Source organism: Ranitomeya variabilis, chromosome 6 (genome assembly GCF_051348905.1).
Source record: "Ranitomeya variabilis isolate aRanVar5 chromosome 6, aRanVar5.hap1, whole genome shotgun sequence".
Taxonomy (NCBI): domain Eukaryota; kingdom Metazoa; phylum Chordata; class Amphibia; order Anura; family Dendrobatidae; genus Ranitomeya; species Ranitomeya variabilis.
The window spans coordinates 104018297-104090385 of record NC_135237.1 but is presented as its reverse complement, the minus strand read 5'-3'; positions in this window follow the sequence as shown (position 1 = coordinate 104090385).

Here is a 72089-nt window from a genome sequence, read left to right as displayed (position 1 = left end):
ATGTATTAGGCCACTCCTCACAATCTGGTAAAACTGGGGGTCAGATAGGAAGTTAGTTAGAAGCTGACTGGGTTGGAACCAGGCAACATCCTGTGGCAGAGGGTGTTGCAGGGGAAGATTCAGGGGGGTCCCTGTCAGGGGTGGGATCCTGACAGAGGCCTAGCGAACAGAAAGAGCGTTATGGGACCGCGCCTGCACTTCATCGCGGCGGTACCCCAAGAAAGGACAAGAAGCGAGGTTTATTGTGCTGAGTGAGAAATGAGATCAACGCAACAAGGAGAAACACCAATAGGAGTCGTGCTGTAAGACGAGGCAACATCCTACTGAGGCGCGTAGCCGGTGGCCGGAAACGCCGAGGAAGTATTGAGCTCCAGGCCTTACTTCAAACCTACGGTAGGACAGTCAGTTCTAGGCGGGCTGTCTCACCCAAAATCACCTAAGCAGACACAGGGGGCAACATTGGAGAGGGGCGACTCTAGGGTCCCGGAAGAGCTCCGAGCCTACCCGTCATACAGGTGCGTCCTAGCCATATCATCTGGGGGGATGAAGAAGAACATCTTAATTGAGTTGTGAGGGAACTTCAGAAACAGACACAACAGTTGTGAGGACTATCCCGTAAGCACAGCAGGGAAGGACTACAACACACAAGCGCTAGAAGGTAGGCACAGATTTCCACCTGCAAAGGGAACTCTGGAGGTGCCATCGGACCAGCCGGACTCAGGCAGCCTGGTTAACCGTATTCCGGACTGAGGACCCTGAAGCCTTCAGTAAAGAGGTAAAGAGACTGCAACCTGGTGTCCTCGTTATTCACCGCACCACCACATCATCACATTCTCAACTTTCACTGGACGCCCCTCAGCAGGGTCACAGACTGGGCCTAGTCACCGTTACAACCCCAGGACTGAGATGCAGAGGCCCGGTACCGGGTGCCCCTCGGCCCTGCGGCAGTGGGGTTTCTCCATTATTAAGGGCTCATACTCATTTGCGAGAAAAATGGACAAGTGCAATCCGAGAAAAAAATCGGATTGCACTCTGACCAATGTTATTTAATGGGTTACATCTCATCTGTGATTTTTTTCTCAGCTGAAATTGGACTGAGAAAAAAATTGCAGCATGCTGCTATTTGCTGTGTATCTCGGACAATGCAAGTCACTGGATGTGAAAAAAAAAACACACAGCACCCACACCATGCGAGTGCTGTCCGTTTGTTACGCACCGGTGTCTTTTGAAAAGCCAGTAATTCATGTGCGGTGTACAGTAAAATCACACTGACAGGGTATAATACAATACATAGAATAGAAATATACCCATAGAATATATATATATATATATATATATATATATATATATATATATATATATATACACACGTCAGTAACACACACATATATGTAGATCAAAAAGGGAAAAAATAGAATGGCACTAAGAAACAGTCAACTTACTGGTGGAGCAGGTGGGCTCTGAGTCAGCGACACTTTGCTGGGTGAAATCACGGTGATGCAGGTGCTTGCTTGGAATAACACACGTGTAGCAATCCAAAATAGAGAAAAAAGCAGCAACACTCCGTTTACCGTGTCATAAAACCTAAGTCCTTTATTTAAGAAAGCTTTTCATGGACAAGGTTTCTGAGGGCAGGACGAATGCAGGCATGCAGGCAAAAGAACAGGACTACGGCCGTTTCGCGTTTAACACGATTCCATGGGTCCAGATGCATTTGTCCTGCCCTCAAAAACCTTGTCCATGAAAAGCTTTCTTAAATAAAGGACTTAGGTTTTTATGACACGGTAAACAGAGTGTTGCTGCTTTTTTCTCTATTTTGGATTGACACACATATATATGTATTGCAAAGATAGAAGAAAAAACGGTATTTAATCTGCCGGCTTCTGTAATGTGAACTGGCATTTTCCCATGCTCCAAAGTTCAGCACAAGTAGGCTGTGAGGGAGCGCAGCTTCAGTGACATCACTACTAGTCTCTGAAGCATCTAAACATCTGCCCCCAGTTGCTGGCTTTCCCTCTGCTTGTTTTGAAAATTGTACGGAAGCCCACGCCATTTTTTCCGTAAAATAATCTTTTATTAATTAACATACATGTAATTTTCACACACACACTACTAATTGTATTGGTCATTGACATCTATATATCTACCTATTCTGCATCTACCATGTCTTCTATCCTGTCGGCTATCTATCATATATATATATCATATATATATATATGTGTGTGTGTTTTGATGAATTTTTCCTTTGAAAATGATGTGTAAATGACATAGAGAATTGCTGTATGTAAAAGCTCATGTTAAAATCGCATTGCAATCGGATAGCAATCACACTGCACTCTGATGTTAATCGGATGCTAGGTGTGAAAATCGCATTGTACTCACATGACACACGCATGGCACTCGTCCAGATTGTGGACCGCTTTTTTTCTTGCATATGGGTATGAGCCCTAAGAGTTACTCCTGGTGGCGACACATGCCAGTTAAGAGAAGCACCTAATTTATTAAGTGGCATTCACAATGCCAATTTTGGTGAATCTGCCCCTAAATTTTTATTTATGTATTTTAACTCATTGGTTCGTGAATACACCAAAAAGTGTTGCTGGGGTCACACATAGCGCTTGGCACACATGTAGCACATGTCCGACATATATCTTTAAGAATCTGTTTAGTTAATGTCAAATTGACTTTCCTCTGTCTCATTAGAAATTAATTCCTAATGTCTTTCTTATTGGAAATAGAAAGGCGGACAGAAAGTCAGATAAATATATGATAGATATATAAATAGATAAATGTATACAAATAGATGTATAAAATTATAGATACATAGATAAGATAGATAGATAGATAGATAGATAGATAGATAGATAGATAGATAGATATTAGCATGTGATCAAGCTAAAGATTCCAATCGGTAAAATGAAATAATGTGCTACAAATAACGACAAACAGTTAAAAAAGATAATTGTAGAACACTTGTGACTGGACTCTTAGCTCACGATCACTGCCAGAAAAGCTTATTATATTCTGGTGAAATGTAGTTTGAATGGGGAGTGGTAGTCAGTGATGCGTCAGAGCTGCTCTTTGAAGACATTAAAAAGCTGAATGCACAACAAAGAACAGATGTTCCAGCATGCTTTATTTATGCACCCATCAGCAATCTTTCAGTGACCACAAAACACAGGCTTTTTTTTCCTCACTACAATATTATTTTCTGATAAACTCACTTCACATTATTTCCCTCAAATGCGCTTTTTCGTGTTTGCAAACGTGCTCTTGCTGGATGAATGGACCAGCTCTGAAATTAAAGAACACGGGAAAACAGAAAATTCAGCTACAACAATGAGCAGGTGTTTGAATAAAGGTACATTACTTGAACGACCAGTTAAAGATATCTAGATAGACAGATAGGTGGAAAGAAAGAGAAACAGAGATATAAGCATGCACAGATACATACTGTACCAGTGGTGGACATATCATTGGTGCAACCTATGCAGCGGCACAGGACCCCAAGGGGCTTGCTTCTAACCCCAAAGCAGAAGGAGTTGTGCATCCTGATCAGCTATTGGACAGCAATCTGCCCATGCACTGTTCTTGCACTGAGGCCCTTTTGTTTGTGTCCGCCAGCGTTCTGTATTTTAATCAGATACCAGTCTTTAATTTATTTTGCATGTATTTCCAGCTTAAAAAATACACATGAAAAACAGGTTAATAAAGGAAGTCTGCCATCAACATTATGCTGACCTTAGCAATTACAGCAATGGCTATGTTACAGTAAAATGTAGAGTATTAGTATGATAGTAAAATACAAGTTTAAACATGGATTGCTGTTAATAGACTAAGGCTACTTTCACACTGGCGTTAATTGCATTACGTCGCAATGCGTCGTTTTGCCGAAAAAACGCATCCTGCAACAGTGCTTGCAGGATGCGTTTTTTCTGCATTGACTAACATTAGCGACGCATTTCCGACGCAATGACACACGTCGCAACCGTCGTGCGACGGTTGCGCTGTGCTGTGGCAGACCGTTGGGAGCAAAAAGGTTGCTTGCAACGTTTTTTGCTCCGTCGTAAACGTCTTTTCCGACCGCGCATGCGCGGCCGGAACTCCGCCCCCACCTCCCCGCACCTCACAATGGGGCAGCGGATGCGCTGGAAAAATGCATCCGCTGCCCCCGTTGTGCGGCGGAGACAACGCTAGCGTCAGGAGCCTCGGCCCGACGCACCGCGACGGGCCGAGCCCGACGCTAGTGTGAAAGTAGCCTAAAGAGTAATCAATGGCAAAATCTTGCATATGCGCCATACTTATTTGCTCAGTGCATGTGTGGTACCCTCCTTGTTGTGGGAAACAGCCTGACTAACGAGCAGAGCATCAGCGCTTCTTTTGTCCATAAAAGAATGTACTGTGCATGCAGAGCACCATAATACTCACCTGTGCCATCCCCTTTGAGAAACCTTTTAGAACTTTTGAGAAAAGCATAGGTGAGAAATATATTGGACCTCCACATGTCTGGTATTTATGACCTATCCTGAGAGATTTGGCAACTCTCCTGGAAGCCCAGGAGGTCACCCTTTTCCTGATAACCTCAGAGATAGCATCCCAGATTTTTCCAGAGTTGGAAAATATGATCTGTGTTTCTGTGTGCACGGCAAGACAAAAGCAGAGACTACCACACAGCATGGCAAGCATGAGCGATATTTTTTATACAACACTTCTTTCTGGTCTGATATCTAAACTGCAAAAAAATGAAGTGGAGCATAAGTTGGTATGCATTCAAAATAAAAGCATGTCCACACGGGTCATAAAACAGACAAAACCCAAGACTGAAATAAAATGAACAAAATAAATATATACCTTGCTGCAAGTAAATACCGTAAGTAAAAGCAATAGTGCATATAAACAACATAAGTACTTTGTAAACACCATTTTTTATTTAAAAAATTTAAAACCATCCTACCAGCATCTAGGTGTACCCAAATTTGGGATGGTCCTAATCTCTAGTATTAAAACCTTACCATGCATCATAGTGATATCTGTGTAGATATGCGCTGAACAGGACTGAGTCCAGAACATGGACACGCAGCAAATGAGAAGCTTTTTAAATGTAATGTCCAGTTGAAAAGATGGGAGGCCTCATTCTTATCTGCACTAAATGCAGAAACCTAAAGCTAAACAAAAAAAAATGAGCTCGAGTATAAGTTGATATGCATGCAATGTAAGCAGGTTGCGGGATGCAGTGACCGACAGGAGGCAGATCAAGGGTTAACAGATTTCAATAAACAGCACGCAGGGAGATAGGGAAAACATGAGGTAAAATGTAGGCAGAATAGGGAAAATATGAGGTAAAATGTACGCAGAATAGGGAAAACGTGAGGTAAAATACAAGCAGAATAGGGAAAACATGAGGTAAAATGCAGGCAGAATATGGAAAATGTGAGGTAAAATGCAGGTAAAACAAAGAAAGTCATTCTCAATAAAGTCACTTATCCATCAAGCATATTCCTGACAGGAATGGTTCCTGAGTAGATAGTGGCGCCAACAGCCATCGACACAACATGGATCCGGTGTGGTCCTGGGAAGATGGCGACCTGGATCCTGGTAGAGTACTCAATAACGTCAGCAATGGCTGGTGCGGTGTCTTTATTAAAGGGGTCCAGCAAACAACAATACCCCATCTTCTGGTGTTAGTGTTTGGTCTGCAGTACCTTCCACTGTCCCTACTCCATAAACTGTAGTGGCTACTTAAACTTAACGGTGAGGGCCACAGTCCAGTACGAGCCCAGCGCGGCTCTGCTAGCATACGCTGGCGAAGTCAGGTCACAAGTCTCTGGGCCGACATTCACTAGTACAGTCGGGATGTAAATAACGGTCATGCTCCCAGTCTCCTTCAGGAGTCATGCGCACTGTACTTATGATCCTGAAACGTCTGGCATCTGGCTTCATAATGGTCACAGAGCACACACTGCCCGTCTCTCTCTCTTTGGTCCCCGCTGCTGACGGGGGTGACAGTGGTCACTGGTCTGTGTGGCTCTGATGCTCCCAGGACGGAGCACTCCTCTCTCTGGCTGCTGCAGCACCCGGCTTGGCTCTGCTCTGTGGATATACTGTAGCTCTGCTCCGCACGGCTCTGCTCTGCAGGCGATGGGAGCTCCATCTTTACGGCCCATTGCCATGCCAATACTGTCTGATGAGGGAAGCAGAGTGCACCACTCACCGTCCTGCGTGCTGCTCCCTATGCTGCCCTCCACTCTGCTCTGAGCCGGTGCCTGACTGACTTGCTTCGCGCGCTTTTTCTCTTTTTCCTCACGCTGCTGCATGCGCTCTTTCAGCTCTCCCAGCCCCCTCCTGTCAGCAGGAAGCTCCGTCTCTCTCCTACTTCCCTCCGGCAGCAGGGGAAGATCCGCCTGTCCAAAGCTTCCCCCGGAAACAGAGGATGCAGCCCTTTCAGTTCCGGACCCGGCATGCAGGTACCCGCAGTCCTTTCTGTCTCCTTACAGCAACATAGAAGCATGTTCACACTGGCAATCAAATAAACAAAACCCAAGACAGAAACAAAATAAACATATACCCCTTTGCAAGTAAATAAGTAAAAGCAATAGTGCACATAAACATTTTGTTATTTATTTATATGCACTATTGCTTTTACTTATTTACTTGTGGCAGGATATGTGTTTATTTTGTTTCTGTCTTAGGATTGGTCTGATATCTAAAGGTACCTTCACACGAAACGATATCGCTAGCGATCCGTGACGTTGCAGCGTCCTGGCTAGCGATATCGTTTCGTTTGACACGCAGCAGCGATCAGGATCCTGCTGTGATGTCGCTGGTCGCTGAATAAAGTCCAGAACTTTATTTGGTCGTCCGATCGCCGTGTATCGTTGTGTTTGAAAGCAAAAGCAACGATACCAGCGATATTTTACACTGGTAACCAGGGTAAACATCGGGTTGCTAAGCGCAGGGCCGCGCTTAGTAACCCGATGTTTACCCTGGTTACCAGCGTAAAAGTAAAAAAACCAAACAGTACATGCTCACCTGCGCGTCCCCCAGCGTCTGCTTCCTGACACTGACTGAGCTCCGGCCCTAAACTGAAAGTGAAAGCACAGCGGTGACGTCACCGCTCTGCTGTTAGGGCCGGCGCTCAGTCAGTGCAGGGAAGCAGATGCCGGGGGACGCGCAGGTGAGCATGTACTGTTTGTTTTTTTTAATTTTACGCTGGTAACCAGGGTAAACATCGGGTTACTAAGCGCGGCCCTGCGCTTAGCAACCCGATGTTTACCCTGGTTACCCGGGGACCTCGGGATGGTTGGTCGCTGGAGAGCGGTCTGTGTGACAGCTCCCCAGCGATCAAACAGTGACGCTGCAGCGATCGGCATCGTTGTCGCTATCGCTGCAGCGTCGCTTCGTGTGAAGGTACCTTAAGAAAACGAATTTCAAATCTAGATTAGAAATCATCACTCAAACTACAGCCTACATCTGTACCTCTGAAAAGTTATGCCTGTGACTGTGAAAACTGTGAAAAGTTATTTTTTTTGCTGATCGTTCTCAGGGATTTGTTTCTACTCAATGTCTTATTTTTCTATCTATAAGTGTATTACTGACTATATATTGTAGTCCAGGGGGCTGTATATGTAGTTTCACAAATCAACAACTCCTAGTTGTACCTATATTAACCACTAATCTAGAAAATTAGAACACAAAATATTAAAGAAACATTCTGGTTGATTTTCATTTTTAGTTGTATAAATGGTAGTGTAATGTCAGTGTGTTAACATGCTCATTGCTCACCGATCGCCAACTTCTCAGGTATCAAGAGGTCTGTTCTGGTTTTCTTCTGAATTTCTGGATCACTCTATGATCTATTTGTGAGATGAAAGCCTCTATTAGAGATGAGCAAACCTTTCAAGGTTTGGTTCAGTTCGATTCGACGAACGATTACGAACGATTAGACTTTTGCCGAACATGTTCGCCAAACTGTTTGAAGAACTTTCCCAACCCCATTAGATTCAATCAGAGGGCAAACCAAACATATACACAACACCTTGAAACATGACAAAAAGCTTCCCAAAAAGTTAAAATTAGGGGTAGACACCATGAAAACAGGCATAAATTGACCAACAGTAGGAATTTGCAAATGTCACAGCTGCAGTCAGCTATGGGCCATGCATGAAGTATCAGGGTCTGGCCAAGCATTTACAGCTTGGAAGTGAAGTTTCAATGAGGACCTGCTGGTTAAGGGAGCAGTGTAATAATTCTTAGCTGGGAGACATGAAATCTCATGCAACAGCTCAGTTTTTTTAGTTTCCTAGCCACACTCAGGTAGCACAAACATCAGTTTCATAGACTACTATTGGTAGAAAACTGTAAGGCTGGGGTCACACTTGTGAGTTCAATGCAAGAAACTCGTGCGAGTCTCTCGCATCAAGTCCTGGCACTGCCGCCGGCACTTGGGACCGGAGAAATACATGCAGCTGCACACTCCGGTCCCGAGTGACGCCAGCAATGCCGGGACTTGATGCGAGAGACTCGCATGAGTTTCTCGCATTGAACTCGCAAGTGTAACCCCATCCTAAGAATAGAAACACAGGTAGTTGTCTGATCAATTGACCCACAGTAGAACCTTTTATAATGTGTGATGCAGTGACCCCTGTAACAGGTAGGGGGCGCTGCATGGTCTCCCCAGTATACGCACGGAGGCATATTGAGGCCATAGGAATGCATGGCAATCGCAGGCATGACTGTGGTAATGTGACAAAGTCTGGCAGCATTGTGAATAGCCGATATGTGTGTCGCAAAGGAGGAGACTCTGCGCTGCCAGCCTGAAGCGATGTGGTGTTCTGGGACCTATAGTCCCACCAGTATTTGGTGTGTTGTATAATAGTCATGGGAGGCTGGCAGGGCTAGTTATGTGAGATGGGCGGGACAAACTAGCCACACACCCACACTCCCACCCAGGGGAGTGGTTAAAGGTATATAATGTGACCAGGGTGTGGGTCACATGTTCCTGTGTGGTTCCAGTGTTTGGATCTGAAGGGTCCAAGTACAAGGTCCTGGAAGCCCGTGTTGGAAGTCCTGGGAGTAGGATTCCTGAATAACACATGGTGGGGCTTTGGACTTGGTGGCCTGGGGTGTTGGACTAACGTCCTGAATAGCACCTGGACAGGCCACATGCTTGTGTGTTGGGAGGTCCTGGGAGTAGGACCGGATCCCTGAGCAGCGCACAGTGAAACGCTGGACCAGGATGGTCTGTGTTGGGGAAGCTACCATCCTTCAGTGGGTCTGGACTGACTAATGTGTGCCGCCCAGGCAAGTTGGTGATCCCTGTGAGGCAGCTTACCCAGAAGAGTGGACTGACAAGGAGTCAACAGGTGGAGCAGGAGCTCCCGTAAGGTACCTCCATAGACTGTTGGTGCTTATTGTTTCCATGAACTGTGTGGTAACCCACGGCAACTGGTCAAAGGAGGACCAGCGTGTTTAGTTGCTGCAAGCATAATGTCGTATGTTCGTGCCTGTTGTGCTCCATGGGCATTAATGAACTGTATGGTGTGCGGTCACCCACGATGACTGGACACAGTGGTTCGGCGTGTTTAGTGACCGTGTTTTAAAGCCATATACTATGATGTAAAGACTGTGTGCTTGCTGTTCATATTTATGTGGATTATGACTCCATAATAAACCACATGGACTGTTAAAGTGAAAATTCGTGCCCGTGTGCTTGAACCCCGTGCCAAGCGAGTAATCCCCTACCCATTAGTGAGTGCAATTTCACAAATGGCACAGAAGCAGTCAGCTATGGCCCATGCATGAGGTATCAGGGTGTGGTCCAGCATTTACAGCTTGCAATTGAAGTTTTAATGAGGACCTGGTGGCAAAGGGAGAGGTGTAAGCCTTCTTAGCTGGAAAACCTGATAAGTTATGCAACACTTCCAATTTTCTTTTCCAGCCACACTCAGATGGCACAAACATCAGTTTCATACAGTACTATTGGTAGAAAAAAATAGAAAAGTAACACACCTGACTGATCAATTGACCCACAGTAAAACATTTTATAATGGCATAGCAGCTGTCAGCAATAGGCGATGTATGTAGTATCATGGTCTGGGACAGCATTTAGAGCTTTGAATTTAAGTTTAAATTAAGAGGAGGTGGGTGAAGGACCAGTGTAGGCCTGCTGTGCTGTGAGCCCTGATACCTCATGCAACAGCTCAATTTGTTTTCCTAGCCAGACTCAGGTGGCACAAATATGAGCTTAGTAGAGTACTAATGTTAGAAAAATGTAAGGATAGCAACTCTGGTAGTTGACTAAAAGTAAGCGCAAGCCTGCTGGTCTGGGTACCATACTGCAACAGACACCAAGCATGAAGGAGATCCAATTTAGAGCACAAATATTTCCCCAAATTAGGGGCATACAACAGGAAACTGTAAATCAATTTACCTACAGTAGAAATTTGATAATGGCACAGCAGGAGTCAGCCATGTGCCATGAATGAGGTATCAGGGTCTGGTCCAGCAGTAAGAGTTTTGAATTGAAGTTTCAATTAAGACGTGGTGGCCAAAGGAGCGTTGTAAGTAGGCTTGAGCGAAACGGGTCGGCCATTTTCAGAAGTCGCCGACTTTTGGCAAAGTCGGGTTTCATGAAACCCGACCCGACCCCTGTGTGGGGTCGGCCATGAGGTCGGCGATCTTCTGAATCTGGTATCGGAATTCCGATACCGAGTTCCGATATGTTTGCGATATCGGAACTCGGTATCGGAATCCACATTTAAGTGTAAAATAAAGAATTAAAATAAAAAATATTGATATACTCACCTCTCCGACGCAGCCTGGACATCACCGCTGGTAACCGGCATCTTCCGTTCCTAAGAATGGCGCTTGAAAGACCTTTCGAATGCTTCATGGCTTGTGATTGGTCGCGGCGGCCCACGTGACCGCTGAGCGACCAATCACAACAAGCCGTGACGTAATTCTCAGGTCCTAAATTCCTCATTCTAGGAATTTAGGCCATGAGAATTACGTCACGGCTTGTGATTGGTCGCTGAGCGGTCACGTGAGCCGCCGCGACCAATCACAAAGCCGTGACGTCATCTAAGGCCCTTCACGCGCTAATTCTTAAGAAGGAAGGCTGCCGGAAAGAAGCAGGGTGCGTCCGAGGGTGAGTATATACCTAATAGGAATATACTCACCCTCGGCTTCTTTCCAGCAGCCTTCCTTCTTAAGAATTAGCGCGTGAAGCTCAGCGACCAATCACAAGCCGTGACGTAATTCTCATGGCCTAAATTCCTAGAATGAGGAATTTAGGACCTGAGAATTACGTCACGGCTTGTTGTGATTGGTCGCTGAGCGGTCACGTGGGCCGCCGCGACCAATCACAAGCCGTGAAGCATTCGAAAGGTCTTTCAAGCGCCATTCTTAGGAACGGAAGATGCCGGTTAGTACCAGGGTGCGTCAGAGGGTGAGTATATCAATATTTTTTATTTTAATTCTTTATTTTACACTTAAATATGGATCCCAGGGCCTGAAGGAGAGTTTTCTCTCCTTCAGACCCTGGGAACCATAGTATCCCATTGCACTGCATTGGGTTTCGCATTTCGGCCGACCCCGACCCCGACTTTTTTATAGGATCGGCCGATTTCACTCGACCCGACTTTTGAGAAAGTCGGGTTTCGTGAAACCCGACCCGATCCTATAAAAATAAAAGTCGCTCAACCCTAGTTGTAAGCCTTCTTATCTGGAAGCCGTGATACCTCATGCAACTCCTTTTTTTTCCAGCCACACTCAGAAGGCACAAACATCAGTTTCATACAGTACTATTGGTACAAAAATGTAAGGAAAGTAACACAGGTAGTTAATTGAAAGTGAGTGCAGGCCTGCCTGTCTCCTGTCTTGCCTACTTCCACAAGCAACCCAAGAGATGGAGCAGCAACTTGTATCTCCACATTTCAAAACATAATTGTCTCACAGCACTAAAGTGGCATTAACCCATTATCTACCAGTGTCCTTTTTTTGGGACGCCTAATCTTTAGCTTCTAGCAACTAAGATTTTATAATTTTTATAATTAGGTCCAATTTTTTGTGTTGTGTTTGTAAAATGAATGTTTACAAAATAGGAAATTATGTCATTGCCATTTTTAATTGAATATTGGGACACCCTTTTCTGAAAAATCCGTACTTGAAAATTTTTTGCTAATTATGTTTCTGATTCATTAGGACCCAAATCATTACAAATCTGTCATAAAAAAAAATAAAAAATGAAAATTGCTAATTTGGCAAGTAATGGGTTAATTTACACGGAGTAGAAACAGTACTATAGGCCTCTGACATACCTTCCACCATGGGCTACCCACCAGATGGAGACCCAACTTGGAGTCTCCACATTTCAAAAAACAATTTTCACTCACCACTAAAGTGGCATCAGTTTCCACAGAGTAGAAACAGTATAATAGGCATCCTCAACCTGGTGGTACAGCAATTTCTCTTCCACTATCCCAGCCTGGATGCGCTACTGCAGAAAGTACGGTCGCTGTGTGCTCAATTCCAACGATCGCACCCCGCAGGTCATCGATTTGCATCGCTGCAGTGGTCTTTCGGCGAACCAGTCAACCATTTGATTTGCGATGTTCCGACAGGGTAGAATTCCAATCTGCACATGTTGCAGTGACAGTAGTAGCAGCGTCGAGCACTGGTGCAGCATGTCCATTTACATAGCCTGGGCCAACGAGTACAGACGTAGTGCAAATCACGCTTGCAGAGTGGGCACAAATGAAGGACCTCTGTACCCTTTTGCACAGTTTCAAAATGGCTACTGAGATAGCTAGCACTGTCGATGCCATCATCAGCATCACTATTTCAGTCATTTACATGCTGGAGTACACTTTGAATAGTCTGGGTGAAAAGGTGGTGGTCACAGAGAAAGAGGTGGAAGCAGAGGAGGGTGCAGAAGGGATAACAATATCTGTAAGTGCTGGACTGTCCTCACACAGGCGGGTTCCATGGGAGGGTGGATTACAGCAATTGCGGTGGGTTCATGGTACCAGTCAAACTATTACTGAAGGCGCAGGAGCAAAAGATCAAATTGAGGAGGACGAGGAGGAAGAGGTGAAGGACAGCCAACAGTCAGGAGATGAAGAGGATCATGATCCCCTCTCTGTTGTTTATCGGCAGGAGGGGACAGAGGAAGCAACCATGAGTGTTATCCTGCCTCCAACACAACAAGGTCTTGGAACTCATGGTAGCACCCAACATATGAATGTCTTCTTGCTGCACTATCTTCAACATCATGCCCATATTCTTATTGTTAGAAATAGTGCTGACTACTGGGTTGCCACTCTGTTAGATCCAAGGTACAATGGTAAATTTTGCCAAATGCTTCCCCCCTGGAAAGGGACGAGCGCGTGCTGTAGTATCGAAACACGCTTATAGACAATATTAAGAGTGGTTTTCCCCAAGACTGCAGTGAGGCACACAGTGTGCATCGTAGTTCTGGACTTCCAACCCTGGGAACGTTGAGGCATCATTGCAAAAACATTAGCAGCAGCAGCAGTGGTATAAGCAATTTCTATGAATCATTTCACACATCTTTAAGACCATCCCAGCAGGTTTTGTCATGCTTAGCAGCCAGCATTCTCTCAGAATGTGCCTTCAGTGCTGTTGGTGGTGTCCTGACGGATAAGCACATTCAGATGTCCCATGAAAGTGTAGACCACCTAACTTTCATCAAATGAACAAGTCATGGATCTCTAATGACTTTTGCACCACAGTCACAGACTGGGCAGACTAAGAGATGGTGTAGTTTTTAGTGTTTTGTCGTGGCATCTGTGAATGCTGTTGCTAGTGATGTCACAAACAATTTTTTGAAAAGTGGAGATTCCAAGTTGGGTGTCCATCTATGGGTTGCCTGTAGTGGAAGATGTGTCTGAGGCCTATGTGAGGCAGTGAGGGGGATCATACGCGAGGGTCAATATGTGTCCCTCAGGATGCGGACAGTCCGATTAATCCTGCTGGAGTGCCTTGTGTTCAGAGCATGAAACCTGTTAGTCACAAGGCAAAATAAAAGAAAGAATGGATTGCATTCAAGTAGTGACTCAGTCAGATTTTTAGGAAAACCCGTTAAGGGCTTTCATTTTTAGAGGGATTTTCAGGTTTGGTAGTGGGGCAAATCCCTCTCCGCCAAGATGCGACTGCCCAGGTGAGACCCACTGGTGACAGAACTGCTGCGAGCACAGCCTCAGTGACCGTTGGTGACATCATTGAGGTTACGTCTGGTCACTGCGGCAATGCTCCCAGCCGGGCTGAACTGCCGTGACCTCGGAGAGATCCCCGCTAGCATCGTGAGAAAAATTCTCATGCTGCTAGCAGGGATCTCACAGTCCCATCTTGGCACCGTCCAGGTTGAAAACTGTTTATCCACCAAACATGGATTACGGCGTGGGACAGAACGACGAACAGGTATGGTATATTGTTGTTTTTTTTATTTTAGTTTTATTACAGGAGATTGAGGGCTTCGGTGGAATTATGCCAGGTCATACGTATGGTTTAATTATGATTATTAAAGGAGTCTATGTCTTTGCTCTCACTTTTATTAGTGGCAGCAGGTGTCGGATGATGGGATCAGTAGTCCCATCAACTGACACCAGTGACCGGAGGTAATCTATATACCTCCAATCACAGCTGAGCGTTCACGCTGTCTTTTGACAGCGTGGGAACAGCGCCTCTCTGACCAGCGGGGCTGATTTCAGAATCGGTGTTTGCTGCGCTGCTATGCACATGACAGCACGACAAGCACCCAATGTTTGGTTGAAGTCCGCATTTGGTGTCCGTGCCCGAACAGTAGGTGTTCGATACGGATGCCGAACTTTACTGTTCGGGTTCGCTCATCTCTAGTGATAACCCTTATCCAGCAGTGGGAGCAGAAATTCCCACACAATTTTCCACTCATCTTCAGTAAACAGATCAAACAGGAATGTCAATCTGATTGTTCTTCCCTTTGTAGATCCTAAATCTATGGTGAACCATGAGGTACTCTAGCACAACTTGTGCAGTTTAAATCTGCATGTGGCCCTCTTACTGGGCAGCTATTGTCATAACTTTAGTCTCTCTAATGAACCAGAGCTTCATATATACAGATGTCCTTTTGGGGGTTGCATGATTGCCAAACATAAATTCGGCACGAATATGGTACATTCGGATTCGTGATCAGTAACACGAGCATTTTTCTTAAAATTGAAAATAGTTGGTAACATTCGGTAAAAGTGCAGGAATGTAATTGCATTGCCACTATAGTATTTTAAAGTAGATGATAGATAGATAGATAGCTAGATAGATAGATAGATAGATAGATAGATAGATAGATAGAATAAAAGCCGGCAATTCATGTGCCACATACAGTAAAATCACAGCGTTACAGGTAAGAATAGAATAGATAGAATAGATATATACACAAAGAATACATATATGTATATATATATATATGTATATACAGTGGGGCAAAAAAGTATTTAGTCATTCAGCAATAGTGCAAGTTCCACCACTTAAAAAGATGAGAGGCGTCTGTAATTTACATCATAGTTAGACCTCAACTATGGGAGACAAACTGAGAAAAAAAAATCCAGAAAATCACATTGTTTGTTTTTTTATCATTTTATTTGCAAATTATGGTGGAAAATAAGTATTTGGTCAGAAACAAAATTTCATCTCAATACTTTGTAATATATCCTTTGTTGGCAATGACAGAGGTCAAACGTTTTCTGTAAGTCTTCACAAGGTTGCCACACACTGTTGTTGGTATGTTGGCCCATTCCTCCATGCAGATCTCCTCTAGAGCAGTGATGTTTTTGGCTTTTCGCTTGGCAACACGGACTTTCAACTCCCTCCAAAGGTTTTCTATACGGTTGAGATCTGGAGACTGGCTAGGCCACTCCAGGACCTTGAAATGCTTCTTACGAAGCCACTCCTTCGTTGCCCTGGCGGTGTGCTTTTGATCATTGTCATGTTGAAAGACCCAGCCACGTTTCATCTTCAATGCCCTTGCTGATGGAAGGAGATTTGCACTCAAAATCTCACGATACATGGCCCCATTCATTCTTTCATGTACCCGGATCTGTCGTCCTGGCCCCTTTGCAGAGAAACAGCCCCAAAGCATGATGTTTCCACCACCATGCTTTACAGTAGGTATGGTGTTTGATGGATGCAACTCAGTATTCTTTTTCCTCCAAACACGACAAGTTGTGTTTCTACCAAACAGTTCCAGTTTGGTTTCCTCAGACCATAGGACATTCTCCCAAAACTCCTCTGGATCATCCAAATGCTCTCTAGCAAACTTCAGACGGGCCCGGACATGTACTGGCTTAAGCAGTGGGACACGTCTGGCACTGCAGGATCTGAGTCCATGGTGGCGTAGTGTGTTACTTATGGTAGGCTTTGTTACATTGGTCCCAGCTCTCTGCAGTTCATTCACTAGGTCCCCCCGCGTGGTTCTGGGATTTTTGCTCACCGTTCTTGTGATCATTCTGACCCCACGGGGTGGGATTTTGCGTGGAGCCCCAGATCGAGGGAGATTATCAGTGGTCTTGAATGTCTTCCATCTTCTAATTATTGCTCCCACTGTTGATTTCTTCACTCCAAGCTGGTTGGCTATTGCAGATTCAGTCTTCCCAGCCTGGTGCAGGGCTACAATTTTGTTTCTGGTGTCCTTTGACAGCTCTTTGGTCTTCAGCATAGTGGAGTTTGGAGTCAGACTGGTTGAGGGTGTGCACAGGTTTCTTTTTATACTGATAACAAGTTTAAACAGGTGCCATTACTACAGGTAATGAGTGGAGGAAAGAGGAGACTCTTAAAGAAGAAGTTACAGGTCTGTGAGAGCCAGAAATCTTGATTGTTTGTTTCTGACCAAATACTTATTTTCCACCATAATATGCAAATAAAATGATAAAAAAACAGACAATGTGATTTTCTGGATTTTTTTTTCTCAGTTTGTCTTCCATAGTTGAGGTCTAACTATGATGTAAATTACAGACGCCTCTCATCTTTTTAAGTGGTGGAACTTGCACTATTGCTGACTAACTAAATACTTTTTTGCCCCACTGTATATATATATATATATATATACATGTCTGTGACACACACAAACACATATATATATATATATATATATATATATATATATATATATATATATATATATATATATATATAGTATATACAGTGCCTTGCGAAAGTGTTCGGCTCCCTGGAACTTTTCAACCTTTTCCCACATATCATGCTTCAAACATATAGATACCAAACGTAAATTTTTGGTGAAGAATTAACAAGTGGAACAAAATTGTGAAGATTTGTGCAGTGTACGACTGATTGTTGTCCTTTGGACAGATGTAGATCTCTGCAGTTCATCCAGAGTGATCATGGGCCTCTTGGCTGCATCTCTGATCAGTCTTCTCCTTGTTTGAGATGAAAGTCTAGAGGAACGGCCAGGTCTTGGTAAATTTGCAGTGGTATGATACTCCTTCCATTTCAATATGATCGCTTGCACAGTGCTCCTTGGGATGTTAAAAGTTTTGGAAATCATTTTGTATTCAAATCCTGCTTTAAATGTCTCCACAACAGTATCACGGACCTGCCTGTTGTGTTCCTTGGTCTTCATGATGCTTTCTGTGCTTCAAACAGAACCCTGAGACTATCACAGAGCAGGTGCATTTATACGGAGACTTGATTACACACAGGGGGATTATATTTATCATCATTAGGCATTTAGGACAACATTGGATCATTCAGAGATCCACAATGAACTTCTGGAGTGAGTTTGCTGCACGGAAAGTAAAGGGGCCGAATTATATTGCACGCCCCACTTTTCAGTTTTTGAATTTCCACAAAAATTTTAAATAACCAATAAATTTCGTTCAACTTCACAACTGTGTTCTACTTGTTGTTGATTCTTCACCAACAATTTACATTTGGTATCTTTATGTTTGAAGCATGATAAGTGGGAAAAGGTTGAAAAGTTCCAGGGAGCCGAATATTTTCGCAAGGCACTATATATATATATATATATATATATATATATATATATATTTATATATATAAAACATACTGTACATAGAACAAAAGCCGGCAATTCAGCAACCGCGTAGTGTAACATCACAGCAGGAACTGACAGGATAGAAGAGATGGATTACATACAGTAAATACAAATAGAATAGGTAGATATATAGATTTCTGTGACAAATACAATTTGTACAGTGTGTGTGTGCAGCTTACTGTACATGTATTTAATTTATAAAAGATAATTTTTCTGGAAAAAATGGCATGGGCTCCTGCGTAATTTTCTTATCCAGCAAAGGGAAAGCTGACAGCTATGGGCCGATGTTTGTAGCCTGGGAAGGAGGTAATACCCATTGAGCTTCCCAGGCTATTAATATCAGCTTAGAACTGTATACTTAGCCTTTACTGGCTATTAAAATGGGGACCCTAACAAAAATGATGTAGGGTGCCCCTATAATTAATAACCAGCAAAGGCATTGCAGACATCTGCAGACTGATATTAATAGCCTAGGAAGGGGCCATGGGTACTGCCCCCTTCCCAGGCTAAAGACATCAGCTATCAGCCACCCCAGAAAAGGCGCATTTCTAAGATGCTCCAATTTTGGCAATTAGCCTCCCTCTTCCCACTTGCCCTGTAGTGGTGGCAAGTGGGGTGATAGTTGGGGGGTTGATGTCACCTTTGTATTGTCAGGTGACATCAATCGCCGAGGTTTGTAATGGCTAGGCATCAATAAAAAGCCCCATTACTAACCCTATAGTCACATTGTATGAAAACAGAGACACCCAGAATAAAGTCCATTAATTGAAAGAATTGCCTTGACTCATTTAATAAATCTTCATTAAACCATACTTATGACATCACCCATTCCACCAACGCCCTTGTCATCTGCAAAAGAGTTAAAAATAAAAGACCACAATATTCATGACATTTCCGCAGATATTCTGCGAATCCATTTGTCCAACGACGGGTCTAGCTCTGCTACATCTGATGCGTGATGCGTGATGCATGATTCAACCATACAACCTGTCATCCAGCAGAGACACTGAGCAGCATCTGCTACCTCTGCCCAGTATCTTGCAGTGAACTTGTAGGACCTGTCTGACATCACCGCGAGCATGAGAAAGTTTTCATGCTCCAAGTGCCTTCAAAAAGGTCCTTAGAGTTCATAGCCAATTTACTCACTTCACCTACAGTATCTGATGTTAGTGCGAGTGCCATTAGAAATTTTCCCACTGCGCTCGCACTAACGTCAAAATGGTCCCGGAGATATCAGTGTCCATTTGTGTAATACTTGCAACACACGTGTGGCAACCATGTGCCGCCCGTGTGTTGCATCAGTACCACACGGCAGGCTCCAGGGAAGCAGCGGTACAGTAAGCACTGTTCCCTGGTGCTGGGTGCTAAAGACGACTTTCATCAATCTCCCCTCCTCTGCCGGCGATCAGCATGAGCAAGGGAGAATGATGAAAGTTGTATTCAAGTGAGTCCTGTAATTGAACAAAAGTGCCACTGTAATAATGCACACAACGCAATATGTACAAAATTCCAAAAAAGAGGTTTTTATTAGTACACCACACACATGTTAAAACATATTTAAAATACAACACCAACAAAAACCTAGTCCATGATATCCACAAAAACAGTCCATACATGTAACAATGTCCGAACAGCAACCTATATATCTACTGGCTCATGGGACTGCTAATAATAAGCCTAATACCCCGCCAAAAAATGACCCCCCAAGGAATATCCTAAAAAGGATGTATAGAGCAAACCCTGATTTGTCAGGGCTTATAAGCCCTTAACCGGAAAACACTTGTGAGCAAATATTAAAAAAACCCATAAAGCAAACCCCAGGGAGTACACAGGGATAAATTACCCGTTGTTCGGTACAGATAGGGGAGCTATATCCCCATATACCCAGTGGATGGACCAGAACCGAGGCCCCACGCGTATCGCCCTCACAGATAGGGCTTCGTCAGGGAAAGTGAGGTGTACATTTAGGCCTCTGCTTAAATATCCCCTTTTGGTGGGCTAAAAATTGTGGCATTTGAGGCCTACATTGAACTGTTTTTGCTGTGTCTAAGCCTAGTTCTTGACACTATTTTGCTGTAAAAAAAATACAGGCCAGATATTTTAAAGTGGGGTATCTCCGTAACACGCCTCAGCTATCTGTGGGCTAAAAATTGTGGCATCTGAGGCCTCCATTGAACTGTTTTTGCTGGGTCTTAGTCTAGTTATTGACACAAGTTTGCTGAAGAAAAAAATTGTTACAGGCCAGATATTTTAAACTGTGGTTTTCCAGCACACGGATGCCAAATAAGTCTGCTACAAATTAAGGCATTTGTAGTGAACGTGGAAAATATTGTAGTCCATATAAAATGGGCAAGGCTCATGGCAAGAGACGGAGAAGTGGATGTGATGGTGATGGTGCATGCAGAGGCCGAGGCCGTAGGCAAGCTGAAATTGGGCCACAACAAACACCCACATCTTCTCGCTCGACCTTCCTGTCACAATTACTAAGGGACCGCAGCAGCACACCTCTATTGAACCCAGAGCAGTGTCAAAAGGTTGTTGGTTGGATAGCAGCTAATGCTTCCAGTCACTTTGCCACCACCACCACCCTGTCTTCCACACGGTCAAGTCTGAGTAGCCGTGAGTGTGGACCGCATATTCCTCACCCTGATCCTCCTTCCTCCCACAATGCCGAGTGCCCGCAGAAAACTGATCCCACACTTGGACACTCAAAAGAGCACACAGCAGCACACAGGGGAAAGGAGGCATAGCACCCCAACAGGCAGGAAGAAGCAGTGTGGCGGCTGCAGACAGAAGGTGGGCAACCGTTCCCTGTAACACCAACACGATGGAAATTGGCAGTACAGCTCTTAGGTCTTCCGAGTCTGGTTGTTTTTTAAAGACTCTGCCGATAACCCCCAAAAGGCCATTTGCACCACCTGCCATGCCTGCATCAGCAGGGGTAGCAACACTACCAGCCTGACCACACCAGCATGATCAGGCACTTGGCAGCAAAGTGGACCGAACCAAAGGGTCCAGGAACAGTGTCTGCAGGTGACACCACTACTTCTTCCAGTGTTGTGCTTTCAAGCCAATCCCCTGTCCATGGTGCATGCGAAGATGCCTCCTGCCCTGCACCTGTCGTTGCACAGACTCAACTAGCACCATCATCAAGCACGTCCACATCCTTGTCCCAGCACAGCATTCAGTTGTCCATACTCCAGTCCTTGGAACACCCTGCACAAGCGGAAATACGCTGCCAACGCACCACAGACCACACTACTAAATTCCCACATTTCATGTCTGCTTGCGCTTCAAATGCTGCCTTTTAGGCTCATGAAAATGGAAGCTTTCCGCAATCTGGTGGCAGCAGCTGTCCCAAGGTGCTCTGTCCCCAGCTACCACCATTTCTCCCAGTGTGCCATCTCCGCATTACACAAGCACTTGCCCCACAACATTAGCCATGCCCTCAACAATGCTGCTACTGGGAAAGTCCACCTAACCACAGACACGTGGACAAGTGCTTCTTGGCAGGGATGGTACGTCTCGCTGACGGCACACTGGGTTAACATAGAGGAAGCTGGGACCCAGTCAGACCTTTGAATGGAACACGTCCTCCTGATGCTGAGGATTGCGGGCCCTATGTCAATCAGGGTTGTCTCCACAGTCTACAGCTCCTGCATCTCCTCATTTTCCTCTTCAGCCTCCATCTCTGAAATGACCACATCAGTCACAAGCTGGAAGCACTGCAGCACTGCCTCAGCTAAGCTGCAGCAGGCTGTGCTGAAGCTAATATGCTTAGGTGACAAACCGCACAATGCTGAAGAGTTGTGGACAGCTCTGAAAGAGCAGGCAGATCTGTGGCTGACACCGCTGAACCTACAGCCAGGCATGGTCATGTGTGACAATGGCCGAAACCTGTGGCAGCTCTGTGGCAAGGTGAGCTCACACATGTACCATGCCTGGCCCATGTACTCAACCTCGTTGCCAAACGCTTTCTCAAAAGCTACCCGGAGCTGCTAGATCTGCTTGTCAAAGTGTGCCACCTGTGTGCCCATTTTAGAAAGTCAGCTACAGTTTCCACTGCCCTTGCTGTGCTTCAGCAGCATTTGCAGCTTCTGGCTCACTGACTGTTGTGTGATGTCCCCATGCATTGGAACTCTACACTGAAGATTTTGGACAGGATTTGTGATCAAAAGAGGGCAGTTGTTGACTACCAGCATCAACAAAGCCGTTAGTATTCAGCTCAGACTCCACACATAAGACTTCATGAGTGGACATGGAAGTCAGACATATGTACCATCCTCCAAAACCTTGAGGACTCCACCAAGATGGTGAGCGGCGATGACACCATAATTAGCATCACCATCCCACTTCTCTGTGTTCTAAAATGCTCTATGCTCACAATCAAAGAGGATGCATTGCAGGAGGAGCATGATGAGATGGAGCAAGGAACTATACAGGGTGATTACACACAGCCCAGCCTCATCTCATCCCAATGTGGATTGGGTGACAATGAGGAAGATGAGGAAGAACAGGAGCTAGTTTCATGCCCTATGGACGGTACTACAAGCACAACTGTCATGCCGTCTGTTCAGTGTGGATGGCCTGAGGACATGGAGGAGGAGAGCATGGTCAGTCATCCTTATGGTGAGGACACAGAAGTTTTGCCTGTTAGCAGTCTGGCATGCATGGCTGAGTTTATGTTATGCTGCCTTTCCCGTAACCCTCACATTCTCAAAATTTTGGGTGACAGTCATTACTGGTTGGTGGAACTTCTAGACCCACGCTACAAGGAGAATTTTCTATCTCTTACTCCAGAGGCAGACAGGTGTACTAAAATGGTGCAGTACCAGAGGGCCCTTGTGTAATTATTAAAAAAAAATAATGGGTCTCCATCCTCAATACTGCAATTCTCCACTGCTGGCTCTTCTTTATGCTCAACATCAAAATGCTCCACTGCTGGGTGTTCAGACTCAACACTGCAATTCTCCACTGCAGTTTCTTTAGGCTCAACACTTAAATGCTCCACTGCTGGGTATTCAGCCTCAACACTGCAATTCTCCACTGCTGGTTCTTCAGGCTCAACACTGCAATGCTCCACTGCTGGGTGTTAAGCCTCAAAACTGCAATTCTCCTCTGCAGTTTCTTTGGCCACAACACTGCAGTTGTCCACTGCAGGTTCTTCAGGCTCACACTGCAATTCACCAATGCAGGTTCTTCAGCCTCAACACTGCAATTCTCCTCTGAAGTTTCTTTGACCTCAACACTGCAGTTTTCCACTGCAGGTTCTTCAGGCTCACCACTGCAATTCACCAATGCAGGTTCTTCAGCCTCAACACTACAATTCTCCACTGCATTTTCTTCTGACTCAACAATGACATTCTCCACTGCCGGGTCTTCATCCTCAACACTGCAATTCTTCAACGCATGTTCTTCATGCTCAACACTCAAATGCTACACTGCCGGGTGTTTAGCCTCAACACTGCAATGCTCCAATGCTGGGTCTTCATCCTCAACACTGACATTCTCCAATGCAGGTTCTTCTGGCTCAACAATTCACTGCATAGGCAGGGGTATTGGGGTATGTCTAAATTTGGGGCAGGCCTTGCATTCACTGCATAGGCAAACAGTATGGGAGTACCAACTTCATAATAATGAGAACATTGCTTTCAGGAGGCCCTCCTGTAAGTCTCATCAAAGGAGTATTGGGGTGTGTCCAAATTTTGGGCAGCCCTGCCACTCACTGCATACGCAATACCATGATAGGAGTCCCACTGTTTCATAATGGGAACAACAAAGCATTGCCAGCTGATGGCTATCTAAGAATAGTGAGGGCCGACTGCTGGCTCTTTAAGAATAGTAAAGGCCACCTGATGACCCTATAAAAATAGGCTTTGTGACTTGGAGTCCCTCCTTCATAATTGAAACAGGATGTGTCACACACCACTTGGCCAGCTAAGGTTGTAAAATGTTAAAATGACATTTCCCAGTGAATGCATTTGTCTTGGTTGAAAGCAATGCTAAAGTTGAAAAACACATCAAAAACACTGTGTGTGAACATAGCCCAAGGTATGGAGGAGCATTTTTGTTTTTGGTTATTTATTTTGCAAGAAATATACAAGTCATTACCCTGGAAAGGATGTTCCTTAACCCCTTAACGACCGCCGATACGCCTTTTAACGGCGGCCGCTAAGGGTACTTAAACCACAGCGCCGTTAATTAACGGCGCTGTGGAAAAAGTGAATAGCGCCCCCCAGAGTCAGATTTTCTCTGGGGTCTCGGTTGCCGAGGGTAGCCGAGACCCCAGAGAACATGATTCGGGGGTTTTTTACCGACCCCCGAGTTGCGATCGCCGGTAATTAACCGTTTACCGGCGGTCGCAACAAAAAAAAAAAAACGCAATGTGCCGTTTAATTTCTCTGTCCTCCGATGTGATCGCACATCGGAGGACAGAGAAATAGGGTCCCCGATGGCCCCCAATAGCCCCCCGATACTTACCTACCTCCCCCGGTGCTCCTCGTGGGTCCCCATGGGCGCCGCCATCTTTTTTCCGGGAAAAAATGGCGGGCGCACGCGCAGTACGCCCGCTGCCCGGCACCCGGAAGATCTTTGGGGTCTCGGCTGCCGGGGGTAGCCGAGACCCCAAAGAACATGATCGGGGTCGGTGCAAACGATCGCCGGTAATTAACAGTTTACCGGCGACCGCAAAAAAAAAAAAAAAAAAAAAAAAAAGCGATCTGTATTTCTCTGTCCTCTGATGTGATCACACATCAGAGGACAGAGAAATAGGGGGATTCGGGGACCCTAGCATACTCACCCGGTGTCCCTGGGTCCTCTTCTGTCTTCTCCTGACAGCCGGCTTTTTCCTTATGGCGGGCGCATGCGCAGTGCGCCCGCCATCTGCTGCCATCTGCCGGCCGGCAGGAGAAGATGAGTTGGGGCTAAAATTAGGGTTAGGGTTAGGGTTAGGGTTAGGGTTAGAGTTAGGGTTAGGGTTAGAGTTAGGGTTAGAGTTAGGGTTAGGGTTAGGGTTAGAGTTGGGGTTAGGGTTAGAGTTAGGGTTAGGGTTAGAGTTAGGGTTAGGGTTAGGGCTAGGGTTAGGGCTAGAGTTAGGGTTAGGGCTAGGGTTGGGGCTAAATTTAGGGTTAGGGCTAGGGCTAGGGTTAGGGTTAGGCTACTTTCACACTAGCGTTTTTGGCTTCCGTCGCAATGCGTCGGAGAAAAAACGCATCCTGCAAAAGTGCTTGCAGGATGCGTTTTTTCTCCATTGGCTTGCATTAGCGACGCATTGCGACGGATTGCCACATGTCGCATCCGTCGTGCGACGGATGCGTCGTGCTTTGGCGGACCGTCGGCACAAAAAAAGCTACATGTAACTTTTTTGTGCGACGTGTCCGCCATTTCCGACCGCGCATGTGCGGCCGGAACTCCGCCCCCGTCTCCCCTCTCAATGGGGCAGTGGATGCGTTGAAAAAACAGCATCCGCTGCACCCGTTGGGCGGCGCTTACAACGCTAGCGTCGGTACGTGGCCCGGCACACTGCGATGGGCCGAGTACGACGCTAGTGTGAAAGTAGCCTTAGGCTTCTATCACACTTGCGTCAGTACGGGGCGGTCGCAATGCGTCGGCCCGACGTACCGACGCACGTTGTGAAAATTGTGCACAACGTGGGCAGCGGATGCAGTTTTTCAACGCATCCGCTGCCCAGTCTATGTCCTGGGGAGGAGGGGGCAGAGTTACGGCCACGCATGCGCGGAAATGGCGGACGCGACGTACAAAAAAAAGGTTACATTGAACTTTTTTTGTGACGACGGGGCTAAAGTTATGGTTAGGGTTGGGGCTAAAGTTAGGGTTAGGGTTGGGGCTAAAGTTAGGGTTAGAGTTGGGATTAGGGTTTGGATTAGGGTTGGGATTAGGGTTACGTTTGGGATTAGGGTTAGGGGTGTGTTGGATTTAGGGTTTTGATTAGGGTTATGGTTAGGGTTGAGATTAGGGCTGTTTTGGGGTTAGGGTTGTGATTATCGTTAGGGTTGTGATTAGGATTATGGATCGGGTTAAGATTAGGGTTAGGGGTGTGTTGGAGTTAGGGTTGGAGTTATAATTTGGGGGTTTCCACTGTTTAGGTACATCAGGGGGGTCTCCAAACACGACAGCCAATTTTGCGCTAAAAAAGTCAAATGGTGCTCCCTCCCTTCTGAGCTCTGCCGTGCGCCCAAACAGTGGTTTACCCCCACATATGGGGCATCAGCGTACTCGGGATAAATTGGACAACAACTTTTGGGGTCCAATTTCTCCTGTTACCCTTGTGAAAATAAATACTTGGGGGCTAAAAATCTTTTTTGTGGGAAAAAAAATATTTTTTTATTTTCACTACTCTGCATTATAAACTTCTGTGAAGCACTTGAGCATTCAAAGTTCTCACCACATATCTAGATAAGTTCCTTAGGGGGTCTAGTTTCCAAAATTTGGTCACTTGTGGGGGGTTTCTACTGTTTAGGTACATCAGGGGCTCTGCAAACGCAACATAACACCCACAGACAATTCTATCAAAGTCTGAATTCCAAAATGGCGCTCCTTCTCTTCCGAGCTCTGCCGTGCGCCCAAACAGTGGTTTACCCCCACATATTGGGTACCAGCATACTCAGGACAAATTGGACAACAACTTTTGGGGTCCAATTTCTCTTGTTACCCTTGTGAAAATAAAAAATTGGGGGCTAAAAAAATCTTTTTTGTGGGAAAAAAAAAATATTTTTTATTTTCACTACTATGCATTATAAACTTCTGTGAAGCACTTGGGCATTCAAAGTTCTCACCACATATCTAGATAAGTTCCTTGGGGGTCTATTTTCCAAAATGGGGTCACTTGTTGGGAGTTTCTACTGTTTAGGTACATTAGGGGTCTGCAAACGCAACATAACGCCCGCAGACAATTCTATCAAAGTCTGCATTCCAAAATGGCGCTCCTTCCCTTCCGAGCTCTGCCGTGCGCCCAAGCAGTGGTTTACCCCCACATATGGGGTACCAGCATACTCAGGACAAATTGGACAACAACTTTTGGGGTCCAATTTCTCTTGTTACCCTTGTGAAAATAAAAACTTGGGGGCTAAAAAATCTTTATTGTTAAAAAAAAATATTTTTTATTTTCACGACTCTGCATTATAAACTTCTGTGATGCACTTGGGCATTCAAAGTTCTCACTACACATCTAGATAAGTTCCATGGGGGGTCTAGTTTACAAAATGGGGTCACTTTTGGGGGGTTTCTACTGTTTAGGCACATCAGGGGCTCTCCAAACGCGACATGGCATCCGATCTCAATTCCAGTCAATTTTGCATTGAAAAGTCAAATGGCGCTCCTTTGCTTCCGAGCTCAGCCATGCGCCCAAACAGTGGTTTACCCCCACATATGGGGTGTCGGCGTACTCAATACAAATTGTACAACAACTTCTGGTGTCCATTTTCTCCTGTTACCCTTGGTAAAATAAAAATTTGGAGGCAAAAAGATCATTTTTGTAGAAAAAATGCGATTTTTTTATTTTCACGGCTCTACGTTATAAACTTCTGTGAAGCACCTGGGGGATTAAAGTGCTCACCACACATCTAGATAAGTTCCTTAAGGGGTCTAGTTTCCAAAATGGTGTCATTTGTGGGGGGTCTCCACTGTTTAGGCACATCAGCGGCTCTCCAAACGTGACATGGCGTCCGATCTCAATTCCAGCCAATTCTACATTGAAAAAGTAAAACGACACTCCTTCTCTTCCAAGCTCTGCGGTGCGCCCAAACAGTGGTTTACCCCCACATATGGGGTATCGACGTACTCAGGAGAAATTGCACAACAACTTTTGTTGTCTAATTTCTCCTGTTACCCTTGTGAAAATAAAAATTTGGGGGCAAAAAGATCATTTTTGTAGAAAAAATGCGATTTTTTATTTTCACGGCTTTACGTTATAAACTTCTGTGAAGCACTTGGGGGTTCAAAGTGCTCACCGAATATCTAGATAAGTTCCTTAAGGGGTCTAGTTTCCAAAATGGTATCACTTGTGGGGGGTTTCCACTGTTTAGGCACATCAGGGGCTCTCCAAACGCGACATGGCATCCGATCTCAATTCCAGCCAATTCTGCATTGAAAAAGTCAAACGGTGCTCCTTCACTTCCAAGCTCTGCGGTGCGCCCAAACAGTGGTTTACCCCCACATATTGGGTATTGACGTACTCAGGAGAAATTGCACAACAACTTTTGTGGTCTAATTTCTCCTGTTACCCTTGTGAAAATAAGAATTTGTGGGCGAAAAAATCATTTTTGTGAAAACAAATGCGATTTTTTATTTTCACGGCTCTACGTTATAAACTTCTGTGAAGCACTTGGGGGTTCAAAGTGCTCACCACACATCTAGATAAGTTCCTTAAGGGGTCTAGTTTCCAAAATGGTATCACTTGTGGGGGGTTTCAACTGTTTAGGCACATTAGGGGCTCCCGAAACGCGACATGGCGTCTGATCTCAATTTCAGCCAATTCTGCATTGAAACAGTCAAACGGTGCTCCTTCACTTCCAAGCTCTGCGGTGCGCCCAAACAGTGGTTTACCTCCACATATGGGGTATCGGCGTACTCAGGAAAAATTGCACAACAAAATTTGTGGTTAAATTTCTGTTTTTACACTTGTGAAAATTTAAAAAAATGGTTCTGAAGTAAAATGTTTGCAAAAAAAAGTTAAATGTTCATTTTTTTCTTCCACATTGTTTCAGTTCCTGTGAAGTACGTAAAGGGTTAATAAACTTCTTGAATGTGGTTTTGAGCAGCTTGAGGGGTGCAGTTTTTAGAATGGTGTCACACTTGGTTATTTTCTATCATATAGACCCCTCAAAATGACTTCAAATGAGATGTGGTCCCTAAAAAAAAATGGTGTTGTAAAAATGAGAAATTGCTGGTCAACTTTTAACCCTTATAACTCCCTAACAAAAAAAAAAAATGTTTCCAAAATTGTGCCAATGTAAAGTAGACATGTGGGAAATGTTATTTATTAACTATTTTTTGTGACATATCTCTCTTATTTAAGGGCATAAAAATACAAAGTTTGAAAATTGCAAAATTTTAAAATTTTTTGCCATATTTCCATTTTTTTCATAAATAATTGCAAGTAATATCGAAGAAATGTTACAACTAACTTGAAGTACAATATGTCACGAAAAAACAGTCTCAGAATCAGTGGGATCCGATAAAGCGTTCCAGAGTTATAACCTCTTAAAGTGACACTGGTCAGAATTGTAAAAATTGGCTCGGTCATTAAGTACCAAATTGGCTCTGTCACTAAGGGGTTAACATATTTCCAAGGAAAATCAATTTTGGTTTTGTTTCTGTATGTTTTTGATGAGTCTGTAAAAGTGGGGTAAGACTCGGACAACATTGTTCACAGCAGTGACCTGGGAGTCAGAAATGCTTCCAGGGGTCTTCCCCATGATGTTCCCATGTCACATTTGAGCAATGTTCCCAACGATTTCAGCTGTTTTTAGACCCTCTAAAGACCTCCGGGGTGCCGCGGCAAAAATGCTCGAGTTTCCCATAGACTTACATTGGGCTCGTTGCTCGGGTCGAGCACTCGAGCATTAGAATTTGCTCGACCCGAGCAACGAGCACCTGAGCATTTTTGTGCTCGCTCATCACTACTAAACAAACGTTTCCTTTTTTATTTTAAAATAACAAACACAGTTATACTCACCTAGCGCCTAATTCCACTGAATCCCTCATCTTCTGTAATAAAACTAAAATAAAAAACAACCATATCCCTCACCTGTCGGTTGTTCTGTCCCACGCCGTAATCCATGTCTGGGTGATTAATAGTTTTAAACCTGGATGGTGCCAAGATGCGTCCATCCAGGCTGAGAGCCACTGGTGAAGGAACTGCTGTGAGCGCAGCCTCAGTGACTAGCGGTGACATCATCGAGGTTACCTCTGGTCAATGAGGCTGCGTTCCCAGAAGGACTGAACTGCGGTGACCTCATCATAGTGGTAAAAAGTCAGTGATGAGGCCACCGCAGTTCAAGCTCAGTGACTTCACCACAGATCACCATGAAAATTTCTCACTGTGATCTGCGGTGAAGTCACTGAGCTTGAACTGCCGTGAACTCAGTGACTTTTTCCCACTGTGCTGAGGTCACCACAGTTCAGGGGCTTGGCTGGGAATGCAACCTCGGTGACCGTAGATAACCTTGATGACGTCAATGCTAGTCACTCAGGCTGTGCTCGCAGCAGCACATTCAACAGTAGTTCTCAGCCTGGACGGTCACATCTTGGCAAATTGGCAACTTTCCCATCCATCGCCTCCTTGTTCTACCAATCAGTAGATGTCCTATTAGTTGGACTTGTTCCAATGTAACATGTATCATCTATCCATTGATATGCCTGTTTAATTTTTCCCATTTTTCCATCTATTTACACCTCACCCATGTTTGTACAGAGGGTCTCTGTGATTCCTACGTGTATGTAAAGTAACATATTTGGTCATAAATAAATTCTTAGACTTAACTTAAATAAGTCTTTAATATGGATTCATAGCTGTAACCAGACAATCTGTTAAAGTACATATGGAGATTGAAGAAACAGGAATTTATTCCTGAGCATATTTTTGTAACATTCTCCCAGACAAATAGAAAAAATAACAGTATAAGGAGATGGAAACATAATGGCATGCATTCAAGAAAAGAACTAATTTGTATTTATCGATCAGTAATTCTAACAACATTGTGTTTGCACAGAAGCTGCTGTGTTGACTGTCTAAGGTTAAGCTGTCATGTGCAGGCACCCACTCACAGATGTCCCCAAAGATGTCCAAATAAAACACAAAACCTCCTGCAGATGAAGCGTAAAAAATGAATGGCTTGACGCCACGCTGGAAGAAACCCACCATGCCTGGCACTATAAAGTCTGTTTCCACTGAGACAAAAAAAAAATTGACTCAAAGGGAATTCATCATGGTAAATAAGGTATGCTGATATTCAAGCAGAAATGATATTTAATATTGTTTTCACTTGTAGCAGTTACAGTTACTCATAAGAATATAAATATAGAAAGACCTGCTTCTATTGCAAAGAAAATGTCTTAATAGCTAAGTAGAGGGGCAAATTCAGGTAGCAATCTTTGATCACTGACATACTTATGCTTTAGAATTTTTAAAAAATATATATAAAGATATATATTTTTTTTTTTCCAAAAACAGCATCACTTCTGTTCATAAGCAGTATCAGCTATTGCAGACCAGTCCAAAATACTTCAGTAGATGCTGCAGTATCACATATATCCTATTGAAAAGGATATGGAAGAAAAAAGAGAAAAAAGAGAAAAAACACTCCTTGTGTGAATCAGCAACCACATAGGACAAAGTCCAAGTAAGTATTGCTCACCTTCACTTGTTGTACTGGACAGGCACAACATTGCTATAAGGTACAGAATGGAAATTTCTTCTCATCATACCAACCGTCTGTAACCCACTCACCGGGCATCATCTGTACCGCTCTACTGAATGGCAGTGTGGACAGGTGCCAAGTCATGCTGGAGAATGAAATTTCTATCTCCAAAAAGCTTGTTGACAGATGGTAGATGGCTGCGCTGACTTTGGTCTTGATAAGACACAGTGGTCCTACACCAGCAGATGACATTGCTCCCAAATATCTCTGATGTGGAAACTTTACAATAGACCTCAAGCAGCTTGGATTGTGGCCTCTCCACTCTTCCTCCAGACTCTGGGACCTTGGTTTCTAAATCAAATGAAAAATTTACTTTCATCTGAAAACAACACCTTGGACAACTGACCTAGGACACAAAAATTATAGCGCTAAACAGCCACCAATTAGATCATAAAAGAGTTTTTAATAGCACAGTAGTTTTAAAATGTACAAACAATCACACAATCACATTTATAATGGAACAATTGTTAGAAAACAGAGAAATTCAAATGAGGTTACAGGCACATCCAAAGAGTGTCACACCATGGGAAGAAATAGTAATCACAAAAATAAGAAAAAAAACCCTTAAAAAGAAATATGATGCCATATAAAGTGACAGCGCACTATTGCATAGTAAAAGGTAACTAGTACTACATTAATGAAATAGTCAAAGTATCAAATTCTAACAGTCTGACCACCAAATCATCAAATGCAGTTACGGGGGTTAATATTTCAATCATAAATTCTCACCCATGTCAGTGTCCATAGATGTAAGCACGCACTCCTACGCGTGTTTCGCTACAGCTTCCTCTAGAGGCTGATGTACCTTTTTTTCATATTTTTGTGATTACTATTTCTTCCTATGTCATCTCTATATCCAGGATGGCACATCAATGCGAGCTGTGGCAAGAAGGTTTGCTGTGTCTGTCAGCGTAGTGTCCAGAGGCTGGAGGCAGTACTAGTAGACAGGCCAGTACACCAGGAGACGTGGAGGGGGCCGTAGGAGGGCAACAACCCAGCAGCAGGACAGCTACCTCAGCCTTTGTGCAAGGAAGAACAGGAGGAGCACTGCCAGAGCCCTGCAAAATGACCTCCAGCAGGCCACAAATGTGCATGTGTCTGCACAAACGGTTAGAAAGTGACTCCATGAGGATGGTCTGAGTGCCCGACATCCACAGATGGGGGTTGTGCTCACAGCTCAACACCGTGCAGGACACTTGGCATTTGCCACAGAACACCAGGATTGGCAAATTCACCACTGGTGCCCTGTGCTCTTTACAGATGAAAGCAGGTTCACACTGAGCACATGTGACAGACGTGACAGAGTATGGAGATGCCGTGGAGAGCGATCTGCTGCCTGCAATATCCTTCAGCATGACTGGTTTGGCAGTGGGTAATGATGTGGAGTGGCATTTCTTTGGAGGGTCGCACAGCCCTCCATGTGCTTGCCATAGGTAGCCTGACTGCCATTAGCTACTGAGATGAGATCCTCAAACCCTTTGTGAGACCATATGCTAGTGCGGTTGGCCCTGGGTTCCTCCTAATGCAGGACAATGCCAGACCTCATGTGGCTGGAGTGTGTCAGCAGTTCCTGCAAGATGAAGGCATTTAAGCTATGGACTGGCTCGCCCATTCCCCAGACCTGAATCCGATTGAACACATCTGGGACATCATGTCTCACACCATACACCAACGTCACATTGCACCACAGACTGTCCAGGAGTTGCCGGAAGCTTTAGTCCAGGTCTGGGAGAAGATCCCTCAGGAGACCATCTGCTGCCTCATCAGGAGCATGCCCAGGCATTGTAGGGAGGTCATACAGGCACGTGGAGGCCATACACACTACTGAGCATCATTTCCTTGTGTTGAGGCATTCCCATTGAAGTTGGATCAGCCTGTAACTTTATTTTCCACTTTGATTTTGAGCATCATTCCAACTCCAGACCTCCGTGGGATATTAGTTGCGATGTACGTTGATAATTTTTAGGTTTTATTGTTCTCAACACATTCCACTATGTAATGAATAAAGATTTACAACTGGAATTTTTCATTCAGTGATATCTAGGATGTGGGATTTTAGTGTTCCCTTTATTTTTTTGAGCAGTGTATATATATATATATATATATATATATATATATATATATAATGTGTGTGGGTTTGCTTATTTTTTATTATGAATTTATTTTTTACTTTTACTATTCTTTGGTTGGTCAAGAAAACACAGACTTTTGTTCCTATATGCCTGTAATGTTGACTTTTACGCTGACGTTTGTTGTAAAATATTGTGTTGTTATCCTGGATAAGAGAGACGGAGGGTAATTGAACAACAGATGTCTGTTAATATGTTGATTACACATTGTCCAGGCCAGCTAGTTTGTTGACTTGCAAACATTGAAGGATAAGCTATAAATAATCAAACATCACCCCTCCCCCTTGACCTGTGGATGATGACTTGAAGGACAACAGTTGTGAACTATGAAAAGGGGATATGCTTCTATAACAAGACATCCAAAGATCCAGAGATTCAAAGATCCAGAGATTCAAAAAACCAGAGGCTCCTTACAAAACTATAGCCAGGGACACGCTACAGGAGAGCTGCCAGATCATGACTGTATAACGAGGGACAAAGATTTAACATCCTACAGGGTGCCAGAATTTGGACCCACGGATCATCTGGCTCCATGGAGATGTTCAGAAAAGCCAGCTTGTGACCCCCCGATCACCTGACCCTGTATCTCAATGGACTGTCAGCATCCTAAACTTGTCATTACCTCCTCTCTATGCATGCCGCAGGTGGGAATAGTTGGCCCTAGAAGCTCTGAAGTCCGTTTCTTTTATTCCGGTGAGTCAGCGGAAAGGTGAGACTCTGTAAAAAAAAAATTTCTGAGGGAAGCACGCAGGGAGCAGGTCACTACTGACAGCGGCATCAGAGGGGTTAAATGTCCACGATCGGTGCTAGCATGCGATTGCTGCATGCAATCACCGCGGTGCTCAGCAGGAGGCCGTGGCGATCATGGTGCTGTAATAGTACTGCTCTGGGCACAAACGCACCTCCCGCAGAGCAGTACTAGTACGGCAAAGGTTGCGAAGGGGTTAAAGTTCTCAGCATCGATCTGGGAGCCAGAAATGCTTCCAGGGGTCTTCCACCTCCTATTCTCCTTCCATTCACTATTTTTTACATCCATTTCAACATTTTAACTGCCCCCCCAGACCTCCTTCTAGGGTCTGCCAAAAATTGCTCAGATCTCCCAATATACTCGTTATTCGAAACGAGCATACGAGCATTAGGAATCGCTCGGTTCAAGTAATGGGCATCCGGCCATTTTAATGCTGGCTCATCTGTATTAAACTTCTCTTGCGGGCACGCTGAGTTTTATGTGCGGATTTTCCCCATGGAATTGCATTAGATGCGGATAATCCTCTGCTAAAAAATACATATGTGATTTTAGTTCATTTTCACTGTGTAAATGCATTAGAAATGTATGTAATCCACACATGACTATATCAATACAGTTTTGTCGAAGCCAAATAGCAAGAAGTTTCACAAACAAAGCAGCTTTATTTTAAAGGGAATCTGTCACCTCATTTTTCGCATATAAGCTGCAGCCACCACCATTAGGGGCTTATCTACAGCATTCTATAATGCTGTAGATAAGCCCCGATGTAACCTGAAAGATAAGAAAAACAAGTTAGATTATGCTCACCCAGGGGCGGTCAGGTGCGGTCTGGGTCCAATGGGCATCGCAGGTCCGGGTCCGGTGCCTCCCATCTTCATGCGATGATGTCCTCTTCCTTGCTTCTGTCACGGTTCCTGAGTGGGCATACTGATTTGCCCTGTTGAGGGCAGCGTAAAGTACTGCGGTGCGCAGGCGCCTGGCCTCTCTGACCTTCAACAGGGCATAGAATTATGCCTGTGCAGGAGTCATGACAGAAGCAAGGAAGAGGACGTCATCGCATGAAGATGGGAGGTGCACTGGACCGCCCCTGGGTGAGCAAAATCTAACTTGTTTTTCTTATCTTTCAGGTTACATCGGAGGCTTATCTACAGCATTACAGAATGCTGTACATAAGCCTCTAATGGCGGTGGTCGCAGTTTATATGTGAAAAATGAGTTGACAGATTCCCTTTAAGCATGAAACACCAAAAAGAGACAAAAAAAATAGAGCGTCAAAAATGCATTCAAGGCACAATGAAAAAAATGTGCGTAAACTAATTCAGCTAATTGGTGCAGAAATGCAGTAGGAATTCTGTAATGACAAAAACTCCCCAAATACTCATCATGAGAACATAACCTTACTTTCAATTGTGAGATCTGTTGTCCTTTTCTATTCATTCTTTGTCGTAGACAATTGTCTTTTTTCCCTCCACACTTTTCACTGTTTCCTAATTCCCATCTTGCATTGTCATTCCCATCATCATTACATCAATGACAATGCAATATATCTGCTCCTAGTAATTGATGGTGCGTGATGTATTACATGTATTACAAGAAATATCCAAGATAAAAACATAATAAGCAAATACCCTTCAATAAATAAATAAACAAACAGCAGTCATTCTACCAGATCACGATGACCCTTTTAGGTCTCCTAACCTCTAATATTAAAACCTTACCATTTGTTAAGTGACGGTCGTGTGGATAAGGGCTGAGAGGGACTGAGACCTGGCTACTGAACACTCAGTCGTGTGGATCTACATGGATGTGGTGCAAACAGACTGAAGCAAAAAAACTAAAATGATGAACTGGAATATAAGTTAGTGTGTAAATGCATGTTCGCACTGGCCAATAAACAGGCAAAACCCAAGATAAAAACATAATATGCATAATAATCAAAAAGCATAATAAGCAAATTGTATTACGTGCAGTGTAAATAAGCAACTAAATAAATAAACTGCAATAGCGCATGAAATATATAGGGTGCTTAGATAACATAATTTTGATTAAAAAAAATGTAAAAACCTTCTCACCATGTTATGGTGACCCTATTCAGGACGGTCCTAACCTCTAATATTAAAACCTTACAATTTCTCAAGTGACATGCATGTGGATAAGGGCAGAAATTTGGCAGAATTATGTAACATCAAAAAGTCCCCTAAATACTCATCGTGGGAACATAACCTTACTTTCAGTGCTGAGATCGGCTCTCCTAATCTATTCATGCTTTGTCGCAGAGCCTTGGCTTTTTTGCTGCCACACTTCATTGTTTCCCATCTTGCATTGTCATTCCCAGGTTACATCAATGACAATAGCAAGAAATCTGCTCCTATTGATTGGTGTTGCATTCTGTATTACTCTCAATGTATGTTTCTCCACTTGCATAATTCTCCTTCTTGCGGAAGCGAATGGGCTGAAACTATGTCCTTCATATCAACAAGTATTTAGTGTTTTTTTTTAATTTCATATAAAAGATCACAGTGCACCAAAAATGGACAGATAGTTTATTCTATCTTAGAAAAGCTATTGTGCTTCTCATTAACAGAAAGTATTGATTCTATTTGTGGAAATAAAGCCATATAGAAAATCGTTAAGGTAATAATAAGAATTTCTTTCAAAAGTAAAAACAATAGCTGTTGTACAGGTGGAAGAAAGTAATGCTACATAATGCCACCAAAGAGATTAAACATTGAATCGGGTTATCAACCAAACACTAGACACACATACAAACCTGAGATATAGTCTATTCCAGGGATCAGATACTGACTTACTGGATATATATGACATTCATTTTTCTATTCGACCATATCAATCATGATTTTTTTCAAGCAATACAAACATTAACTTTTTCCTAAAGTTGGTTTGTATTGGTCTCTACAAGGTAAACAGCACATTTCCTACTGACTAGTACTTTAACCCCTTAGTGACAGAGCCAACTTGGTACTTAATGACCGAGCCAATTTTTACAATTCTGACCACTGTCACTTTATGAGGTTATAACTCTGGAACGCTTTAACGGATCCTGCTGATTCTGAGACTGTTTTTTTGTGACACATTGTAATTCATGTTAGTGGTAACATTTCTTCGATATTACTTGCGATTATTTATAAAAAAATGGAAATATGGCAAAAAAATTTTTTAAATTTTGCAATTTTCAAACTTTGAATTTTTATGCCCTTAAATCAGAGAGATATCTCACACAAAATAGTTACTAAATAACATTTCCCACATGTCTACTTTACATCAGCACAATTTTGTAAACAATTTTTTTTTTCTGTTAGGAAGTTATAAGGGTTAAAAATTGACCAGCGATTTCTCATTTTTACAACAAAATTTACAAAACCATTTTTTTTAGGGACCACCTCACATTTAATGTCACTTTGAGGGGTGTACATGACAGAAAATACCCAAACTTGACACTATTCTAAAAACTGCACCCCTCAAGGTTCTCAAAACCACATTCAAGAAGTTTATTAACCCTTTACGTGCTTCACAGGAACTGAAACATTGTGGAAGGAAAAAATTAACATTTAACTTTTTTTTGCAAACATTTTACTTCAGAACCAATTTTTTTTAATTTTCACAAGTGTAAAAAGAGAAAATGAACCACAATATTTGTTGTGGAGTTTCTCCTGAACGCGCAGATACCCCATATGTGGGGGTAAACCACTGTTTGGGCACATGGCAGGGCTTGGAAGAGAAGGAGCACCGTTTGACTTTTTCAAGCAGAATTGGCTGGAATTGAGATCGGACGCCATGTCGCGTTTGGAGAGCCCCTGATGTGCCTAAACAGTGGAAACCCCCCACAAGTGACACCATTTTGGAAACTAGACCCCTTAAGGAACTTATCTAGATGTGTGGTGAGCACTTTGAACCCCCAAGTGCTTCACAGAAGTTTATAACATAGAGCTGTGAAAATAAAAAAAATCTTATTTTTTCTACAAAAATGATCTTTTCGCCCCAAAATTTTTATTTTCACAAGGGTAACAGGAGAAATTAGACCATGAAAGTTGTTGTGCAATTTGTCCTGAGTACGCCGATACACCATATGTGGGGGTAAACCACTGTTTGGGTGCACGGCAGGGCTTGGAAGAGAAGGAGCAACGTTTGACTTTTTCAATGCAGAATTGGCTGGAATTGAGATCGGACGCAATGTCGCGTTTGGAGAGCCCCTGATGTGCCAAAACAGTGGAAACCCCCAACAAGTGACACCATTTTGGAAACTAGACCCCTTAAGGAACTTATCCAGATGTGTGGTGAGCACTTTGAACCCCCAGTGGCTTCACAGAAGTTTATAACGTAGAGCTGTGAAAATAAAAAATCACATTTTTTCTACAAAAATGATTTTTTGCCCCCAAATTTTAATTTTCACAAGGGTAACAGGAGAAATTAGACCATGAAAGTTGTTGTTCAATTTGTCCTGAGTACGCTGATACCCCATATGTGGGGGTAAACCACTGTTTGGGCACACGGCAGGGCTTGGAAGAGAAGGAGCACCATTTGACTTTTTCAATGCAGAATTGGCTGTAATTGAGATCGGAGGCCATGTCGCGTTTCGAGAGCCCCTGATGTGCCTAAACAGTGAAAAAAAACCACAAGTGACCCCATTTTGGAAAATAGACCCATTAAGGAACTTATCTAGATGTTTGGTGAGCACTTTGAACCCCCAAGTGCTTCACAGAAATTTATAACGTTGAGCCGTGAAAATAAAATTTTCTTTTTTTTCCTTAAAAATAATTTTTTAGCTCGCAATTTTTTTATTTTCTCAAGGGTAACATGAGAAATTTGACCCCAAAATTTGTTGTCCAGTTTGTTCTGAGTATGCTGATACCCCATATATGGGGGGGTCTACTGTTTGGGCACACATCGGGGTTCGGAAGGGAAGTAGTGATGTTTTAAAATGCAGACTTTGATGGAATGGTCTGCGAGCGTCATGTTGCATTTGCAGAGCTCCTGATGTACCTAAACAGTGGAAACCCCCCACAAGTTACCCCAGTTTGGAAACTAGACCCCCAAAGAGCTTATCTAGATGTGTGGTGAGCACTTTGAACCCCCAGTGGCTTCACAGAAGTTTATAACGTAGAGCTGTGAAAATAAAAAAATCACATTTTTTCTACAAAAATGATCTTTTTGCCCCCAAATTTTAATTTTCACAAGGGTAACAGGAGAAATTAGACCATGAAAGTTGTTGTGCAATTTGTCCTGAGTACGCTGATACCCCATATGTGGGGGTAAACCACTGTTTGGGCACACGGCAGGGCTTGGAAGAGAAGGAAAAATCATATTTTTTCCACAAAAATGATCTTTTCACCCCCAAATTTTTACTTTCACAAAGGTAACAGGACAAATTGGACCCCAAAAGTTTATTCTGCAATTTATACTGAGTATGCTGATACCCCATATGTTGGGGGGGCCACTGTTTGGGCGCATGGCAGAGCTCGGAAGGGAAGGAGCGCCGCATTGGAATGCAGACTTTGATAGAATAGTCTGCGGGCGTTATGTTGTGTTTGCAGAGCCCCTGATGTACCTAAACAGTAGAAACCCCAACAAGTGACCCCATCTTGGAAACTAGACCCCCGAAGGAACTTATCTAGATGTGTGGTGAGAACTTTGAACCCCCCAAGTGCTTCACAGAAGTTTGTAATGCAGAGTCGTGAAAATAAAAAATATTTTTTTCCACAAAAATGATTTTTTTTTTAGCCCCCAATTTTTTATTTTCCCGAGGGTAACAGGAGAACTTGGACCCCAAAAGTTGTTGTCCAATTTGTCCTGAGTATGCTGATACCCCATGTGTGGGGGGACCACTGTTTGGACACACATCGGGGCTCGGAAGGGAAGAAGCGCCGTTTGGAATGCAGACTTTGATAGAATAGTCTGCAGGCGTCATGTTGCATTTGCAGAGCCCCTGATGTACCTAAACAGTAGAAACCCCTCACAAGTGACCCCATATTGGAAACTAGACCCCCAAGGAACTTATCTAGATGTGTGGTGAGAACTTTGAACCCCCAAGTGTTTCACTACAGTTTATAACACAGAGCCGTAAAAATAAAAAATCATTTTTTTTCCCCAAAAATGATTTTTTAGCCCCCAATTTTTTTTATTTTAGCAAGGGTAACAGGAGAAACTGGACCCCAAAAGTTGTTGTCCAATTTGTCCTGAGTACGCTGATACCCCATGTGTGGGGGGGACCACTGTTTGGGCACACATCGGGGCTCGGAAGGGAAGGAGCGCCGTTTGGAATGCAGACTTAGATTGATTGGTCTGCAGGCGTCACGTTGCATTTGCAGGGCCCCTCATGTACCTAAACAGTAGAAACCCCCCACAAGTGACCCCATATTGGAAACTAGACCCCCCAAGGAACTTATCTAGATGTGTGGTGAGAACTTTGAACCCCCAAGTGTTTCACTACAGTTTATAATGCAGAGCCGTGAAAATAAAAAATCCCCGATCCCCCTATTTCACTGTCCTCTGATGTGCGATCACATCAGAGGACAGAGAATGACATCGCTTTTTTTTTTTGCGCCCGCCGGTAAACGGTTAATTACCGGCGATCGCAAAACAGGGGTCGGTAAAAACCAACCCCAATCATGTTCTTTTGGGTCTCAGCTACCCCCGGTAGACGAGACCCCAAAGATCTTCCAGGTGCCGGCCGGCGGGCGCACTGCGCATGCGCCCGCCATTTTTTTTCCCAGAACAAGATGGCGGCACCCATCGGGAGCCACGAGGAGCACCGGGGGAGACAGGTGAGTATCAGGGGTGATCGGGGACTCCATTTCTCTGTCCTCTGATGTGCGATCACATCGGAGGACAGAGCAATTAAATGGCAAATCGTGTTTTTTTTGTTGTTGCGACCGCCGGTAACTGGTTAATTACAACTCGGGGGTCGGTAAAAAACCCCCGAATCATGTTCTCTGGGGTCTCGGCTACTCCTGGCAACCGAGACCCCAGAGAAAATCCGACTCTGGGGGGCGCTATTCACTTTTTCCACAGCGCCGTTAATTAACGGCGCTGTGGTTTAAGTACCCTTAACTGCCGCCATTAAAAGGCATATCGGCGGTCGTTAAGGGGTTAAGAAGCAATGGGTTGCCACAAGAAATGCTTATCCTTTGTTTTTTCCCGCTTTCAATTGTTTCAGAACTTTTAACTATATCCCAGGTCAGAAAGTAGCAACACATATATATTTCTTTTTTGCTGACTACAGTTGGATGCAGTCAGTTTCCCACCAAGCAATCTGCTGTGACATGGAAGTATATTAGGCTAAAACCACTCTTCGTGCGACAAGTCCACCATCCACTCCTCGGCCTCATCCAGCTAATGCTGAACTGACGATCAGTCTCCCTCCTCAGGGATCATGATACGGTCAGTAAGTCCTGAGCTCAGGCCTTGCCACAGTGATCATGTTGGGAGCATGCACACGGACTTAGAGAGAGAGTTTGGAATTATACATAGATTCTCAGGCAGAGAGATTGTTTGCTAGCAGAACTGTATGAACTCAAGCTAATTGCTTAAAGTATTAGAGAGGCTCATATTAATACAAACTGAACAAAACACTCCCTGCAAAGAATCACCTGTGGATGAGAAAAAAGAGTGGATTAGAAAATCATTAAGTTTGTGAACTGCTTCTGTGCCGCACTATTGCTGGGTTGGCCCCTTGCACTCTTTTAATTTCATTGTTCTCCTTGGTCAACACCTTGACTTCCGCATTAGGTGGAAGCATAGGTCAGGCAAATTATAGTGTATTTTATAGAACATTCCGGGCCTATAGGTTGTGCAGCATAGAGATCCTAGTCGACCCGGTGTCACCAAAATGCTGTCTTTGTGTGACTTTTGTATGGTGGCTACCAGACACATAGTTGATGGGAGATATGCATCACAGTGGTGGTTGTCATCTGTGATGTAAACCTGTAGTATTACACATAGTGCACATTGCAGTAAGAGGCATCTGGGTTTACGGGAAGCCTAAGAGATGGCTGGGTCTGGCTGCTCACATACCCCACCTCTGGGTGAGGATCATATGTTAAAATGGAGTCTGTTGTTTAACACATGGTCTGTGTGTGCGAAGGAAGAAGGCCTCCTGTGTGTTAGCTCCAGACTGAGCCTGTATGCCGGATGCTATCCAGCCTGTGTGATCAGGACTGACTTTAAAGAGACTTTGCCAAGAACTGTTTACTTTGCTTTGCCTTCACTGAAAGGCCATTTATTTTTCCTTTGCTTGTGGTTGCTTTAAGAAACATTGATAAACAAACATGGACATTTAAATGGAAACCCAAGTGAGCACCAATCCCACAATTTTTAGTTAAAAAAGTCTACCCATGAAATTTGTAAAAAAATAAATAAATCTGTGCATATGTGTATGTAATGAAAAACAAAGAGCCCTAAAAAAATACCCTTTAATATAGATGATTAAAAGTACAAAAAAACAAAAATCCTTTCCTAAAAATAGGGAAAGTAGCATTCCGCACCAAAAGGGTGTCCAAACAGTGGATTATTTTTTTAGAACAAGGGGTGTTCATCTCCTGGCACACAACAGCCTAGTCATTGAGTTACTCAAATTTGTGCTTGATCATAATTATTTTTTATTTAATGGCAAGTTCTACCATCAGCTCAGGGGCACAGTGTTGGGGAGCCCGTGTGTCCCCACTTATGCTAATCTGCTCCTGTGTGGGTGGGAAGATACCGTTGTATTCGGAGACGAGGATGTCACATGGTGCACAAATATCATTTTTTGGGGGGCTACATTGATTGCATCATCGTCCTGTGGTCTGGTGAAAGGGCATCTTTTGTGGAGTTCGTGGCGTATCTTAAAATCAATGATTTGGGATTAAAATTCACCTATGAGACAGGAGGGGATAGTATTCCCTTCCTGGATGTTTTCATCACAAGAGGGACTGATGGCCATATTGGCACATCTATCGTCCGGAAACCAAGAGCTTCTAATAGTTTGTTGAGATGGGAAAGTTACCATCCACACAGCCTCAGGAAGGGCATCCGTAAAGGGCAATTCCTGAGGCTGAGAAGAAACTGCTCATCATATAGGGATTTTGAATCAAAAACCAACAATCTTAAGAAAAGATTTAGGGACATGTAATTAATCAAGGGTATAGATACGCAGCTGGGTGTAACCGATCAGAGCTTCTTGTACCTAAAGTGAAAGACAACACTAAAGAGGTTACTCGACTAATTGGAACCTTTGATGATCAAAATGACAGAGTGATGAACATCCTAAGGAAACACTGGGGCATTCTTAGGGCGGATCCAGATATCCACAATGCTATCACCCCATACCCATCGGTCTCGTTTAGGAAGGGTAAATCAGTGTGTGACTTTGTATCCCACAGCCATTACAGTGCCCCTAAGCCATCTGGCACATGGCTGAACAGGAGGGAATCTGGGACCTTTAGATGTGGAAATGGCAGTTGTATTTGTTAAATCGTGTAATACCTTTGCTAGTTCTGTAACAGGCAGGACATATAACATGAAATACTTTACTAACTGCAAAACAACAGGTGTCTAGATGTGCACATATGCCTGCCCCCTAGACTATGTGGGAAAAACTAAGAGACAGCTGAGGGTGAGGATTAGTGAACACATTGGTGACATTGTCCACAAGCGAGACACTCCCCTTGCCCGACACATAGTAAGTGAACATACGGAGGACCTTAAATATTTTGTATTTATGGTCATTGAGACGATTCCTAAATCTATCAGACTAGGAGATTGGGACAAAAGAATTATCCAAAGAGAGAGTAGATGGATCTTTTGGTTGGAATCCACTAGTCCAGGAGGTTTAAATGAACAACTTAACTTTGGTTGCTTTATTTAAATGTGTTTCTTCTAAAACTGCCAAAATTGCCTAACTATATCGGTCCTACAGACCATGACTGTTATAGCTATATCTCCCATTAGGGAGATCTAGAACTACACTTCTATTATATTTTGTTCACCATAGCTTTCTTACGTGCAATTTTTGTGGGTCCTGTTATCTTATCTCATTTCATGAATATAATTTGTATATGGCAAAATGTATCCTGTTGAGTCAAGATGATAAACTCAATAGGATAAGTGGAAGGAGATAAAATATACATGTTACACAACGAAATATGTAATACTTTCAGGTTCTCTAATATATTAACAGGGGGAGGAGAAAGGACATATAAACTCTGATCTGTTCTCCTTTTCACTTAAGTGATGGCCATAAGGGTTGTGAAACACATCCTTATATTTTATAACCGCTGGCAATGTGTCTTTTGGAACACATGCTGCGCTCCACAATATATTTTTGGGCAATGCGATATATACCTTTGATCACATGATTGCTGACACGCATAATGCGTTCCAGCGCCAGCGCTTGATACCAGAAGCCTCATAGTGACTTCCTGAAATATGAAACAAGAGGTCTAACGCTGCTCTATTGACACCGGAGGTCATTGGATTACTTCCGGTATAGTGGAGTGCATTCCACAGGATACGATATAAGGATCCATTGCTGAAGCGCATGCAGCACTTTATCATCTACAAGCTGCCTGTTGCTTATCTCTGGCATTCCCCTGATGAACCCCTTTGGATTGACAACAGGGGGGAAATGCGTCGGGATGGGGCACCAGTCCCTGGAGATAAGTTGATCTTATTATGATTACACACCTATGTGCTGTTTTTGATATACCTGTGACCAGTTCTGGATGGGATAAAAATCTAGGAAATTTATTTTTGGCTTAACATGTATCAATGCCATAATTAGATGGTTATTTTTGCCATTAATACCAGATCATCCCTTTTTACGCCCAATGGTATATGCTGCTATATCTGTGACTATTTCTAACATGAATAATAATCTGGGCAATCTCTTTTATTGGCACTATATGTAAATGCTATAACCCGATGGTTATGTTGCAATTAGCATCAGACTACTTTTTCTTTGCCTAAGGAGATTTTTTTGACTTGGGTCCCATTAGTAAACTGGGTATATAGCTAGCATTTTGTACTTATCTGCTTACCATTGAGCCTGATATCTCACTCTTTATCAGACATTTTGTGGTCTTTTTGGTGGATCCGGCTTATTTATATCAATAAAAAATTCTGGGTATCGAAGAGACTCATAAATAAAACATAATAGGGTATATTTGATTTAGTTATATACTTGATAAAGTATTGACATGAGATATCTGTATGTCCACTCTATATATATATATATATATGCTTAGGAGAGTGATTTTCAATCATTAGTGCATCAATACGAGATAACTATAGCCTCTTTGTCATAACAACCTATGGATGTATTATCTAAATATTTCTGATCTGCACTACACTATACCCTCTCCTTTATCACCTGAGAATAATTTATTGAGCCTCCAGTTATATTTATTTACACAGCTCCGCCTTTGGAACCACAATACATTAATCTATATGTTGACTTATTTAGCCATATGAGGACTATATACGGATCAAGCTATATTGCACTAACAGCACTTTATATTCTAGATGTTTGGTGATTGGTGGTGGCTTTTTGATAGGGATTCCTGTTGAGGGTCCTGAGGATCAGTCGACGTTGAGCGCTCCCATGGTGCCAACCTCCGCTGCCAGGATGGGACGGTAATAGGGTAAGGCACATTCTATTTTCCCTAGTCCATTCCTATGTGTAGTTAACAACTGGTGACTTATTAACTCACACTAATTACTGTGTCTAACCCTTTTTCTTGGTGCATACAATTCTTTCACTAATATATCAGTTTTCTATGTCACTGACATCTACAGTCCAGACCCTCAACTTTCCCTGTTTTTAGGAAAGGATTTTTGTTTTTTGTACTTTTAATCATCTATATTAAAAGGTATTTTCTAGGGCTCTTTTTGTTTCTTTGTTTTTTCCCTGTTTATCAAGACCCTGTGTTTCAGTTGTTTGGATTTTTAGTATATGTGTATGTAATACAGTTTGAATAGTTATTTTATTTATTTTTTTATGCTTTTTCTAACATAACACTATCTTATTTCACAGCACTTTACATACACTGTCATATATATTATGATAATATGCTCACTTTTTGCCATCTTCTCTGGGATCCAGCGATGTCCATCTTCTCTTCTCAGTGATGTCACCATTATTCAGACTATCTGGCTCACTCTATATGCTATGTGTGAGCCGGAAGTCTCTTTTACAGTGTTAGCCTATGGAGTCTTGTTCTGAAACTCCATAGGCTTACATTGTAAAAGCCACTTCTGGGTCATGCAGGGCGCAATGTGACCTGGAGAGTCAGAAGAACAGTGACATCACTGAGAAGAGGAGCAGAACGGTGCTGGTTTCCGTAAGTATCTTACACATGCACACTACATTACATACAAATATACAAAAATTTATTAAAACGTTAATTTTCATGGGAAGGCTTCTTTAAGTTATCTAATTTATGCATGATTACTATTGGCTTCGGGAATAGAATATACTGTTATCAGCCAGGGAGTCTTCCTGTAACAAAAAATTATTATCTGAAGTAGACAACCTTTTAACACTCCACATTTTAAGCAAGTGCTTTCTTAAAAGTTAGCTAGAGTTATTTTACGGAGAAGAACAAAATTAGTAAAGTATTGCATAACAGGTGAACACAACAGAGCAATACAAATTAAAAGTTACATACAGATCAAAGGGAAAACACATAGAAATAGGACACAATGAAAGTCACATAATACTAATCTTAATATTAATTATCTTAGTATTAATATGTTTGTCAGATGGAAGCAGCCAATGTACTATTGTACTATTGTTTCTGCATGAAGCATGTTCAGACATTAAAGCAGTGCAAAAAAAAATATCAAAGCAGTGGACTATTGTACTATACAAATCCAGATGAATAAATAGCTGTCAATAAAGTTTGTCATTATATAGATAGTAGAAGACTCAAGTGTCCTACTTTTGTATTTCTAAATAAAAGACGAAATACTATATTTTTCTTCCTTACTATTCTTTTTCTTTTATGGCATATCTCAGCTATTTAACTGGACCACAATGTGATTTGTACTATCATAATCAAAATATGAAAAGCAAGAGGAGCCTGCAAAGCAACAAGCCAATTCTACTTGGCAATGAACTTCATGTCTGTTAAATTTCAAACAAAATTAACAATGTTCTTAACGGCTAAAACAAAAAAAACACACCAGGAATTTATTCGAAGTGTTACTGTCCCTAACTACAATAAACAAATATGCCACTGAAGTGTGGGCCGCCCGCAGTTTTTAGGAGAACATGTTGTCACTGCCAAGTTCCTTGAAGACCATTGCTTAGAAGTATTTTGGTTGAGTAAGGCAAGCTGCTTCCAGTTGTTTGTTAGGCAACCATTGTAAAACTGATTAATGCATTATTTAATAGGCCAGGGCAGATAAAAAGTAAATGATGAAATGCACTAACCTGCTGACCCTCAAGGCTTAGGTAGTCACCTTACTTATGATAACATAGAATTTCCATTTATGGAAACCAAACCAATTGGCGATAAGAGGACAGATAAATTCAGTACTGAATTTACATCCCCCTCCCCAGGGAACGCATCTTGAGGAGGGGGGCAAATCGCACTCCCCGCAGCCCGCTGTGTAGCTGGTATCCAGTAAACACAGCGGGTTGCTAGGGACCGAGTTCCCTGCTCTCCTGCATGCGGGGAACATGCGGAGGCTGAGAAAATTTCTAAGTTCCCTGCTGGATTTGAAGGAAACTGAAATTCTCTCAAATGTGAACCTAGCCTTTAGAACCAAAAGAAAATGTTAATTTGAAATTATTTATCTTGCAGATGAGGAGACTCCTCCTCTACCAAAAAAAAAAGCTTGGTTGGTGAGTGAGCCAACAGAGAACGCAAAAGATGGCACAGTGTGGTGTGAAGTACAAGTGGGGAAACGTCTCTCTTTCACACCAATAGAACCGTACCCTACAGATGGAGAGCCAAGTGCTAAGGCCAGACGAAGTGTCCGGAGTCGCCTTCAGAGCTTCCTCTGTTTTATCACTCTTGACATGCTTCGTAGCATTCAAGAATGGACTACTCAACATGCACATCACACGGAGCAGGTGGACTGGTTCATGGGTCTCCCGGAACTAATGGCATTTATTTCAGTCATTATCTTGCGGGGGTGACCAAGGTTCCATCACTACGTGACAGCTAGTCAGCAAACCTGGCAAACCCAAGGATCATTGCAACTATGACCCGAAACCGCTTCCAAGACATCATGCAACACCTACGCTTTGATGACATGTTCACACGCAGTGAGCGAGTGGAGACCGATAAGTTTGCTGCAATCTCCGATGTGTGGAGATTGTTTGTCACCAACTGCATCGCATCCTACAACCCTGGTCGACACATCACTATTGATGAACAGCTTTTCCCATCAAAAACCCGCTGCTGTTTTCTGCAATACATTGCAACAAAACCAGACAAGTTTGGCATCAAGTTTTGGGTGGCTTGCAACTTGAAATCAAAGTACATCTTTAATGTCCTCCCATATCTTGGCAAGGACCCCAGTCGTCCCAGCGGGGAGAGACTGTCCGAAACTGTAGTGATGAGGCTGATGGAACCATTCATGGACAAGGGCAGAACTGTAACCACGGACAATTTCTTTATATCATTGTCACTTGCACAACGACTGCTTAGCCAGAAAACCACTATCCTCGGCACAGTCAACAAGAGTCGCCGGGAAATTCCTCAATCCGCTAGACAGATGGACCGCACTGAATTCACCACTCAGGTGTTTTCAACCACTGGTTCCACACTGACAGTGTATGCACCCAAACGAAAGAAGGCCGTCTACATTTTCAGCAGCATGCACAGCGTGGTTGAGACTGAGGATATCAACAAAAGGAAGCCAAACACAGTCACACAATACAACCACACAAAGTGCGGTGTGGATGTAATGGACCAAATGGTGCGGGAGTACAGCGTGCATTCAGGAACACGGAGATGGCCAGTCGCCGTGTTCTACAACATGATTGACATGGCAGCACTGAATGCTCATGTTCTTTATCAGGCATGCACTGGGGTGCAGGAGAGACGGGTGGACTTCCTGGTTGAGCTTGCAAAAGAGTTAGGTGGCTCTCATGTGACTGAAAAGAAGGCTCGCAAGGAGAAACTCCTTCGGCAACAACCTTCCACACCCAGCCCTGGCAAAAGGGCGAAGTTTCAGGTCAACCATCGATGCACGAACAATTGTGCAACTGAGAGATGTGTTGACTGCTACAAATACACGTGTGGCAAATGTACCAGGGACATACCCAGGCAGTGCCAGGTATGTTCCGACAGTGTAGACAGACTGCTGAGTGAGTGCTGAAATGCTAGTCACACAAGAAGGACATGCCACCCCCACTGCAGCCTATTGTAAATATGTGTGGAATTGTTTTATTCCTTGTATTTTTTTAATTATTTTTATAACAAAAATAAAAAGCATGGAAACAAATAACAGTTGTTCTTTTGTATATTTTTCACACTAAAATTTCAGTCCTCTAGTGCGATTTTCGTGCGATTTTTTTTCGCTAGTGTGCTTGAGGCCTTAGACACAAATGCTTCTGGTCATTACTCACAGCTGTACCTTGCTCTAAAATTTCTAATTCTCTATTTAAAATATATAAAAAATTATTCATTGTTTCAGTGCTTTTTTGCTCAAATAAAACGAAACTAAATACAATATGTAAAGTCTTTATATTATCAAATACAATAAACTGAATAGAACTAACTAGAAACTAAATGGCTAAACTCAATGGAAAACAACAACCTCCTGTGGTGCGATAGTAATGGCCTTAATTACAGAACAAAAGACGGTGATTAGAGGATGTTAGCTAAAATCCTTCAGGTCATTCCACCCGTCTCGGTGTTCCAAAGGTAGAAATGTTAAATGACCCCTCTCTGGGACTTCTAGTATTAAAGATTGAATAATAAAGGACATTTTTAGAGGTATTAGGTTTTTTTTCATGTGAGCCGTAATTATAACTAATTCCAGCTGTATCTGTTATATTATAATTGTCATGTCACATTGGCAGAGCCCCTGAGGGGCCAGAACAACAGAAACCTCCATATTTGAACTCCTTTTTACAAACTACACTCCCCAATGAATTCCTCTAGGGGTGAAGTGGTAATGTTGACACCACATGTGCCTCACAGAATTTTATACCATTGAGCGGTGAAGAAAGACTAAATTACATTTTTACCACTAAAATGTAGTTTTAGTCCCAAGTTTTGCATTTTTCTAAGGGCTAAATGGAAATTGTTTTACAACAAACTGAGGTCCATTTTCCCTGAGTGCGAAAATATCATATGTGTAATATTTTGCAGAAGCTCAGAAGGGAAGGAGCACCATACTATAGTGTAGACTTAGTTTACTGTTATGGTTTGCTGGTGCCATGATAAACTGGGAGAGCCCCTGAGTTGCCAGAACAGCAGAACCCCCATAAGTGACTCCATTTTACAAACTACACCTCTCAACAAATTCATCTAGGGGTGCAGTGATCATATTGACACTACAGGTGTGTCACAGAATTTTATATCTTTGGGCTGTGAAGAAAAAAACCCTGCATTTTTACCACCAAATTTTGTTTTAGCTCCATATTTTACATTTTCACACAAGAAGTGGGTAAAAATGGCACCATGATTTCTCCGACAATTTCTACTGAACATGGCAATACCCCATATGTGGCTGCACAGTACTACTTAGCCATGCTGAGAGATTCAGGAGGAACAAAGCGCCATATGCCTCCTGGAGTGAAGATTTTCCTAGAACAGTTTGGAGACTCTATATACAGATCCCCTAATTGATAGAAGAGCAGAATTCCTCCTCAAGTGGTCCAATTTTGGAAATTATACCCCTTTGAGAATTTATCTACAGGTGCAGTGATGATTTTGACTCCATGGGTATTTTCCAGAAACAAGTAGCAATGAATGTTTCCGAGTAAAAATTGCAAACTGCCATTGTGGTAACCAGTACGCTGTAGCAGCCAGTACAATATGCCTAGCCCGTGCTTCTGGAGACATGCACCCATATGTTAGGGTGCTCTCATCATTTCAGAAATGCCAAACATGTGGACGCTATATGTGGTTTAGGTAAACTGCAGCGCTCAGAAGGGAGGGGGCATTTGGATTTGGTAGCTGAAAATTTGTTGAATTTCTTTTCAAGGGCAAGGAACCATTTTGCTTTTCCAGAACCTTTGTGCTACCAGTTATGTGGAAGCCCCCTATATTTCCATTGACAGATGATGGACCTGAGTGGGGACTTGCTTTTTTGTGGTTTGAGTTGAAGATTTTGTTAGGAACATTTTACATAACATTTAGGATCAGGGAGGTACGGGGAGTGAGAGAACGTGGCCCACGCAAGCAAACAACCCTGACAGGCTGAGAGGCCCCTTTCACTAGCCCCAGTGAAACAGAACCTTATCAGCCTGGTAGGACTGCCACCATTCCCTCATTGGATATGTGCCTGGTCCGTTAGCAGGGTTATATGGGGTCAGTAACCAGCATGTGAGATTAGGCCGAGAAATGGACGTATGGATTCGTGGATGAGGATAAAAGAGCAGCCCAAGCTTAAATTATATATTTAATTGCCTAAAGGGCACAATAGACAGTACACTATAGTTATACATATATAATGGTCAGATATGCAAATTCAATAGTGGTAGGACAAAAAGTATAAGTAGAACATTTGGTTAGTTACCAGTTAGATGAAAGGCCTGGCTTGTGGGGGAGGGGCTGCCACATGGGAAGCTTGTAGTCCCCTTTCTGTATCACTTCTCACAAGATGTGTCCTTGCAACCTCCCAGAGAAAAAGCAACAGTAAATGCTTCACATAAGCATTTAACCCTCTTGGTTACTCCCCTACTGCTCTCTGGGTTGAACCTAAATCTCCACCACTGGAGGTTGGGAGAAAAATCTCCCAAAACCTAGGAAAGATCATTTCTAGTTTCTGGGAGGTCCTTGGGCAGCGGTTCTGGCTCCATCGGATCCGACTGGGCCCCTGCTACTCATAGAGACTAAACACAATTTTGCAAACTAGCTGCTAGTAAATATGCAGCGCCCCAGGGTCGGTTGTTGCAGTAATATCGTTCTCCTCTTGGGGGTGTGATGTTACGTTTGGAGGCAATAAAGGAGATCTCTTTACCAGGTATCACGAATATGCAACACATTTCATACCCCAGTCCACCAGGGGGAGCTATGCTCCTATTTATTAGGGCACTCTTCACAATTAGGTAAAACTGGTGGTCTGGATAGGAAGTTAGGCAGATGCTGGCTGAGCTTCACTCAGGCAGCTGCTAGCTGAGCTCTGCTCAGGTAGTTGGTCCCTGACAGGGGTGGGATTTTGTCAGAGGCCTAGATCGAAGGACACGGAGCTGCACCTGCCCCACGTGCGGCAGCCCCTAAGAAAGGACACGAACAAAGAACTGTATTGTAGAGGGTGAGAAACGAAGTCATAGCAAAAGAAGTGGAAACCAGAAGGAGTTCTGCCCTGCACAGGCTGCCTCCTTCTGAGGCGCAGGATCCGGTAGCTGGAACACCGAGGAAGCAACAGTCCTTTATGCCTTGCTCCAGAGACCGGCAGGATAGCTAATTTCACGTTACCTATCCACCCCATACCCAGGAGGCACGGTGGCACCCCTCAAAGGCCGGGGCGTGCTAGAGTCCCTGTAAAAAGCCTCAGGCCACCAGTCATATGGGTTGTTCTATCCATCCGGGGGACCGAGAAAGAGACATAACATCTAGAACATCTACAACAGTTGTGAGGACCTTATAAGAGGCTCAGCAATAAGGTACTACAACACCCAGGCGCTAGAGGAAGGCTACTGATTTCCACCTGGATAAGGGGACTCTGGATTTGCCTCCAAACCGGCCGGACTCTGCCTGCCCTTTGATCCGTGCTCCGGACTGTGGATGCTGAAGTCTACAGTAAAAGGTAAAGAGACTGCAACCTTGTGTCCTCGTTCTTCACTGCGCCTCACACCATCCACCATCTACACACTGGGAAGCCCTGGGGATACACTTCACCTGTGGGAAGGTATACCATCTAGCTGCCATAACATCACACCAGCGGACCCCTTAAAGCAGCATCGATCACCCTGACCGAATACCACAGGTGGAGTCACGAACATTTCCACTTTAAAGACCTTTCCATATTACAACGGACCTCTCGAGGGCCACAGACGGGGTCAGCCACCGTGACATCCCCCTTGAGAACCGAAGGACCCAGTACCGAGTACCCCACTGTCCACGTGGACACTCCAAATACACCAAAAAAGGGAAGTACAGAACTCAAAATAAAATAGAGTAATTTTATTATCACAAGTTAAAATGAGAATTATAGCTGAAAATATTCAAACAAGGGAACACAGAACAAGGCAGAGGGAACTCCAAGCAACCTACTCCATGATTAGTCAATAAATACAGGTGAAGATGATTACAAAATCCATGACCAGCCACATGCAATATAGCAATATACATACAGTGTATAGATACAAAAGAGTCAAAGCACTTGCGGCAACGAATAAAAAGAATTTTAATAAACAGGTGCAAAAGAGTCAAAGCACTTGTGGCATCAAATAAAAATAATTCTAATAGACAGGTGCACCAGCAGACACTGGAATGATGAAATGAATAGGTTCAAGGACCGCAGTGTGGTAAGTAGAGGGTCAAAGAAAGGGATTGATCCTATGAAGAATGAAAGTAAAATGTGCTAAAGTGCAAGTGCATAGCAACTAGGAACACATGAGTACAATATGACCCTTGTAACAACAGGGTCCAAGGCCATGTACAAGAAAATGAATACAGTGATTCCAGTATCTGTGGTGTGAAGGTTGCTGTAACCTTGGCCAGATCTGTGCCTTGCCACAATTCTGTCTCAGCTCCTTGGCCAGTTCCTTTGACCTCATAATTCTTATTTTGGTCTGACATGCACTGTGAGCTGTGAGGTCTTATATAGACAGGTGTGTGCCTTTCCAAATCAAGTCCTATCAGTTTAATTAAACACAGCTGGCCTCCAATAAAGGAGTAGAACCATCTCAAGGAGGATCATGAGGAAATGGAGAGCATGTGACTTAAATATGAGTGCCTGAGCAAAGGGGCTGAATACTTATAACCATGTGATATTTCAGTTTTTCTTTTTTAATAAATTAGCAAAAATTACTACATTTCTGTTTTTTCAGTCAAGATGGGGTGCAGAGTGTACATTAATGAGAAGAAATACTTTTTTGAATTTGTCAAATGGCTGTAATGAAACAAAGAGGGAAAAATGTAAAGGGGTCTGAATACTTTCTGTACCCACTGTATATATGTGTGTGTCACTGAGATATTTTCTTCTATGTAATATACAGCTCTGGCAAAAATTAAGAGACCACCACATCAAAACCCTGTCATGGGCAGCCCAATCTCCAGACCTGAACCCCATTGAAAACCTCTGGAATGTAATAAAGAGGATGATGGATACTCACAAGTCATCAAACAAAGAACTGCTTACATTTTTGTGCCAGAAGCAGTGTGAAAGTCTGGTGGAAAGCATGCCAAGACGCATGAAAGCTGTGATTAAAAATCATGGTTATTCCACAAAATATTGATTTCTGAATTCTTCCTGAGTTAAAACATTAGAATTGTTGCTTCTAAATGATTATGAACTTGTTTTCTTTTCATTATTTGAGGTCTGAAAGCACTTGGGTTTTTCTTGTTGTAATTTTGACCATTTCTCCTTTTTCAGAAAGAAAGGAGCATCTCTGGTTTTCTGTTGCATATTCGTGGAGCTTGTCTGTATTTAGAGTCGCAATCTGGAGTGGTATCAGGAATTTATTAAATTTATCAATAACACATGTACCCTCCCATCTCACTGGCAGTACAGGATAAGTTACCATTTTCACACATCTACCACAAGTCAGCCCTAGGTAACGTCTAATTCAGGAGGGCATGGTCTCATACCAAGTTAGTGATGATTGTGGGACTGCAGTATGAGGAAACTAAGTGCTTTAGGTCAATGGTACCTTTTAAAGTCTGGAAACACATGTCATTTTCGGGATGCATGCTAACTCCATTGGCTTTTTTGTTTTAAGGGTTTATGAGGAAGGGCACCAGGAGTGAGTTGGAAGAATTAGGTTGCGGGGTCTCAATCTCATTTAGAATATGTCTGTCCCTGATATCTTTTAGATAAAAGTGTCCTAATTGGCCATTGTCCCCCGGGAAATTTATGTCCATCACATATACAGCTCTGGCAAAAATTAAAAGACCACCACATCAAAACCCTGTCATGGGCAGCCCAATCTCCAGACCTGAACCCTATTAAAAATGTTTGGAATGTAATCAAGAGTATGATGGATGCTCACAAGCCATCAAACAAAGAAGAAATGCTTAAATTTTTATGCCAGAAGCAGTGTGAAAGACTGGTGGAAAGCATGACAAGACGCATGAAAGCTGTGTTTAAAAATCATAGTTATTCCACAAAATATTAATTTCTGAACTCTTCCAGAGTTAAAACATTAGTATTGTTGTTTCTAAATTATTATGAACTAGTTTTCTTTGCATTAGTTGAGGGCTGAAAACACTGTGTGTTTGTTTTTTATTTTGACCTTTATCTTTGTCAGAAAAAAAATACAAAATTTATTGCTTGGAAATTCGGAGACATGTTGTCAGACATTTACAGACTAAAAGAACAATTTACAATTTATTCAAAAATATACCTGTAAAGAGAAAAATCAGACTGAACTGAACATTTTGCAATGGTCTCTTAATTTTTGCCAAAGCTGTGGTCCTGAGTCCATAACAGAGTATTTCTCTATTGTCAAGTTTAAGGGAAAACGGTTGTCAAGTACATGACCCTACTGTACAGTGTTTGGTCATGTATTCTGGTTGTAAGAGTCATTCTAGTAAGGAAGCTTCTACCCTTGTTGCCTGTCTTTAATCAGCCTACAAAAGGTTTGCAGGCCCAGTCTTCCCCAGTGTTCCACCCTACCACACTTCTGGACTCACAATCAATCCCATAGTCCATATTGGCGGTGGTGACACATTCATACTTTTGGGTGAATCTATAGGTGTCCCCATGCTACCACTTCACCCTAGGTCAGGAGACCATGTTACACAGGTCAAGTTTATAACGAACTACAGTGTCTGATGTATAAAACAAGAAAGTGTTAACTGTCTCCCATTTCTTCATAGCAAAAAGGATAAGGCACAGTATGTGCGTCCACATCATTCGGTGGCTTTTCTTGGGTCAACTCTTTCTGTAGTGATGCGTCAATCCAGTTAGGCTTTCTCTCGAGCTTTACGGATGTCTCAGTTGTCAGCAGAACTTGGAAGTGTCTATCAAATCGAGGCTCGAGGACTCTCCTGAGACTCTCCAGTCTCTGGGCTTTAGGGGTTGGCTCTGTTCCATAGAATCTGGATCTGGAAGAGAATAGTAAATTCGAGAGCATATTGTAGACAGTATTTTGTGAGTGCAATAATATAAAAAGACAGTCTATCATGTTGCATCTGGAGCTGCTGTAGAAACTACAACCCTAGCCTAGGGGCTGACCCAAATAACACCTGATATGGGCTGAGGCCTGTCTTTTTATTGTGAGAATACCCGATTGAGAAGAGTTTAAGTGGCAAGAATTCTGTCCATGGTCTGCCTTTTTCAGCCATGGTTTTCTGGATTTTCAGTTTTCAGTGTCCCATTCAATCTATCTACTCTACTGCTACTTTGTGGATGGTACGCAGTATGAAAGGCCGTTCTACTACCAGGGTGGATATTATTTCCGGCATTACTTCTTCTGGTCTCGAGCACCCCATATCTGCAGATGACCTCTGAGATTAGTCTCTTCATTGTACCCTTGGTGGCTGCATTATACACAGGGGATATGCCTCTGTCCATCCTAAGAAGATGTCAACACACAAGTATATCCTTGGGAAGTTGAATGTAGTCTTTTTGAAGGTGCTGTAATGGGTACAGGGGCCTTGTTGTGTGTTTCATAAACATCTTGGTGGTGCATCTCATGTTGTTAAGTGCACAGGTCAGACAGGCTTGGACATGTTTGGCTGCAGTGACACTGAACCCAGGAGCATACCAATGCCAGTGGACAAGGTCTGTAATGGCAGTCTTTGATTGGTGGGTATTGGCATGGGTGACATGAGCCATCATGGGATACAGAACTCAGGAAAGTCAAACTTTGTCCCAACATGTCACAGTCCTCCTGGTGACTTCAAAGCTCCATTCTCTTGCCATCTGATGAATTTTTCAACACCAGCCTGTTATTGTAGCTTGTGGAGAAGGTAGTATGTCACAGGAGGGTCCATAACTGAAGCCATTTGTGCAACTGCCACCCGGCAGGGTAGTCTCTTGATTGGGAAGATGCAGATTTTGCTGTCTGGTCAGCCAGGTGCTTGCCTTTTGCTGTGGCTGAGTCATCCTTTGACTAGGCTATGCAGACGTTGGACATATTTATCATTCTTTACAGGCTTAACTGACGTTGTGAAGAAATATCAAGTTCTTCATAAACTCCCAAAGTCGTGAAAACATAGCGGCCGTCTGTAAAAATGGTGGTAGTTTAGTCTTCAGTATGTCTAAAGGTTTCTTCTAGGGCACAGAGTTCAGCTTCCTGGATGGACATGTGTGGGGGCAGCGGTTCTGCATTTATGGTTTCATGAACCAACAGCATATCCAGTGTAGAACCAGAAATCCACGCCATACTGCAATCCACCCACAAAGACCTCATGGTCTGCATTATCTAGTCGAACATTGGTAACATGACTGAGCCCCCCCCCTCCGTGGGATATTATTTGCACACAGTCATGTTCCTCCTGTGGCTCAACTACCAGGTGACCCAGATTGCCTATACCACCCCCTCCCCTTTCCAGAGGCAACAAGATGGCTAGAATTAGTAGTGCAACAGTGAATGCTAATGTTATCAGGCATGAGGAGGGCACACTGAAACCTGAGATGTAAAGCATTACTTGAGAAAGAATGGCCGTAACATCACGAGGGAGACAAACAGTGATGGAGAAAGTTAGAAGAATTACAGCGGCACATTAAAAGGTATCAACCACTAAGAACTCTCAAATCCTAATACTGGCGAACACAGTACAAAGATATATATTTTCCTGTTACAGCTGCACAGCATTCATGACCTTGACTCCCCCAAAAAGACTGGAGAAGGGAGAAAGAGGGTGCTTATCATGCTGCACTGTGGTGTAGCAGACCTGCAGCTTCCAGACTTTTCATAATCATTGCATGTGACATTTCTTTGCCCTTGCCTGGCCTACATAAGATGTTATCTGGACTGGGTGTTTGCGTTATTATCCAGGGCTTTGGTTCCTTCCACACCCTTGGCTACTCACAATATCATTCTGGGGAAATGACCCAATACTCCAGGTGGGACTCTTTTAGTAGCTCTCTTTAAACCTTCAACAAAGGCACAGAACATTAAACAGGCGTCGACCTCGGATGTGCTCTATTAAGTCCTACCATCTTTGCCAGACCCAGGCTTACTATTTTTCTACTGACTTTGTGTCATGCTGTTGGATATCATGAAGCTTGGCTGACTGGGAGGCTAACCTTTCCTGACTCCACTAGGTGAGTTTCTCTCATATACTGCTTCCCCCAATCTAGCAAAGTATCATCTGCTGGTGGGGCTCCTATTGCCCCTGCCACAAGGGAGTAGAAGGTGTATCCTTCCTCTACTAACACCAGGTCCTCTAAGTCTCACAAACAGAAGAAATACTTTTTCATTATTTTTTTACTCTATAAGAAATGGCATGGGAAACATTTCAGGGTCTGGCATTCTAGTCATCATGGCCAGCATTTCACAAGGATCCCAGGGACGCCACACACACTTCTGGGGCTCTACAGTATCGGGTCCCCTAGACTGAAGTATGAGGTCTGGTTTTAGCAATCTGGGCAAGTGCTATGGGCGAGCAGCTGGGGTTGAGGTCGGCTGCCCACCCTGGATGACTAATTGTCCTAGTGAGTCTTGGATGGCAGCAAAAGACTGACGTATAACTGCTGCATCTATTTGGGTTGTGTTAGGGTAGGAGTTGGAGGGCAGGGCAGGTCTGAGGGGGTGTTGGTGCCATCCAGTGCAGCATAATGTTCATTGAGAGTGTGGCCAAGACTTATGGGGGCGTAGCACTTGGAACACTGACCAGAAAGGGCACACTATGCAAATGGATTGTGGGGCGATAACGAAGGAAACATTCCTGTTTTAGGAGTAGGAGGTTTAATAGTTCCTATGTGCCAACAGGGGACACCACATACACGAAAGGTCTCCACCCAAACTAAATTCTTGTTCCTACATACACAACATGTCCATCCTTTAGGGACAATGTAAGGGGGTGGAGACAAACGGAGAGCAGCAGGGTGATCAGCCTCATTTTGTTTCATACTTTCACATACAAAAACTGATCACCATGTCTTCCTTCACCTCACCTCTAATTGCACAGAGATTTTTCATACCATATCTCTGCCTTGTTAAAATATTCTGTTATGCTCCCAGAAACACATTTAATAAATTTGAAAAGATTCTGCATTATATTCCCTGTGAGAGTGCGGTGAATCTATACTTAACTGATCTAACAAACCAGCATCATTTAAACATCCTCTCTGTTCCAGCAATACACTTTCAAAAACCCTCATTAAGCCTTCTACCCGGTGGACAACCAGACACTAAACTAACCCTAGGCACTTTCTGCACAAATTTATTTTCTTTCTGTTTCACCAATTTTCAACAGGACCCCTATCATGCTCCATCTGTTCCTTACCAAACAGATTACCCATCTTCTGTCTCCTTGGAAACAGTAATATAGGACTATAAAAGAAACCAAGAGGTGACACCTACCACATACACTATGACTTCTGTGGCACCCCAGGAGTTCGGGTACCACAGTAGTGCTGCCTTCCTCTCGGGGAGGGTAGTGCTATGCTTGTAGACAAGTAAGATTCCCTTTGGCAGGTTATCACACACACAACACCTTACAAATCCAGGCCAGGAGGGGGAGCTCAAAACCCTGTTTTAGGGCAGCTTCCCTGGATAAAGATCATGGTTTGGAGGAGGAGTCAGTTCAGTTTGTACAGAGAGTCTGTGAGCGAGGACAGACAGGAAAGGAGCAGAGAAGAATTCAGGACTCAAAGAGGCTAAGACTAGACCTCTGAGGAGTCAGTGTGCAGAGACTGGGTACTGGGAGCCCGAGGCTAGAGTGGAACTGTAGGACACTCAGCAGAACCGGAGGACATAAGATCATACAAACATTGCCCAAATTACGCCTGTGGCACAGCAGCTTCCTGGAGCCTGGAGTCCCTGTGTACAGACCTCAGAAAGTACGGCTCAATCTGCCTGCCATACAGGTACCTGTCCCAGGACAGGAGAAAGAACTGAAAGAATTAGGACCTTGTTTGGAACACTTCAGGCAGCAAGGGACTTTAGCAAGTGCAGATCGGAAGGTTCCTAATCTGACTTGCCAAGGGGATTCCGCTTGTTTCCGGGCTGCCTGGACTCCTATGTACCTGTTGCCGGTGCCCTGGACTGTGGCCTCCCAGCTACAGTAAACCAGTTAAAGACTTGCAACTTGTGTCCTTTACTAATTTACCTGCAACCAGCATCACCACCATACACCTTAGGACCCCTGGGGACCCTGCTTCACCTGTGGGAAGTGTACCATCAGTGCTGCAATTGCATCCCCCAGAGGAACCCTTTAACGCAGCGTCGGTCCCACTATTGACTGAACACCACAGGTGGCGTCACGACAGACTTATAAACATTTTTTCCCTTAAAAGACAGGCCCTTTAACCCCTTTCTGAAATTAGACGCACTTTCCCGTCGAGGTGGGGTGGGCCCGTATGACCACCGATGGGTTATTACGTCATATGCAATCGGCCGCGCTCACGGGGGGAGCGCGGCCGATCGCGGCCAGGTGTCAGCTGATTATCACAGCTGACATCCGGCACTATGTGCCAGGAGCAGTCACGGACCGCACCCGGCACAATAACCCCTGGCACACTGCGATCAAACATGATCGCAGTGTTCCGGCGGTATAGGGAAGCATCACGCAGGGAGGGGGCTCCCTGCGTGCTTCCCTGAGACCACCGGAGCAACGCGATGTGATTGCTTACCTCCTCCTCCCTGCAGCAGGCCTGGATCCAAGATGGCCACGGCATCCGGGTCCTGCAGGGAGGTGGCTTCACTGCGCCTGCTCAGAGCCGGCACCGGGAAGCCTCCAGAAGTTGTGCACGTCAGATCGCCGATCTGACACAGTGCACAGCAAAGTGTCAGATTGGCGATCATACACTATAACATGATGCCACCCCTGGGGCAATGTTATAGTGTAAAAAAAAATATATTCACATGTGTAAAAAAAATCCCCAAAAAATTTAAAAAAATATATATATATTGTTCCTATAAATACATTTCTTTATCTAAATAAAAAAAAAACAATAAAAGTACACATATTTAGTATCGCCGCGTCCGAAACAACCCAACCTATAAAACTGTCCCGCTATTTAACCCCTTCAGTGAACACCGTAAAAAAAAAAAACAGGCAAAAAACAACGCTTTATTATCATATCGCCGAACAAAAAGTGGAATAACACGCGATCAAAAAGACAGATATAAATAACCATGGTACCGCTGAAAACGTCATCTTGTCCCGCAAAAAACAAGCCACCATACAGCATCATCAAAGAAAAAATAAAAAAGTTGTAGTCCTCAGAATAAAGCGATGCAAAAATAATAAAACTGCTTTATCCATTTTACCAAATGCGGAACGGTATAAACGCCTCCCCCAAAAGAAATTCATGAATAGCTGGTTTTTGGTCATTCTGCCTCACAAAAATCAGAATAAAAAGCGATCAGAAAATGTCACGTGCCTGAAAATGTCACCAATAAAAACGTCAACTCATCCCGCAAAAAACAAGACCTCACATGACTCTGTGGACCAAAATATGGAAAAATTATAGCTCTCAAAATGTGGTAACGCAAAAAAAATTTTTTGCAATAAAAAGCGTCTTTCAGTGTGTGACGGCTGCCAATCATAAAAATCAGCTAAAAAACCCACTATAAAAGTAAATCAAACCCCCCTTCATCACCCCCTTAGTCAGCGAAAAATAAAAAAAATTAAAATGTATTTATTTCCATTTTCCCATTAGGGTTAGGGTTAGGGTTAGGGCTAGGGTTAGGGCTAGGGTTAGGGTTAGGGTTAGAGCTAGGGTTAGGGTTAGGGCTAGGGTTAGGGCTAGGGTTAGTGTTAGGGCTAGGGTTAGGGCTAGGGTTAGGGTTAGGGTTGGGGCTAGGGTTAAGCCTACAGTTAGGGTTGGGACTAAAGTTAGGGTTAGGGTTGGGGCTAAAGTTAGGGTTAGGGTTTGGAATACATTTACGGTTGGGAATAGGGTTGGGATTAGGGTTAAGGGTGTGTCAGGGTTAGGGGTGTGGTTAGGGTTACCATTGGGATTAGGGTTAGGGATGTGTTTGGATTAGGGTTTCAGTTATAATTGGGGGGTTTCCACTGTTTAGGCACAACAGGGGCTCTCTAAACACGACATGGCGTCCGATCTCAATTCCAGCCAATTCTGCGTTGAAAAAGTAAAACAGTTATCGTTCCCTTCCGAGCTCTCCCGTGCACCCAAACAGGGGTTTACCCCAACATATGGGGTATCAGCGTACTCAGGACACATTGGACAACAACTTTTGGGGTCCAATTTCTCCTGTTACCCTTGGGAAAATACAAAACTGGGGGCTAAAAAATAGCTTTTGTGGAAAAAAAAATAATTTCTATTTTCACGGCTCTGCGTTATAAACTGTAGTGAAACACTTGGGGGTTCAAAGCTCTCACAACACATCTAGATGAGTTCCTTAGGGGGTCTACTTTCCAAAATGCTGTCACTTGTGGGGGGTTTCAATGTTTAGGCACATCAGGGGCTCTCCAAACGCAACATGGCGTCCCATCTCAATTCCTGTCAATTTTGCATTGAAAAGTCAAACGGCGCTCCTTCCCTTCCGAGCTCTCCCATGCGCCCAAACAGTGGTTTACCCCCACATATGGGGTATCAGCGTACTCAGGACAAATTGAACAACAACTTTTGAGGTCCAATTTCTTCTCTTACCCTTGGGAAAATAAAAAATTGGGGAGCAAAAAATTATTTTTGTGAAAAAATATGATTTTTTATTTTTACGGCTCTGCATTATAAACTTCTGTGAATCACTTAATGGGTCAAAGTGCTCACCACACATCTAGATAAGTTCCTTAGGGGGTGTACTTTCCAAAATGGTGTCACTTATGGGGGGTTTCAATGTTTAGGCACATCAGGGGCTCTCGAAACGCAACATGGCATCCCATCTCAATTCCTGTTAATTTTGCATTGAAAAGTCAAACGGCGCTCCTTCCCTTCCGAGCTCTTCCATGCACCCAAACAGTGGTTTACCCCCACATATGGGGTCTCAACGTACTCAGGACAAATTGTACAATAACTTTTGAGGTCCAATTTCTTCTCTTACCCTTTGGAAAATAAAAAAATGGGGGCGAAAAGATCATTTTTGTGAAAAAATATGATTTTTTATTTTTACGGCTCGGCATTATAAACTTCTGTGAATCACTTAATGGGTCAAAATGCTCACCACACATTTAGATAAGTTCCTTAGGGGGTGTAATTTCCAAAATGGTGTCACTTGTGGGGGGTTTCAATGTTTAGGCACATCAGTGGCTCTCCAAACGCAAGATGGCGTGCCATCTCAATTCCTGTCAATTTTGCATTGAAAAGTCAAATGGCGCTCCTTCGCTTCCAAGCTCTGCCATGCGCTCAAACAGTGGTTTACCCCCACATATGGGGTATCAGCGTACAAATTGTGGTCCATTTTCTCCTGTTACCCTTGGTAGAATAAAACAAATTGGAGCTGAAAAATTTTTTGTGAAAAAAAGTTAAATGTTCATTTTTATTTAAACATTCCAAAAATTCCTGTGAAACGCCTGAAGGGTTAATAAACTTCTTGATTGTGGTTTTGAGCACCTTGAGGGGTGCAGTTTTTAGAATGGTGTCACACTTGGGTATTTTCTATCATATAGACCCCTCAAAATGACTTCAAATGAGATGTGGTCCCTAAAAAAAAATGGTGTTGTAAAAATAAGAAATTGCTGGTCAACTTTTAACCCTTATAACTCCCTAACAAAAAAAATTTTTGGTTCCAACATTGTGCTGATGTAAAGTAGACATGTGGGAAATGTTACTTATTAAGTATTTTGTGTGACATATCTCTGTGATTTAATTGCATAAAAATTCAAAGTTGGAAAATTGTGAAATTTTCAAAATTTTCGCCAAATTTCCGTTTTTTTCACAAATAAACGCAGGTAATATCAAAGAAATTTTACCACTATCATGAAGTACAATATGTCACGAGAAAACAGAGTCAGAATCACCGAGATCCGTTGAAGCGTTCCAGAGTTATAACTTCATAAAGGGACAGTGGTCAGAATTGTAAAAATTTGCCTGGTCATTAACGTGCAAACCACCATTGGGGGTAAAGGAGTTAATTGAGCACCCAGGGCCACGGACGCAGCCACATGACTTTCCCTTTAAGACCGGACCCGGTAATGAGTACTACGCTACCCTGGTGGGTGACTCACTTCCTTCAGCCACTTCATGCCTGACTTATATACCGTATATATATTCAGACAAGAAACAATGTCCCCTACATCTAGGACCTGAAACCATATGGGTTTCTTTAGCAATACAAGAGGCTACTGCTGACAATCACCAATATCGGCTCCACTGGGTACAATCAGCTAATCGTCATAATCCAACCTCATGTACAGATGACCAGAGAAATGCCAAATCCACACTCCCCATACAACATACAACACAGGAACTCAACACAATACACAAGATCTCATCAGGGTTCTTTTGTCTAACAGTAATGGACCCACTTACTATGAACAGATCAAGTGGCCTGCAGACCTACTTACCGAAACACACCAAGGCTAAGACAAAGAGACAAGTTCAGGTAGCGTAAGAATAAAACTTTTTTGCTGCAGCTGTCCTGAGTTGTCTGTTTGTCTAAGTGCCAGAAAAACATTTGGATCGAGTGGCTCTTTGAACTAGTGGGTGCCTTTTCATTGCGCCAGATTTTGTCGTCGCCACATAATGTGGGACGTTTTGAGACATTGTGCCTGTTCCAAATTAAATTGTAAATTTCAAACAATTGCACAGAAGAGCCACTCTAAGGGTACTGTCACACAGTGGCACTTTGATCTCTACGACGGTACGATCCGTGACGTTCCAGCGATATCCATACGATATCGCAGCGTCTGACACGCTACTGCGATCATGGACCCCGCTGAGAATCGTACGTCGTAGCAGATCGTTTGAAACTTTATTTCGTCGCTGGATCTCCCGCTGTCATCGCTGGATCGTTGTGTGTGACAGCGATCCAGTGATGCGTTCGCTTGTAACCAGGGTAAACATCGGGTTACTAAGCGCAGGGCCGCGCTTAGTAACCCGATGTTTACCCTGGTTACCAGCGTAAAAGTAAAAAAAAAAAAAAACGTACATACTCACATTCCGGTGTCCGTCAGGTCCCTTGCAGTCTGCTTCCCGCTCTGACTGACTGCCGGCCGGAAAGTAAGAGCAGATCACAGCGGTGACGTCACCGCTGTGATCTGCTTTCACTTTACGGCGGCACTCAGTCAGAGCGGGAAGCAGACGGCAAGGGACCTGAAGGACACCGGAATGTGAGTATGTACGGTTTTTTTTTTTTTACTTTTACGCTGGTAACCAGGGTAATCATCGGGTTACTAAGCGCGGCCCTCCTCTTAGTAACCCGATGTTTACCCTGGTTACCCGGGACCTCTGCATCGTTGGTCGCTGGAGAGCGGTCTGTGTGACAGCTCCCCAGCGACCACACAACGACTTTCCAACGATCACGGCCAGGTCGTATCGCTGGTCGTGATCGTTGGAAAGTTGCAGAGTGTGACAGTACCCTAATACATTAAGAATAAAAGCAGATCTCTCTTTATTCTATTCCTTGGTCAGGGGTTTTATTCATGCATTGTTACAATATAATTGGCTCATCTTATCTCTAAATATATGCTGGCATTAGCATACATACTTCTAATTGGATAAGTTAACACACTGTTAACACCCAGCTTGTGGTCCAGGGGTTCTTCTAGCCCCTGTTAAGTTTAGTTTCTCTCACTTTCCTATGTTTTTTTCGAAGTCAGTTGCACAAAGGCATTCCTGAGCCACCTTATCTGATCATGGTCTCCATCTTGGACAGAAATAAATACGTTTAGAAAGAAAATACAATGAATTCAGGAATCAGGATAGATAAATATAAATCCTGCTCTCACAATTATTAAATTAATTATTTATTACTTCTATCCAAAAATAAACAATATCTTAGTCATAATTTAGTTGCTTCTACGAAATGTACTATTCATGGTGCAACTATTGCAAGCCAGCAATAATAATAATAATTTTATTTTTATGGTGCCGACATATTCCGCAGCACTTTCCATTTTAGAGGCGACCTGTACAGACAAGAAAATACATTACATAATAAAAATAATCACATAAATCAGCATAAACCAAGAGGAGTAAGGGTCCTGCTCACAAGCTTATAATCTATAAGGAAATAGGGGACACAAGAAAGGTGGATGGCATCAATTGCTTGTATTGTACGGTTCAGCGATCAATATAATAAATAGCGTGTTCACCTAATGCTGTATGAACCGGTCACCAGCCAATATGTGTACGGACACAGAGGGCTATTAAGTGCATGTAGGGTGTGTGAACAGATGTGTGTGAACAGGCAGAAATTTTTCACAGAATTTCTGTCCAGGATATTAACTTGTATTATTATTACTTGTATCCATATAGTAATGACATCTTAACATTGCAAACACACATTACAACTATTCTAAGTTTTTACATTTTATGTCAATCTAGCTTACAAGGGTTGTCCAGAACTTTTATATTGACCACCAACCCTTAGGATAGGTCATCAATATCAGATCAGTGGGGTTGCAACACTCGACAATCCGTTGTTCCCAGTCCTGGTACCTGGGTGTGATCGGCTCAACAGTGTCAAATGTATAGGCCACGGCTAAGTACTTCAACTAAATAGGGGTGGATCTGCAGTACCCCACAACCCCAAGAAGGAAAAGTCGTGAAATTACAAGATTGATATACATTAGTGATGGGCGAATGTGCTCGGATAACGTCTTAGCTGAGCATGCTCTGGTGTTATCCGAGTATCTTGGACGTGCTCGTATATTATGTTCGTGTCCCTGTGGCTGCAAGATTTATGGCTGTTAGACAGCCTGAACACATATGAGGATTCCCTAACAAACAGGCAATCCATGCATGTGTTCAGGCTGTCTAACAGCGAATCATGCAGCCACGGCATGTGAATATAATATACGAGCACTCCCAAGATACTTGGATAACAATTGAACATGCTCGGATGAGACGTTATCCGAGCACATTCACCTATCACTAATAGATATGATAATAAAAATGAAAATTAAATAATCCATAATATTGAGAGTAAGACAAGTGTGATGTTCCTGGAGAGCCTGCGAGGAACGTGCGGTACTCGGTACCGGGTCGGCGCAGTTCTTAAAGGGGAAGTCATGGTGGCAGTGACCCAGTCCGCAGCCCTGGGCATCCAATTAAAGGGACCGAGGGCTCCTCTCCCTCCTTCTTCCCTGGGCGGTCTTGCTCCCCCTTCCCGCCAGCCATATCAGGAGGCGGATTCGTCCTCCTGATGGACAAGTCCTTTTTCCATACAGGTCTTTACAGTGGGTGAGTCCAGCTTTTGCGCCCTTTTTCGGCCCCATCCACGACACCACATATCCTCCGTTCTTCACCCACCAAGTGGTGCAACAATGGCGGCAATTGAACAATTTAATAAAGTCCATGACACACAGGACCCAATTTTTCAGGTCGGTCCATCCTCTTCGTGACGCCAAAATGGAGCGCCCGCTAGGACTGTGGGGTACTCAGTACTGAGTAGGCACACTTCTTAATGGGGAAGTCACAGTGGCAGTGACCCGGTCTGTGGCCCTGGGTGTCCAATTAAAGGGACTGAAATGTGGTGGTAAATAAAGTCTAATGCATTATTGTTCATGACGCCACCTGTGGTATTCGGCCAGGGATGGCCGACGCTGCTTAAAGGGGTCCACTGGGGCTGATGGTAATGCAGCTTAGATGGTTTCGCTCCCCACAGATGGAGCGGAGGCCCCAGGCCTAGCATGACAGTCTATGAGGGGTTGTAGATGTTGGGGTGCAGGAAATAATTGGAGGAAACAGGATTTGCAGTCTCTTTACCTTTTACTGGTGAAATTGCAGTCCAGGGCACAGGTTACAGGTGATCTTTGAAATCAGGGCAGCCTGGAAGCAGTTCGGAATCCCCTAGCCAGGTGGGGTTTGAAGCCTTCCCTTCTGCTCTGAATCTTTGCTCTGGGTCCTTGATGCATTAGCTTTCCTCAAGTCCCTCTCTCAATCTGTCCCTAGGTGGAACACTACCCGCATGGCAGACAGCTTGAGCCTTTTTACAGGTGTCCCTTTCTCATGGTGACTCTGGGCTCTAATCTGCTGCTGTGCCTTCAGGTGTAAGTTGTGGCTAAAAGACTTGAAATCTCCCGCCCTCCGGTTTCTGCTGTGGGGCATACAGTTCCCACACAACCTCGGACCCCGGTGTGCAGCTTCTTGCGCTCAATCCTGAGATTGAGCTCAATTGCAGCACTACTCCCAGCTTCTCTCTCCTTTGCTTCCTCTCCCTTCACTGTCTCACACAGACTGACTTCTAACTCCTCCTCCAGACCAGAACTTATAGGGAAGCTACCCTGGGACCGGGTTTAGAGCTCTCCCTTCTGGCCTGGAGTCAGGAAAGTGTTGTATGCCAGTGTTACCTGCTAAGGGAATTCCTTCTCGCTTCCAGGCATGGCGTCACCCTCCCCGGTAGGCAGGCAATACCACTGTGACAACCGGATTTCCTGGGGTGTCACATTCCCTCGTGAAGGTCTCTTCATCACCCTCATGATGATTTTGTCTCATGATTTTGTACTTGGTTTGCCCTTCTTGTCACTGACTGCAAATTAAACAAATGACCATCTTCAGTTCTTTACAACCTATAAAATGTTTGGAAACTCTGCTGTACATAATAGTTTGGTACAGTGCATTTTGAGTTTTTTTAGTTTTGAAAAAAATACTGTTCTTATTAGGAGATTTGTCTAATAAAATTTTATTTTTACTCTAACAGTTGATGATTAGAACATTATACTGACTTATTTATATCAAACATTTTGTAAAATCAGAGAAAAATAGCATTTGCATAATTGTCATGTTCTCAATGGCAAGAGAACATAGCATCAGCATATATAGGAACTAGCTCTTGGAAGATGGGAACTGAGCTGACCATGAACTAAACCTAACGCACAACTAGCAGTGGCCGGGTAGCATGCCTACGTTGATTCTAGATGCCCAGCACCAGCCGGAGGACTAAATAATGCTAGCAGAGGAAAATATTAGTCCTAGCTCACCTCTAGAGAAATACCCCGAAAGGAGACAGAGGCCCCCCACATGTATTGGCGGTGAATTAAGATGAAATAACAAACGTAGTATGAAAATAGGTTTAGCAAATTTGAGGTCCACTTACTACATAGCAGAAGACAGAAAGGACACTTTCATGGTCAGCTGAAAACCCTATCAAAACACCATCCAGGAATTACTTTAAAACTCTGGCATTAACTCATAACACCAGAGTGGCAATTCCTGTTCACAAGAGCTTTCCAGACACAGTAACGAAACTACAGCTGTGAACTGGAACAAAAATGCAAAAACAAACATGGACAAGAGTCCAACTTATCTAGTAGTTGTCTAGGAGCAGGAACAAGCACAGAGAGGCTTCTGATAACATTGTTGACCGGCAAGCAACTAACAGAGCAGCAAGGTTATATAGCGACTCCCACATCTTGATGGGAACAGGTGAACAGAGAAGATGAAAACACCAGTTCAATTCCACCAGTAGCCACCGGGGGAGCCCAGAATCCAAATTCACAACACATAATAATTTGGACAGCGTTGTGAAAAGAAGACTTGCAAAAATCAAAAACGTTTGTCATTGAAGCAAAGTTTATACAACCAACTTTGTTGTATATTATATGTATATTTTCCCTGTACAACCAACATTTATTGCACAGCAGACAATCTGAAGGCTACTGTACCCATGAGGCACAGTCGCCCCTCTAATTTGTAATCTACTCCTTACTGTGAATTATTTTGTTTTTACATTTCTAGCTTTCTTTTATTAAACTCCTTTCCAGCAAAGGAATTGTTGAAAATGTTTTTTGCAATTTATTAATTTACAATAATAACATTAACACCGAATACACTGCATAAGCTTCAAGTCAGAATTAGATTAGAAAGAAAGATATTGACTGAATGTTTTATAACTGGTGATTTGATGGATTATTTTTAATGAAATGTTGTCAGTCATGAGAAAAAATATTTGTCACATTGTCTCTTCAAGAACTTTTGGCTTTTGAAAAATATTTTCAAGTTAGAAACGATAAGTAAATGCCATTATTAATTTCATCTGTACTACATTGGCTTCATTAATATTGGACTCTTGATAAAAAAGGCTTATGGTCACACACCCAAATATGGATTCTCTAGACTGCTATTTGCTATACACTGACCACAGTGGGTGCAAAGTCAAAGGGATAGCCTAGTTTTTCTTTGACTTCTGCAAGGAGGTATGGGCTTTGCTGTAGGAGGATTGCAAGGTTTGCAATCCCCAGACTAGTTACAGATTAGAAACATTAGCATTAGTGGTGCATCAGAATGGTCAGGAATGGAATGCAGGATTGTTATTAGGAGATCAAAAAGAATGAATGAGGAAAGAGAATAAGATAGAATCATAGCCAGAAATAGAGCCAACGGTCAGAACCAGGAGAAGAACCACAAGTACAAGACAAACAATTTAAAGGGCGAGGCAGAGACTATATTAAAGGCAAAGACCAAGAATAATCCACAGCCCAATCCAACAGTGGGACAGAATCTGGATTATCAGAGGAAGAGGAAGAAGTATTTGGATGCCTACAAAACACATGGCCATGACAGGAGCTGGGCTAGCTCACTGGGAAGCTGTACTGTCTGGCATAAAGAGAATGGCAACTCTTAGAAACTTGTAAAATGTTAACTTACTGGTGATTTTACGAACCTTTAATCTAATATTCTGCAGTCTTTTTTCTTTTTATCATTCAAGATCTTACTGAAATACAAGAAATATCACCTCTTGAAGATTCAAAGTAACAGATATAGGACTGTAGGATATTGGGAGCTGGTAGGTTAGGTAATTCTCATAAATGTAAAGCTAGACTATATACCCATTATCATCCATTTATGCTTCCATATTTTTACACAATATCATCCATTCACAGCTATAATAAACTCCACTTTTTTTGGAAGTTTTCCTCTAGACTTTGAACCATGGCTGGGGATTTACACTTATTAACCCCTTCATAACCTTGGGATTTTCCGTTTTTCCGTGTTCCTTTTTCGCTCCCCTCCTTCCCAGAGCCATAACTTTTTTATTTTTCTGTCAATTTGGCCACGTGAGGGCTTATTTTTTGCGGAACGAGATGTACTTTTGAAAGACATCATTGGTTTTACCATGTCATGTACTAGAAAACAAGAAAAAAATTCCAAGTGAGGCGAAATTGCAAAAAAAGTGCAATC